Here is a 72,089-nt window from a genome sequence, read left to right on the forward strand (position 1 = left end):
AAATGGAAGAAGTGGGGGAAAGGTGGGATATATACAAGGGGATGTTTCGGGTTGGGCTTGGGGTTTCGGCCCAAGCCGGTTACGGCCCAAAGGCCCACTCGCAACCAAGCGGTTGCGAGTCGTGGTCTCGACTCACATACATATATATATAATACATACATACAACACACGTTAAGCAAATAAAGATCACGTTTCCATTTAATAATATTTATATACACAAAATATTACAAGGTGTTCGTTCGGAAAAACCTCGAGTGTCACATTATCCCCAAGTTTTAAGAACTTTCGTCCCGAAAGTTGAAGCAGCCACTGCCAAGCTAGCGTGCTTCAACGGGGTGTCACATCATCCCCCCGTTAGTTTGGAATTTCGTCCCGAAATTCGGTTGTAGCTTCAGTGCTGGGGTTTTCGTTTGGGAACAACTGGGGATACTTGGACTTCATCTGGTCCTCCCGCTCCCAGGTAAACTCTGGGCCGCGCCGTGAGTTCCAACGAACTCGTACAAGGGGTATCTGGCTACGTTTGAGGGTTTTAATTTCTCGATCCGTGATCTCAATCGGTTCCTCAGTAAAGTGTAGCTGCTCATCAATCGTCAGTTCCTTAAAAGGAATCACAAGTGTTTCATCCGACAAACACTTCTTCAAGTTAGATACGTGAAAAACGTTGTGCACTGCACTCAGCTCTGCAGGCAGGTTTAATCTATAAGCAACCTTACCGATTTTCTCGGTAATTTCGAATGGTCCAACATACCGTGGATTCAGCTTGCCCCGTTTACCGAAACGGACCACACCCTTCCAGGGTGAGACTTTAAGTAGAACCCGGTCCCCGACCTGGAATTCTAACGGTTTCCTACGCTTGTCAGCGTAGCTTTTCTGACGGTCACGAGCTGCCGCCATGCGTTGTCTGATCTGTGAAATCTTTTCCGTTGTATCTACCACTAGTTCTGGGCCTGTGAGTTGACTGTCACCTACTTCCGCCCAGCAGAGAGGTGATCGGCATTTACGACCGTACAATGCCTCAAAAGGTGCCGCCTGAATACTAGTGTGATAGCTGTTGTTGTAGGAGAATTCCACCAGCGGTAGATGCTTCTCCCAGTTCTTGCCAAAATCGATCACACATGCTCTAAGCATGTCTTCCAGGGTTTGGATGGTGCGTTCAGACTGCCCATCCGTTTGCGGGTGATAAGCGGTGCTCATGTCCAAACGTGAGCCAAAGGATTTGTGCATAGCTTGCCACAATTCGGAAGTAAAACGAGCGTCTCGGTCGGAAATAATAGAAGTTGGCACCCCGTGCCTGGAGACTACTTCCTTTAAATAGATTTCTGCTAAGGTTGAGAACTTGTCTGTTTCCTTAATGGCCAGGAAGTGCGCAGACTTAGTTAATCGATCTATTATCACCCAAATAGTATCATTCCCGCGTTGAGATCTAGGTAATCCTGTGACAAAATCCATGGAAATTTGCTCCCATTTCCATTTCGGGATTTCGGGTTGCTGGAGGAGGCCTGCTGGTTTCTGATACTCGATCTTGACTCTTGCGCAGGTCAAACATTTGCCAACATAGGCTGCTATGTGGGCCTTCATGCCAGGCCACCAGTATGTGGTTCTTAAGTCGTGGTACATCTTATCTGCACCAGGATGTACTGAGTAACGGGACTTATGGGCTTCGTCCATTACAAGCTCTCGTAGATCTCCGTAAAGTGGGATCCAAATGCGCCCTGCCACATAGTAGGCGCCGTCTTCTTTCTGTTCTAGTTGCTGCCTCGATCCCCGCAGGGACTCAGCCCTGATGTTTTCCGGTTTCAGAGCTTCAATCTGAGCATTTCGGATCTGGGTAGGAAGACTAGACTGGATGGTAAGTTGTAATGCTCGCACGCGCCTTGGTACAGTGTCTTTCCGGCTGAGGGCGTCTGCCACAACATTGGCCTTGCCCGGATGATACTTAATGGCGCATTCATAATCATTCAGAAGTTCGACCCATCGGCGTTGTCGCATGTTTAATTCCTTCTGCTTGAAGATATGCTCGAGGCTCCTGTGATCGGTGTAAATGGTGCACTTGGTACCGTACAGGTAATGCCTCCATATCTTAAGCGCAAAGATCACTGCTCCCAGTTCCAAATCATGCGTTGTGTAGTTCCTTTCATGTATCTTAAGTTGTCGAGAGGCGTAAGCAATAACTTTCTCGCGTTGCATCAACACGCAACCGAGCCCATGAATAGACGCATCGCAGTAAACCACAAAGTCGTCCGTTCCTTCAGGTAACGAGAGAATAGGAGCACTGCAGAGGTTATCCTTTAGTTTCTGAAACGCGGTTTCCTGAGCTTCACTCCATTTGTAGGTGACGCCTTTCTGAGTGAGCGTAGTGAGGGGTTGTGCAATCTTTGAGAACCCCTGAATGAATCTGCGGTAGTAACCTGCCAAATCCCAAGAATTGGCGAACTTCGGTCGGAGTCTTAGGGGTAGGCCAATTCTTTATAGAGTCGATCTTTGCAGGGTCGACGTGGATTCCATCCTTGTTAACCACGTGCCCAAGGAAATGGACTTCCCGAAGCCAGAAGTCGCATTTCGAGAACTTGGCGTACAGTTGCTCATTGCGGAGGAGTTCGAGGATAAGGCGTAGGTGCTGTTCATGCTCTTCCTGACTTTTCGAGTAGATCAAAATGTCGTCTATAAACACGATCACAAACTTGTCGAGGTAGGGTTTGCATACCCGGTTCATGAGATCCATGAACACTGCAGGGGCGTTGGTCATTCCAAAGGGCATAACGAGGAATTCATAATGACCATAACGAGTTCTGAATGCAGTTTTGGAAATGTCTTCATTACGGACCCTTAACTGATGGTAGCCTGATCGCAGGTCAATCTTAGAATAGTAGCTTGATCCTTGCAACTGATCAAACAAATCGTCGATTCGCGGGAGGGGGTAACGATTCTTGATGGTAACCTTGTTCAGCTCACGATAATCAATACACATTCGGAACGTGCCGTCCTTCTTCTTAACAAAGAGTACCGGTGCTCCCCAGGGTGACGAACTAGGACGGATAAATCCTTTATCCAAAAGTTCCTGTAGTTGAATAGAGAGTTCCTTCAATTCTGCGGGGGCTAGTCGATAAGGTGCACGAGCTATAGGCGCTGCTCCGGGAGCTAGCTCGATTTGGAATTCGACCTGACGATGGGGAGGGAGTCCAGGTAATTCCTCAGGAAATACCTCAGGGTAGTCACGCACTACTGGAAAGTCTTCAATCCTCTTTTCCTTTTCCTGCGTGTTGGTGACAAGTGCTAAGATAGCGGTGTGCCCTTTTCGTAGACACTTCTGGGCCTTCAAGAATGAGATAACGCCGGAGATTTCTCCACTTTTGCCACCTTGTACGATGAGGGGTTTGCCAGAACGGCGAGGAATACGAACTGCTTTCTCTTGACAGAGGATCTCAGCGCGATGCTTGGATAACCAATCCATACCAACAACGACGTCGAAGCTTCCGAGAGTAACAGGGAAAAGATCGATACTAAATGTCTGACCAGACAACTCTAGTTTGCAGCCTTTGACAACATGTGAGGCCTCGATGTTTCTACCATTAGCTAACTCGACGATATGAGGAGAACTTAGTAACGAAAGCGGACGCTTAAGCTTCTTACTAATACGTAGGGATACATAACTAGCATCGGCACCGGAATCAAATAACACAGAAACATAACGATCATCGAGTAGGAACTTACCCGCCACGACATTGGGGTCATTCCTTGCTTCGCCAGCTCCAATCACGAAAGCCCGTCCTCTAGCACCATTCCCAGCATTGTTGTTCTGATTGTTGTTCCCAGCTCCCTGATTATTGTTGCGGTTCTGATTCAGTTCAGGGCAATCCTTTTTAAAGTGCCCCTCAGCTCCACACTTAAAACATGCTCGGTTGTTTCCCTGCTGCTGTTGCTGTTGCTGTTGGGGCTGTTGCTGATTCTGTCTAGCTGGGAACTGACTTCTACAATCCTTGGCTTCGTGCCCCACCTTGTGGCATCGCTGACACTGGCCCCTGTTACACGCCCCATTGTGGTGCTTGTTACACTTGTTGCACTTAGGGTAGTTTCCCCGGTAGCCACCCTGTTGCTGAGTGCCTTTGTTGTTTTCAGTTTTCCTTTGCTGTGCTGGGGCCTGAGTGGGGTTAGCATCCTTGCTCTGACTTCCTTCCCACTTACGCTTGCTGTCACTAGAAGTTCCGACAGTAGCACTGATCCTTTTGGGCAACCTGCCCTCCTCTACGGCCTGATCAGTAAGTTTGTGAGCAAGTCGAACGATCGGCTGAATGGTAGTGTGGTTGGCTGAAGTTACATGGCTTCGAATTTCTGGAGCCAAACCCTTGATATACAGTTCGATTCTTCGATACATAGGTCGAGACATGTTTGGGCAAAGAGCAGCATAATCATTAGACAGCTTGGTGTAAGTTTCAATCTCTGACCCAACCATCTTGAGCTCATAGTACTCATTCTCAAGCTTGTGGATGTCATCCCGATGACAGTATTCCTCCTTAATCATGTCCTTGAAATCCTCCCATGCCGTAGCATTTGCAGTTTCCAACCCAAACATCTGAATCTGCGCCTTCCACCAAGAAAGCGCGCTTCCTTCAAGCGTAGCAGTAGCAAATTTCACCCAATTTGCAGTGGGACACTCGCAAACAGCAAAGACAGCTTCAATTTTCTCAATCCAATGCAGAAGACCTATGGCACCCTCAGTGCCGTTGAAAGGGAGAGGCTTGCAATCCATGAAAGTTTTGAAAGTACACACTGGTGGTTGCGCAGGTGCATGCTGACCTGTTCGTGAGAAGCAAATAAAGATCACGTTTCCATTTAATAATATTTATATACACAAAATATTACAAGGTGTTCGTTCGGAAAAACCTCGAGTGTCACAATCTGGTCTTCCCGCTCCCAAGTAAACTCTGGGCCACGTCGCGAGTTCCAACGAACTCGTATGAGAGGTATCTGGCTACGTTTGAGGGTTTTGATTTCTCGATCCGTGATCTCAATCGGTTCCTCAGTAAAGTGTAGCTGTTCATCAATAGTGAGTTCCTTGAAGGGGATTATGAGTGTTTCATCTGACAGACACTTCTTCAGATTAGACACGTGGAAGACATTGTGCACCGCACTCAGCTCTTCAAGCAGCTTCAATCTATAAGCAACCTTACTGATTTTCTCGGTAATTTCGAATGGTCCAACATACCGTGGATTTAGCTTGCCCCGTTTACCAAAACGGACCACACCCTTCCAGGGTGAGACTTTAAGTAGAACCCTGTCCCCAACCTGGAATTCTAGCGGTTTTCTACGCTTATCAGCGTAGCTTTTCTGACGGTCACGAGCTGCCGCCATGCGTTGTCTGATCTGGGCAATCTTCTCCGTTGTGTCTACCACCAGTTCTGGGCTTGTGACCTGGCTGTCACCAACTTCCGCCCAGCAAAGAGGTGATCGGCACTTACGACCGTAGATGACAAAATTGCTAGCTTAGTTAGTAGTTTCGGCCAAAATTGCTATCTTGGTGAATTTATGTGCAAGATTTGTAAAATGAACTCGGTTGTGATTTAATCTAGGTTATGCTTGTCTCGGTGGTTGCATTGTGTTTATCGGTGTTGCTTTCCTTGATTAAGTGAGGTTAGAAAACTCCTAACGGATGACTAACTTATTTTTAGGAGATTTTTGTAGACATTTATCAATTGCACGTTAAAGAACAATTTTAGGTGGTTAAAGTGTGTTTATCGTTTTAACTTTCCGAATGATTGTCATGTTAGGATTCCCGAAAATGATAGTAATTGTCTCGAAATGGAAAATTGACCGAATGCTTCTAGTGCCAAAACTGGCTTAGATGACATGCTTTGGTTGTGTATTAAGCAAGGCTATTTATATATAATTTACTATGTTTTATAAGTATTTATTTATGCTTAATTTAGTTTAATTAAAACCAAGACAATTTATGTTTTTACCGGTAATTTAGTGGCAAAGGTCTAGTACTATTTCTCCGCCCATTTCCGTGGATCGATACTTGGTTCTTACCGATACTTTACTACATATATGACGGGGTACACTTGCCCTTTCGTGTGTGTTTTGATGTAAAAGTAATAATCACTTTTATAAATTTAAAACCAATTCGTGTGTAATTTCGTTGTAAAAATATGTGTTGTCACGCACGTACCAAGTTTTTGGCGCCGCTGCCGGGGAAGTGGCAAGTTTTAGGAACGACCCGAGTCATTGTGTTATCGGTGTATATACTTGTTAATATTTGTGTATACTTTCGTGATTATTTATTCGTTGATTTATCTGTTAATATTTCTTGTTTTTAATTTAATTTATTCGTTTTCATGATTCTTTTGTACACTTGTAAATTTTTATTCTATTTATTTGTTCTAATCCGGATTTATTTATTCATTTATTCGTTGAATTTTCGGCTCTTAAAAATCGTTTTTGCACTAGCCGATTCGATTATTTTCATTGCTTTAATTTTTATAAAAATTTCGGCCCATTTTCGGATTTTTATAAATTTTTCAGCCCATTTAAAATAATATTCTGTTTCTTTTCAGCAAAAAAAAAACAGCTTTAATATAATAATATAATATTCTTGTCGAGCAATTTTTCGTGTCCTCAACCCCTGCTCCTGACGCTGCTGAGCCTTCAGACGAACCCGAGCGTGATCTGAGGAGACGTCTTCATTAGAGATCCCGTGCGGTTGCGCTGCAACTTGCAGCAGCTGTGGACGAGCAGGTGGTATCCGCTGAGACAGAGGGCCCAGCCGACGAAGGACACATCATCATGGCTAACGACAAGAAGCGTGTTTACGAAAAAGCTTCATTCACGTTGGACAGGACCATACACAGTAAAAGAGGTATTTCCTTATGGGACTGTTGCAATAGAGAACGCGGACGGCGTTATTTTCAAGGTAAATGGGCATCGGTTGAAGGTTTACGTTGGAGGGCCGATCGAGTCGGCGGTGGAGGTTATCAAGCTCCACACCTCGCATACAGCTTAAGTGTGGGGACATGAGTCTTGCTATCGACTCGCCGACAAAAATTTAGCATGAGTCTTGCTATCGACTCGCCGACAAAAATTTAGCATGAGTCTTGCTATCGACTCGCCGACAAAAATTTAGCATGAGTCTTGCTATCGACTCGCCGACAAAAATTTAGCATGAGTCTACGCTACTGACTCGCGGATTAAAAATGTAGCAAGAGCGTCAAAAGCGCTTTAGGGGTAGTATCGTCTTTTTATGTGTTTTTTCTAGTTTTAGCGTAATTTAGGAGTGTTTGGTAGTTTCCGTTTGTTTGTACAGTTTTTATACGTGCCGAGTGAAGGGTCTACGTGGGAATATTGTTAAAACATGTTGCGAATGGTAAAAATGGCGAAAAATGGCCAAAAAGAGTGCTGAAACTGGTTTCTGCAGCAAACAGACACATCTGCAGATTTGGCATGGCCGTGCCATGGGTCGCACGCCCGTGCGATTTCGGGCTGGCCAGCACCTCGAGTCGCACCCCCGTGCATTACCGAGGACAACGTGCAAGAATGGGTCTACATCGGATCCGCACGCCCGTGCGAAAATCCGCATGACCGTGCGCATGGTCAGGGGCATTTTGTCATTGTTCCATATAAAAGCCCTTATCTGCATCCACTTCTCACATTCGCGAAACCATACTGCACTCTCGTTCCTGGCCAATTTTTTCCCCAAAATCGCACCATTTTTCGCACGGGTTTTTTTTTTCTTGTCAATTTCCTGTTTTTATCGCTTTCTAGGGTTAGATTCTCCGATTTCTTCAAGGCTTTTTAGGGTTCCCTTCATAAACAAATCGAAACCCTAGCCCTTGCAAGAACTTCACAAATCATGAACACCCGGCTGATTTCCTAACCCCCTGTCGCTAGAAACTTGAAAAATTTCGAAAAGATTTGACTGTTCTGATTCGGGGTTAAGAATCAGCAGAAAATGGCACGGTCGTTTTGTACATGGAACGGTCGTGCGTATGCGGGTCGTTCATGTTTTTTTAACTGTGGTGCTGGATATGCACGGTGATGCGACCAGTCGCACGTCCGTGCAATCCCGTCATGTTCCGATAATCAAGACCGCACCACCACTGATCTCGGTGACGCATTACCATGCGTCCATTCGCACGCCCGAGCGAAACACCCAGATCAGTTTGACAGAATCTTCATAACTGTGTGTTCGTCTGAGCATGAAGCACGAGCAGCACCAACCACACACACCACCACATTCACCACAACACCATGATTACCACCAGCATCAGGAGTGGCCAGAGTTTTACCAGCAGTTCCAACAGATGCGAGTTACGCAGGAGCAGCATGGGACTTATATCGACCAGATTAGGACTAGTCAGGACCAGATCAGGGCTAGTCAGGATCAGCTCAGGGCCACTCAGGATCAGCTTAGGCATAAGCAGGAGAGTTTGTACCAGGGAGTGAGTGCTGGATTTTCATATTTATTCGGGGAGATGCATCATGCATATCCCGACTACTTTCAGCACCCCCCATAGTTCCCACCGTGGAACCCACCTGGTTAAGGTGATGCGGGCGCGTCCTTCACAAGAGATGATGATGATGGTGATGACGAGTAGGAGATGGTGGTGTTGTTCGTTGATGGTTTTTATTATTTCAGTACTTTATATTTCGGGTGTTCATTTTGCGTAGTATTTCAAACACCCCCGGATTGTATTTTATTTTCAAACACTTTACTTTATGTCTTGTCTTTGTTGGGATTTCTAGTATTTCTATTTATGTACATTATGGTTTTTATGTTTATTCTGTTACTGCTCTGTTTTGGTGTACATGTGACATACTTGCAGATCCGACATATCTTGGACCGGAGCATATGACAGACACAGCTTTGGAAGTCTCGTTTCATCAGATATCATCTTGAGGGGAGTACTATTATCCTTTTTCTCTATATTTCGGTTTCGCATTGGGGACAATGCGAAGTTCAAGTGTGGGGAGGGGGTTAACTTTGTTTGTCCTCTAAAAAAAAAAACCAGAAAAATCATCCAAAAATATCCGTGTTCTGTATATATTTTAGTAAATAAACCGGTTGGTTGTGTTTTAGAAAGCTTCGGACTTGATAAAAACCCGACAAGCAAAATAAATTTTGAAAAAGAAAACCGTAAAGCGTGATAAACAAAGAAAGACTTGCATGATAGTTTTCACACTTTTACCCATTCCTTCCGTTACGTGAGCATATTTGAGCCTTGATATTGTCATGTATTTGTTCATTTCGGAGTAGGAGTGAGCCGGATGTCATGTGTAATTTAGAACTTGTCACTAGAATGCTTGTTAAAACCATGAACTTGTGGATTTGTGTAAAAGTGATAGAGGCACTTAGATTACCCCTTTGTTGTAAACCTTGTTCTTTGTGTTGTGCTCCCCGTTCACCTTACATTACCCTTTAGGATTAACCATGTCGAGCCTTCCCGTTTACCTTTGTTTACCCAACATAATCGCCCACTTAGCCAAATTTAGCCTTTTTATGTTTTAAACCTTTTAGTGTTGAAACTCGGTCAAAATAATCGTTTAACTAGCGCTTGTTATAGTTTATTATTCATTGTATAAATCCATTAGTTTGCAAAAAAAAAAAAAAACAAAAAAAACAAAAAAAACAAAAAAAAAACAAAAACAAAAACAAAGACAAAAACAAAAAAAAACAAAAAAAAAAACAGAAAATAAAACACCGTAAAATAGGGTGAAGTAGACAAAATTCGAGCAATTTTGATTCATAAAATGATGAAATCTTGTTTATGAGCTCGTTGTCGCATAAGTCGTCTTTTTAAGGCATTTGTATGTATAGTTTTGTTGTATTGCGCTTGTTAAACGTAACTACCGAGTTTTAACCGTTTCACCACTTTAAATATCCTTTTCCATACCCTTCGCCCAAGCCTAACGTTACACCCCGTAAAGACCTCTTGATTTACACTTTTTCACATGTTAGTTGGTGGAGACGAGATCTTATGACAAGCTTATGATATTGCACATTTCATTGACAAGGCATTGAGTGTTTACACGTACACATTTTATGTATGTTTCACAAAGAAAACCGAGTGTGTGTGAACGTTGTGAGTTGTGTGAAGGTTAGCATGTTAAGTCAATTGAAAGTGAGTCACGGCTATTTGGTTATCACCATATATTTGCATATGCTTGTTTGGGTTTGATTCATTTGATGTTGTCTTTCGAAAAACCGGCTAACCGTTTGTAGTTCTTTTAATAAATAGTGTGTAAATTATCGTTCTTGTTTGATTCTATCTTTTATTGCATTTTAGTTTAGCTTGCTTGAGGACAAGCAAGGTTCAAGTGTGGGGAGATTTGATATTCGCTAATTTACACATATTTTAGTCCCCCATTTTATCCCCATTTTATGCGTTTTCGGCCGTAAAACCGTCATGCGGATAATTAATCATGTATACTTTTGTTTACAGGCCTAAAACAACATACCAGACAAGATGATAGTGAAAACGAGGATTTTCCGGGCGAAACGAATGAACTGCGAACATTCTGTGGAAAATTCTGACCTGGGCAAGTTGCACCCCCGTGCAACTGGTGGCACCCCCGTGCGGATGCGACAACAAGGCTCAGCTTGGCGTTGCACACCCAGTGCGATCAGGAGTGCAATGAAATCCCGGCAACGCACCCCCGTGCGACTGGTTGCACCCCCGTGCGAATGGTTGCACCCCCATGCAGATTCGATGACCAGCCCCGATCCCGGATATGCACGCCTGTGCACCCCATGGCACGCCCGTGCGAGACCGAAGACCAGTCAACTCTGCTGATGTCATGCAGTATGGTGGATCACAACCAATAATTGCTTAAAGTGCACGGTCGTGCGATCGGAGAACGACCGTGCGACACCGAAAAAGCATAAAAACATAACAGAACCATTCTATTAGTAACTCTGGACATTTTGGGAGCTCTGCAGGCGATTTTGAGGCTCCGAAGGCTTCTGCTTTCACTCGGATTCAAGCCACATTGCCCGGTTTTGCTCATTTACTATCCAGATTCTCATTCTTATGCTTGTTTATGGTTTGGTTTCTCAAATCTTTCCATAATTTTGTTATGTTTCAAGCATTTAGACTGATTATTATGTATTAATGTAAGCCTTTGGGCAAAAACACAACAATCCCTTGCTTGATTATAACCATTAGTATGTTAATCTATGTTTGTAATGAAACTTTGAAGTATTTTCTATAATTATCTTTGATGATTAGTTTGCAACCTTGTTATTGATATTGATTTCTTGATTATAAGTAATTGTGTTGGATGATTGGTGCTTGGTTAGGTAAGATAGTTGAAAAATGAAGCTTATTTAATCATGTATTAGTAAACTTTAAACTTTGTTAACTAGCTTAACTTGGTTAAAATGTGGGCACCATGATACTCTAACGGGTTAGTGGTTTAATAAAATGTAATTATTGTTAATCAAGAAAGCTTGCCTTCACGGAAGGACTCTAACGGGTTAGATGGTGTTGTTACGAATTCTTGCCATGATTTGTTAGCTTAGTTAGTAGTTTCGGCCAAAATTGCTATCTTGGTGAATTTATGTGCAAGATTTGTAAAATGAACTCGGTTGTGATTTAATCTAGGTTATGCTTGTCTCGGTGGTTGCATTGTGTTTATCGGTGTTGCTTTCCTTGATTAAGTGAGGTTAGAAAACTCCTAACGGATGACTAACTTATTTTTAGGAGATTTTTGTAGACATTTATCAATTGCACGTTAAAGAACAATTTTAGGTGGTTAAAGTGTGTTTATCGTTTTAACTTTCCGAATGATTGTCATGTTAGGGTTCCCGAAAGGGATAGTAATTGTCTCGAAATGGAAAATTGACCGAATGCTTCTAGTGCCAAAACTGGCTTAGATGACATGCTTTGGTTGTGTATTAAGCAAGGCTATTTATATATAATTTACTATGTTTTATAAGTATTTATTTATGCTTAATTTAGTTTAATTAAAACCAAGACAATTTATGTTTTTACCAGTAATTTAGTGGCAAAGGTCTAGTACTATTTCTCCGCCCATTTCCGTGGATCGATACTTGGTTCTTACCGATACTTTACTACATATATGACGGGGTACACTTGCCCTTTCGTGTGTGTTTTGATGTAAAAGTAATAATCACTTTTATAAATTTAAAACCAATTCGTGTGTAATTTCATTGTAAATATATGTGTAGTCACGCACGTACCACTTATCCATTGGCATCGCTCTAGACAACGAATGCCATGAAACGCATATGCTTATGAAAGCATTACCCAGCAAATTTGGACCAATCAAAACAGATGTGAAGCCAGACCCTGTAATGACATCATGGCGTTTTGATGATGAAACAGACATGGTGACGGTTACATACGACAGCGGAGAGCAGAAAGTCTACTGGCTAGAGAACATCTTGACAAAGCAGCGTCTGGGTTTCATGGAAGAATTGCATAACGCCACTTGTACCAACACAGAAATAGACTCAAATTTGGAGTTAATGCAAGACATGTTCAGGTGGAGGCTTCAGAATCTTCAGGAACAAGAAGCTGATGAAGGTGTAGGTGATGACATGGATGAAGATCCAGATGAAGACTCCGAGGAGGAAGAAGATGACGCAAGTGATGGTTACTTTTCGGATAAAGTACCTTCTGACGAAGGCTTTTAAATTTTTTTCCTCTTTTTTTTTTTCTTCTATGTAATCTTTTTTTTAAGATAATTAAATGATATATTTCTATCTTTATTAGCAAAACGCCAAAAAAATAATAAAAATGGTTAACCCTTACAAAACGCCAAAAATAACAAAAAATATTTTTCCTGCTTAATATTTTATTTACTCCGTTATTGTATTTTGTCATCTTGGTCTGCATAACGCCATTTAAAAAAACGCCAAACTTAGAAGATGGGACGTATATAACCTATAAAACTAATAAAAATTGATCAACACAGTAAATACAAAAACAGTAACTGAAAAGACAGTTACTTTATTACTATCATTTATTACAATAAAAAGTCTCGCCTAAACTACGCGCCAAAAAACTCCTATAAGAGAGGGGTCTATACACAATGAAATTAATCACACCTAGAAAACACAAAACGCCATATCCTCTATAAACTACTCACTTTTAAACGCCACAGATGGCAAAACTTTCACTAAAATAGATCCTTTTTCTGAGGGGGTTAACTCAATAATATTTTGCTGAATGAGATGGACAAATATTCAAGAAAAAGAGACTGATGACAGTAATATGCCATCATGTGAGCTTTGTTCTTGATGATTATAAGCATGGAATAAAGGGATCAACACAAGTGTAAAATGCTATTTTGGACTCCATTATTACAAATAGCATCAAGCAAGAGTTGATCTTTAATGACATGCCACCAAACAAGAATATCACACCAAAAAACAAGTTGCCACTAAGCAGCTTCTTCTGAAAAAGACGGGGTTTATAAAGGAAAGTTGGCATCTAGCTAAAGTATTCAAAAAAGGTTCAAAACGCCAAAAGCAAACTCAAGAAGGAAGAGGCTGATGACATTGAAGATTCGAAAGAAAAATTAGATTACCATTTTTTATTATTTTTGTTTTCATTTTATATTGTTTTGATATCAAGCTATATGTTGTTTTGTTATTTAATTCTCTATAAATAAAATAGATTATTATATAAAACGCCAAAAACTACAAACACCAAAACGTAGTAGTATGAAAACTGGGAGAACAGCTCCTGGAAAAGCACCTTGTAAAGGGTATTAAACGCCAAAAAATTCACTAAACGCCAAAAAAAATTAGTCTTATTGTAATCTTATGCAAATATTAATGACTCGTAGTAAATTATTATACAAAACGCCACAAACGCCAAAAAACTTTAACCAGAAAACGCTATAACGTCAAAAAATTATATATGTGACACAAAAACAATTAACTCAACGCCAAAAAGTTTAACAAATACAATTAACGCCAAAAAAAAAAACTTAGACGCCAGAAAACTACTGATCCGTTTATATATATATATATATATAGAATAGATTTGTAGGGGATGGTTCAAATGAAAACCACTTTTATTGTGAAAACTCGAAAACTAACTAAAAAAGCCTAAAAAACACAAAAAAAAAAATTTTCAATTTTTTTTTATAAAAATCACTGGTTTTTATATATAATAAAATACTTTTTTCAAAAAAAAAAATTGTGCAGTGCACATGTGTAATAATACACATGTGTAGTACACATACACATGTGTAGTATTACACATGTGCACTACACAATTTTTTTTTTTTTTTTGAAATTTTTTTTATATAAAAAAACCTGCGAAATTTGGTTTGCAAAAAAAAAATAAAAAAAAATTTGTATGTTTTCTTGGCTTTTTTTTAATTAGTTTTTGAGTTTTCACAATAACTAGTGGTTTTCAATTGAACTTCCCCTAGATTTGTATTGATCTATTCCTGTTCACGAAAAACGTGGGCAGACCAACTTTGTTGTATATATAACAACTCCCCATTTCAAATTTCTTCAATGTGCTTATCCTTCTCGCTCTCGCTCACTGTAACCCTAATTCTCTTATTTTTTGTGTTAAATGTGACACTTCGGGTTTTCCCGGGCAACCTTCTTGATTTAACATTGTGTGTACGTATATTATTAAATGAAAACTATGGATTATCTGTTATTATGTGTTGTGTGTATGTATATTATATATATGTGTGTGTTACAAGTGAGCCGAGACCCCAAGGATCCGACTCGAGACCACTCCCGGTCTCGAGTGAACAGTGACAATCGGGCCGGTTGGGCCATGCAACCGAGAAGCCCATTCGGAAACACCTAACCCACTCGAGACGGAAATCGGTGATAGTCAAATCACGGGCCCAGAGATGGTGGTAGATACAACGGAAAAGATTGCCCAGATCAGACAACGCATGGCGGCAGCTCGTGACCGTCAGAAAGACTACGCTGATAAGCGCAGGAAACCACTAGAATTCCAGGTCGGTGACCGGGTTCTACTTAAAGTCTCACCCTGGAAGGGTGTGGTACGCTTTGGTAAACGGGGCAAGCTTAATCCGCGATATATTGGACCATTCGAAATTACCGAGAAAATCGGTAAGGTTGCTTATAGATTGAACCTGCCTGAAGAACTGAGTGCGGTACACAACGTATTTCACATATCTAATCTGAAGAATTGCTTGTCAGACGAAACGCTTGTAATTCCTTTCAAGGAACTCACAATTGACGAACAGCTACACTTTACTGAGGAACCGATTGAGATCACGGATCGAGAGATCAAAACCCTCAAACGTAGCCAGATACCTCTCGTGCGAGTCCGTTGGAACTCGCGACGTGGCCCAGAGTTTACCTGGGAGCGGGAAGACCAGATGAAGCACAGGTATTCCCAGTTGTTCCCAAACGAAACCCCCAGCACTGAAGCTACAACCAATTTCGGGACGAAATGCCAAACTAACGGGGGGATGATGTGACACCCCGTTGAAACGTTCTCACTTATACTAGCTTGACAGTGACTGCCTTAACTTTCGGGGCGAAAGTTCTTAAAACTTGGGGATAATGTGACACTTCGGGTTTTCCCGGGCAACCTTCTTGATTTAACATTGCGTGTACGTATATTATTAAATGAAAACTATGGATTATCTGTTATTATGTGTTGTGTGTATGTATATTATATATATGTGTGTGTTACAAGTGAGCCGAGACCCCAAGGATCCGACTCGAGACCACTCCCGGTCTCGAGTGAACAGTGACAATCGGGCCGGTTGGGCCATGCAACCGAGAAGCACATTCGGAAACACCTAACCCACTCGAGACGGATATAAAACCCTTGAGGGTGACCAACCTTTGCAACTTTTACCATTGTCAAACACTCTCCCTCATCTCACTCACTCTCTCCTTCACTAAAACCCTAAAACCCTAAATCATCATCAACCTCCTCTCATCTCCTTCTCTCTCTCGGACTCAACCAAGGACTCTCGGTTCTAGCTTCAGATCCTAATTTGAAGCTTATTCTTCATATTATCACACCTTGAGCCTAGCCGGTTAGTATCTCCTTTGGTTGGATATTTAAAAGTTGTTGTTTATGTATGATGATTAGATAAGGTCCTTTCTTGATGATATGAGTAGCATGTTTTACTTGATTAACCATGTTTCTTCATGATTTATATATGAACGGTTTGGTAAAAAGAGGATTAGAACCATTCGGATTAGGTTAAGTTTTATAGTAACCTTTTTATCTTAGTTATTTTGCTCCCAAAAATGCATGGTTGTGAAGGATGAACTATTTGAATACAGGATGAACTATTTGAATATAGGATAAACTATTTGAATATAGGATGAACTATTTGAATGTTGACATAAATATTTGAAGATACCTTGTTTGATCCATTTTGTTATAAATCAGACAATAAAACATGTTTTTGGAAATGCTATTGGCTAGTACCAAATTTCATGAAAACAGAATTCTATTGGTTAGTACATGTGACAGGTTCTAGAAGGTTTATGTGCACGTAACTGTGGTCTCGAGTCGAGACCCTTGGTTGCGACTCAAGACCATCCCTTGACGACTCGAGACGGACTTCAGGGACTCGAGACTGGCAAGGTCTCGAGTTGAGACTTCATGATCTCGACTCGAGACTGGACTCGAGACCTCTGAGATTGCGACTCCTGACCAGCACCACTCGAGACCAAAACATGATAACACGAAACCTCCTGGTTGCGACTCGAGACTGTGCGTTCTCGAGTCGAGACCGCTTTGTCTCGACTGGACTGCCTGTTTTGGTTATTGGGCCACAACGTGTTTGATTGGGCTACCTGTTTGACTGGACTATGTGTTGCTGACTATGCAAATGTTAGGGCCGGCCCAATAACCCAATGTATGTTTGTATGCATGCTATGTGTTAGTTATGTGTAGATTATATGTGATTACTTGTACCCCAACTTGACCTATATTTGGTAACCATGCTAGGACGTGGTGACCAACGTGATTGACCGGGTAATTAATCTACCGAGCAACCCAAGGTGAGTTCACAACTTAAAGCATGCGTTCCCGGTGGTTTGGGAAACGGAACTAAAAACAACACTATCCCCTTATGAGGGATACAACTTACTTTTCTTCCCTTGTTATTGGGAACCTTTAGTTAATTACTGTTTATACGGATTGCAACAAACGGCACTAAACGAAACTCTATCACTCAAGTCCCTACTACATAATACCGATTAGTCGCCGGGGCCAGGCGAACGGGTTATTAGTTGATAGCGCTATTTAGGTTTTACCAGCCTCACACCGTGCCCGTGTATGGGATCGGTCGTGAACTAATGTACTCAGGCATCCGTCAATGATGATAGAACATTGACATCGGGGCATCCTGCGGAAACGCAACGGTTACCTAGTGTTCGGTATTGGAAAAACAGTTTAGTCGCTAACTTTTGGGGTAGCTCCCCATGGCATGTATAAACGGATAAATTAACTGGTGAAACAAGTTTTTGGTAATTAAAACTGGACAACTAGTGAACTCGCTCAACATTATTGTTGACACCTTACTGCATGCTTTGCAGGTAACCAGTGACTGGGGAGCTTGCTGCTTGGGGATGTGTAGTGTTCGTCTACCCCTGTGTTGGGTGCTAAATAAACATGAACTATGAACCTTGTTTAAAACTGTTTTGCTTATGCTTCCGCTACTTACTATTATTTGAACTTAAAACTTTAAGCTCGAAACATGATATTTGCTAATCGTATGGTTAGTGAGTATTACTTTGGTTATTAATTCAATTATTCAGTATAATTGGTGGCTGGATCCTGGTCAGTCACGCCCTCAAGCGGATGGTACTCCGCAGGTGGAGTTTGGGGGTGTGACAGATTGGTATCAGAGCCATTGGTTATAGTGAACTTGGTTTTAAAAAGGGGAAAATCTTTTTGAGAAAAACCAGACTATAACCCGTGACTCGTGACAACACTACACTCCAAGTGCAAGACTCGACTTATCTGACCTTATAGCTCGGACCCATGTTTACTTGCTTGTTTGTCTTATGCTTTCTGCTCTGCTATAAGTACTAGTTTGCCTAATTAGATAGATACGCCTCCCCCTTCTATCTCATTCTCGCTATATTACGACATCACACTCATACTATGTTTTCTGGCTATGAAGACAATGAGTGGACGCGGACGAGGAAACGTCAACATGACTCAGGCTCAGTTCACTAACCTGATCAACACGGTGGCTGCAGCTTTCGCAGCTCACCCTGGATGTAAGCTCGTTGTTTTAGGATGTTTAGATCCTACCGCCGCATCGTCTTTTCACCTCTAAACCCATTTCGCTTCACTCCTCACAACAGGTCAGCATGCGCCTGTGCAACCACGTGTTTGTACTTTCAAGACCTTCATGGATTGCAAGCCTCTTCCTTTCAATGGCACTGAGGGTGCCATAGGGCTTCTGCACTGGATCGAGAAGGTCGAAGCTGTCTTCGCTGTCTGCGAATGTCCCCCAGCTAATTGGGTGAAGTTTGCTACTGGTACCCTTGAGGGAAGCGCGCTTTCGTGGTGGAAGGCGCAAATTCAAATGCTTGGTTTGGAGACTGCTAATGCTACTAGTTGATTATTATACTATACTATACTATACTATACTATACTATACTATACTATACTATACTATACTATACTATACTATACTATACTATACTATACTATACTATACTATACTATACTATACTATACTATACTATACTATACTATACTATACTATACTATACTATACTATACTATACTATACTATACTATACTATAATATAATCTACTATAATATAATATAATATAATATAAGATAATATAATATAATATAATGTAATGTAATATAATGTAGTGTAATGTAATGTAATGTAATGTAATGTAATGTAATGTAATGTAATGTAATGTAATGTAATATAATATAATATAATATAATATAATATAATATAATATAATATAATATAATATAATATAATATAATATAATATAATATAATATAATATAATATAATATAATATAATATAATATAATATAATATAATATAATATAATATAATATAATATAATAAGTAGAAGATTTAGTAACTAAAGTAAGAGATATGGAGTTAAATGAAAATTTTATAAATATTAAAGTTGGTGAAAATTTTAATATAAATGATACACCTAGTACAAGTAAGGATAAAAATATACCAATAAGAAATGAATCTCATAGGCCTACTTTAGGATATGCTGCAATAAAGTCAACAATAAAACAAGAGGATAATTATAAACCATACCAAGTTATGAAAAATGAACCAATTAATCCTTTTGGAATATATTTAGATATAGATTGTGTAAACAATACCGAAGAAGCAATAGATAAATGGGAAACCGCTTTTAGAATAGCAGTTTCTGTTAATAAAATGGACATTGAAACAATAAAAGGATTTTTAGAAAGGACTTTTTTAAACAGTGCTTTAAGATATTGGCAAAACATAAGCCCTGATGCAAAAAGCTGTATATTTGAATCAGCAGATCAAAATATAGCAAACATAATAACAAGAGCTGTTGAAGCTTTTACATTAGAGTTTTGTGGGGAAGGTAATATAATAAAAGACCCGGCAACTATACAAAAATATTTGACAGCTTTATTACGTCTACAATTATGTGATATTTGTAAAATTGATAGATATATTTGTGTTTTTCAAGATTATTATTATCATATCTATAACCAAGTACCAGATACATGTAATTATTTACCTTTATTTTTTGCAAAGATACCTGACCCATGGGGGCAAAAACTAATAAATACATATAACCCAGGAACAACTGATACTTTAGGAAAAAGAATAACACATGCTAGAGATAAATTGAGCGAGTGGTGTGGAGATGCCATACTAGCTAAAATGAGTAAAAATTTAAAAAGAAAAATATCTTTATGTTGTAGTAGCCCAAAAATGCCTTTAATGATAGGATGTGATAGTTCTTTTTACTATGGAAAGATAAAAAGAAAATATAAGAAAAGAAGCCAATTTAGGAAAAGATATTTTAAAAAGCGTAAAACCAAATACTATAAAAGAAAGGGATATAAACAGACTTTTAAGCCTACATATAAAAGAAATCTAAATCCCAAAAAATGTAGATGCTTTATTTGTCATAAGGAAGGACATCTTGCAAATAATTGTCCTAAAAAGTTTAATAAAAATCTTAAAATATTTGAAATAGATGATGATATGGAAAAAATGATAGATGAAGGAGAATTCATACAAATTAACGTTCTTCATGATATAGATTCTGATGAATGTATATTTATTTTAACTGAAACTGATATACTTCCTCTGAAAATGAATAAATCTGACGTAGCTACTACTAGTAAAACAGATAGTTTTATAATAGATTGTCATGAAGAACAACTAGGAGAATATAAACAAGAAATTTTAATAAATAAGAAAAAATTAAAACAAATACAACATGAAAATTTTTCATTATCAAATTATTCGGGATTTAAAATAAATACTTTACAAAGGTTAGGGATAAAACCAAGAAATCATAATCTATATTATGGGTTGAATATTCAGGAACGAGCTTTAGATATTAATATAACATCTAACAAAGTAATGATACCATTATTGTCTAAAAAAGATATTCAAGAAAAATTACAAAAGATAAAGCCTGAAATAAGGAATACTTTAGGATGGGTACATGTAGGAGCTATCCAAATACTAATAATATCCACCTTTAAAGAAGGTATAGATACCCCTATAGAATTAGCAGTTATGGATAATAGAATCCAAAACAGAGAAGAAGCATGTCTAGGAATACTACGAGGAAATTTGCAATATGGTAAACTAAATTTTAATATATACCCAAGAATTTCCTATTATATCCAAGACAAAGATTTTGATAAAACTTTAAGTTTGTTACAAGATTTTAAAAGAAAAGATTTCTTTAAACAACAAAATAGGCCATATTCTATTACATATGCTATATCATATGCTATATCAAATACCCACCATTCTGATTGTTTTAGTATAAAAGATACTATAGATTTTCCTTTTTTGTTTAATGAAGTATGCCAAATACAAATACCAACCCTACCTAAAATTGAGGAAATAGATTCAAGACCATTAAGTCTTGATTTACAAGATAAACCACTTCTATTTACCAACCAGATCACCCCTAGATTATCCTTTACAAATAAAGGTGTAGTTAGTCATCCCCTTACAAGGCTGACTAATTCTAGTAGATTTTATAATATCATTGATGCTAAAGAAGATAACATAAGAAATTATAAAATAAAAGGAGAATATTTCAATGGAAAGAAATTCTCTCATATAGATATACTAATAGATACAGGTGCAAATGGAAATTATATAAATCATAAATTATGTAACCATTTGCAAAAATATCCGTTAGAAGAACCTCACCAATATATTAACTTTAATGGTGAGTTACATGAAATAAATGAAGCCATAGAAACTGTAATTAAATTTGGAGAAGAAAAAATTCCATTAAGATTATTAATAGGTAATGAAGATGAAAATGACACATTAGAGATAATGCTAGGATTAACCTTTTTAGAAAATGTTAAACCTTATCAAATAACCTCTTATGGGTTAAAAATCACATATAATGATAAGATGATATATATACCAAAATGACAAGTCCTAAAAGTATATACATCCCTATAGGAATAACCTATAAAGATTATAAAGCGGAATACTTTGCTGCTAATATAGATAGTGGATCAGGGTTATGCATATGTAAACCTGATTGCTTTCCAATAGAATATCATGATGATTTAACACCTTGTAACGGTGTTAGTTTTTCAAAAGATATAATCCCTCTGAGAAGAGGAGTAAAAAATCCAACAATATTAATAGGATCATATATGGTTAAATGTCCACCATTTTATTTTTATAATTCAGGATCAGATGTACTATTAGGAAATGATTTCCTAGAAAGATTTAACAAAATAACTTTTGATATAATAGCATATCAAATAATATTAAAAACACCATGTCACCACTTAATAGTTGTAAAAAGAATAAAAAATGCATATGGAAGAAAATTCCCAATTAATTTTACAAACAAAATATTTCCAGACTTGAAAAACCCAAACTCAATACTCATAGCCAATAAGTATTGAGTTTGATCCATAAGATTAAAGATATGGAGTATTTCTCCCATATCTTTTGCAATTTCTTTTATCGACTTTATTTGTTTATCCATATCATCAATATATTTATCCATCCTTTGGGCTAATTCTTGCTCCTCCATCTCTGGTTAAGAAATCTGCTAAAACATTTTTATCAGATTTGATTATTTCTAGGCAAATTGGATTTAAATAATCCCAACTTGCTTAATTTGGCCGATAATAATCCCAACTCAGTTATTGGCCGATAATAATCCGAACTGTTCCACTTTTGGCCGATAATAGTCCGCCGTTAGAAATAGCTTAACGGAGTTAAGCTTTTTTCCGAATTACAAACCGATGTTTTATGGATTTTGATCAGAACGAAAATACGTGTTGATTGATATAAAATTTACCTCGAAATACTGCCCCAAACGACGAAAACGGTGCTTCAATTCGGGTGTTTAAATTTCCAATTAACAAAATTAAGTCGTTTGAAGCACCGTTTCGAGGTAAGTTTTACATAAATCGAATCGTATCCTCGTTCTGATCAAAATTCATAAAACATCGGTTTGTAATTCGGAAAAAAGCTTAACTCCGTTAAGCTATTTTTAACGGCGGACTATTATCGGCCAAAAGTGGACCAGTTCGGATTATTATCGGCCAATAACTGAGTTGGGATTATTATCGGCCAAATTGAGCAAGTTGGGATTATTTGAATCCAATTTCCCTTATTTCTATATCAAAATGATATTCAGACAATAGTGTTTGCTACCTAATAAGTCTTTTATATTCTGGTTTGAAAGGCAAGTTATTTATGAAAAATCTTTCTTTCAGTATTAGTATTAACTGAATAAGTAAAGGCTAAATTAACCTTTTCTATCTGAATAAAGTGAAAAGCTGGATAATAATATTCATTGTAAAAATCAGGCCCTGCAGAAAAGAGTTTTAGAGCCATGACATCTTTTGGAGTTATTGTGGGATTATTTAAATAACAATCTCTAACTCCATCTTTGACCCATTTTGGTAAAAAGGAGATTTCGGGAAAACCTGGATTTAAAATTAATCAAAGCTAGTCATAGCCCTCATAGTTCTCCTGCATTCATGGTAAGAAAACATGCAGAAATTAAGAGAGGTAAGCCTAGGATGGTAATAAATTATAAAAAATTAAATGATAATACTAAATGGATTATCTTGTAACAAACTAGTCACATAGAAAATTTTCACTTTCTTTTAGTTTATTAAAATTATGGTTATCCATTTAGATGAATTATATTGCCAATCAGTATCATCATATTAAAAGTCAGAACTATTCCATTCATATCTACTAAAATTAAAATCTTCGTCAGAGATATAATTTTCATCAAAATCAACTTCAGAATCTAAATTTTCGTTTTCTAAAAAATCATTTTGTTGATTTAATCTAAGCATGATAAACCCAAACTCAATACTCATAGCCAATACATAATTTTACAAACAAAACAATATAATATAATATAATATAATATAATATAATATAATATAATATAATATAATATAATATAATATAATATAATATAATGAGGCTCGTGTTCATGCTCATGAATTAGGTATGTTTGAGTTTATTACTTATTGTGCAAGTTTGTTCAACACTTCAAAATGATATGTGCGTCTTATTGCTGTAGATTGTATATTTTATCATGTTTAATTAGTTAGAATATTGAGAGGGCGTTTGAGATCTGATTACTGTTAGTTTAACTATAGCTTATTGTAGAGGATTATATTGTTCTTCTGTGATGTGGAAGCTCATGTTCATGCTCATTTGCTCATGATTTAGGTCTTCAAGTTTCTAAATTAATGTGCAAGTTTGTCCGAAATGATACGTGCATTTTGTTGCTGTTGATTGTAGCTTTTCTGCTGTCTAGTTTATTAAAATATTCGGATCCGATTACTGTTAGTTTAACTGTAGCTTATTGTATATGGTATTATTCTTCTGTGATAAGGAAGTTCATGTTCATGCTTTATTGCTCTTGCTGCTGGTTTTTGAAGTAATGAGATATAAAATGTGCCCTAAAACAATGTCCTTCTGCAACTATCTAACACTTGTCATATATGTAGATACTCATCCTAGATTAGAAACTCGATGTTTGTTAGTTGAACAAGCTGGTATCGATTTTCAAATTGTGCAAAGCAGGTGGCCTATAAATGAGGTTCAGATGAGTTGGTAATTCAAAGTAGTAGTTAGTTAAAATATATTATTAGCTAAGTACATGAAATGACACCAAGGATAAACAAGAAATTGCGTACTTTAGTGTATACGAGAGCAGGATAATACATGCAGCTGACCTTTTGATGAGGCAAACGTTGCATCACAAGATCTTTTAAAAGGGTAGAAGCAGAACAATATTTAATTTCATGAAGTTCACATCTTCGTATTATATAAAGTACTAAAGTAGGTTATTTATGTAACATTTATAATAGCTGTTGTTTGGTCACTATTGAGTTAAGATCTGTCTTTTATATTGAAGTCATGACCATATGCATTCCGTCATTGTTTGGAGTTTGTACATTTATGCTTGTCTTTCTCCTTGATGGAGTGATAGTTGTCCAAAAATGCAGTTAAAGCTGAAATAAAGCGACTCAAGGAGGATTCTGATGTATTGAAGAATACAAAGGAATACATATGTTTAAAGATATTAGAAAGACAAAGGAAAATTGCTTTGTTGGAAAATGATTCTTCTACACTTTCACAGGTAGGGTCATTTTGACTCACTGCTTTGTTGGAAAATGATATTTACAAGGTCTTACTTACAGTATATCTTATCTTTTGATTTTACAAAATAAATCCAGACATTGGAGCTTATTCAACAGGAAAGAGTAAATTTGTCAACCAGTGTTGAGAAGCGGTAATTAGTAAGATATTTATAAATAATAGATATATAACTGCAATCAGCCGGGTCATTTTGCAAGGGAATGTAGGCCACCAAACTCTAATTTTGCTCCTAATCAAGACTATCAGCAACAACCTCAACCTCAAACTCCAAAATCAACTGCTTCAAAAGGCTATGATTGGACTCCACTTGTTGAGAAGAGGATGCAAGAAGATTTTGGGGAGGTGATGCAATCTAACCAAGAACTTATCGAAGGGGAGAAATACGATTGGAGTGCACAGGTGACACAAGCTAACCGAGAACCCAAGGGAGGGGAGAAATATGATTGGAGGGCACATCTTGAGGAGGTGATGCAAGCTAATCAAATATGTAGCAATTGTCCATCATGTTCTTATATCGAAATTCTAATTGTTTCAACTGATGTAGATGTTTTGTTCATGAATCTTTTCTGTACAGGCCAAACAAGGATTGGAGGAACTCAAAACAGCATTGGAGGAACTCGAGTGTAGCATGGGCAATTATGAGGTTCGTTGTTACAGATATACTTTAATTCTCGCATGTCATGTTTTTTTGCATTTGCTTATCAGCTAACCTCACATCCAATTTAAGTACAAACTGTTTTCCCTCGCATCTCTAAGCTTTCTTAATCAGGGGAACATGCCACATCGGTTGTCGTTTCATTGCTTTGTGTGGCAGTTTCGACCCATTTACTTATAAAATGGGTTGATTCAGGCTAACCTTTATCAAATGGGTCGGACGGGTTAAAATTGAAGTTTTGACGGATAAACACTTTTAAATCATTTTCTCGAAAATTTTTTACTGAAATAATATAATTTTGATGATGGTCTTAATTAATCTCGTTTATTATTTATAAGAAAGGTTCACATAATTTAATGAGAAAGTGTTTCTAGTCAACCCATCATATGGATCTGTTACCCAACCTGCCCGAACCTGCGACCCATCCTTGTTGTCACTTTTATTATAATCAGCCTAATTTTGTTGTTTGGTGATTTGGAGGTTGTGGTCAAAACTAAGGGATATGTTCTGCGGCTCTAGAAGAGGAGGTTCGGGCTCTTATGTCGACAAATCTGGAGAAACCGAGTAATAGATGCTTATGTTTAATAGAAGCATGCTTTCAAATTTACTCATTAAAGTATTGTACTTTCTTTACCGACGATTGTAGTATCGAATGGCTTGTTAAACCGATAACAGGGTTTTACCAATTTGGCTAGTATATATTTTTCTTCATATGGATGCCGGCTAAGATAACGACCCGGCGTTAAGGGATGGGATGATAAACCGGTAACCAGTTATCAATTTCATTCAGTAGCGGATCCAATATCTTTTGTAAGTGGATTTGGTCACGTTAGAATGGTCGGGTCAAAAAAATTACATTATGCATACAGGGTGTCTTTGCTTCAATTTCTTGACTTGTCAGATAATAACCAATTACCCAACTAATTAATCTGACGAAGGTTGGTTAAGCAATTCAGTAAGTTCATCATGTAATGAGTATTAACATGAACTATTTTCAACAAGTGTCCTACTGACTTTAGTTTAGGCGAATAGGTCTACTGGACTACCTAGACCAACTATTTTGGTACTTAGGTGGGAGGTTAATTAAGCCAACTCATGAGTCATAAAATAAAACTTATTGTTAGTTTATATAGTAGTTGACACTTCGAGCACCACAACGTGTCAGAGGCATGTTCAGATCAAGCTCGCCTCTAGGTGGAAGAGAGACGTTAGTGAGAAAGCCTGCAAGCGCGGATGAGATTTTGGAAGAGTTGTGAGGGGAGGTGCGTTCGTTCGATTTAGTCCGGCGATGTGAGATGGGTTCGTCCGGCACTGTGGGTGCTCTTTGTTATTGAAGTCAAAATTCCAATCCCCACAAAAAAGACATAACCAATGTTAGGGGTAGACATCATTTTCTTTTTTGGCCATTTATGATTATGTGAGTTGTTACCCTTTTTTTCACTTGCAAAGCTGTATATCTGATCTTGAATATCGTTATTAATTATGACATAGATGTAAGGACTTGATTACTTAAGTTTGAATTATGAACAAAGAGTTGATGCCTTGCGTGGAAGAAAATTTTAACGTAAGGTTGTCCGATGCTAAATTGTTGTAAGGCCATGCGGTGTGGCTTAGCGCCACCCGCCACATCGGCCATGTTTAGCGCCCTTGTCCGCCATCGACTACCCCCATGTTATTAAAAGGGGGGCGCCAACCCTTGTCCGCCACCGTGATAACGAGCAAAAAGGGGTGTGCAGGTGGGGCCCTGTTGCATACCAAACAGGAGAACACAACCCAAAGGACTAGTCTGTTGGGTGAGGGAGCCCATTTGGTATATAAACCCCACATTGGTTGCCCATACAACCGATGTGGGACAAGTCCCATACCTTGCAATGGTATTAGTCCATAACAATCGGCCCTCCTTAAGAGCCAACGTCCTCGTTGGTCACGGTCATGTTGGTCACGGCTGGCTCTTTCCAGGCCACCACTCCGAGTCTCGTTGGTCACGGCTGGCTCTCTCCAGGCCACCACTCCGAGTTCTGGCTCTGATACCAATGTTACATACCAAACAAGAGAACACAACCCAAAATACTAGTCTGGTGGGTGAGAGAACCCATTTGGTATATAAACCCCACATCAGTTGCCCATACAACCAATGTGGGACAAGTCTCATACCTTACAATGGTATTAGTCCATAACAGGCCCACCTCTTTTTAACCAATAAAATCTTTTTTTTTTTAATTTTGTTTATGTATTGGAAGTTAAGAAAGTATTATCCGTAATCATTGAATATGTTGTGCACATTTTAATGATGCGTATTGCTTATGTAGTAAAGTTTTTACCAATACAGCATTTTATTATTATAATTACTATTGAGCTTTGTTTTTCGCTTAGACCGTCTGTACTGGGGCGTGTTTTTTAAAAATTTTTCAATTAAAACACCCTATAACGCCCCACATGCCATTACACCCGGCGTTATAGGGCGTTATTTTCAATAAAAAATTCGTCCGGCGTTTTAATTAAAACGCTTAAAATTGAGAGGGGGCCCACTTTTTGACCGTTGACAACGGTCATATTATTTATTATTATTTTTTTAATTTAAAATATTACCCACTATAAATATATACCCCCCATTCTCACTTTTTTTTTTTATAAAAAACTCACTTTCTCTCCCACTTTCTTCTAATTTTTATAAAAAAACCCACTTTCTTCTAATTTTTATACAATCATGCATCCATACCGCCCCCCTTTTGGTGTCCCCGCAAGACCCACGAACCCGAACCCGAACATAACCCAACCGCAAACCCCGTACAACCTTGAAGACATGGACCCGAGCTTTTTAACTTACGCGGCTTACTTGAGCGGCGCCCCTCCGTTTGTTCCTCCCACTTTCGGCTATGGTCAAGCCGGCGGGTCTCAACCGTCACAACCCGAAGCCGAACCCGATGTGGAAGTCGTACCGGAGACGCAACCCGAACCGGTGCAAGAAACATCGAAACGCGGCAAAAGGTCGCATAAGAAGAAGGAAAAAGACGCACCGCGGCGTACAAAAAATATCATTAAATTAAATGGACGAAGGAAGAGGAATTCACGTTGAATCGGGCATTTCTCGACATTTCGGAGGACGAAGATACCGGTAACTATTTTATATAAATATTATTTTACTTATTTTGTTACTTTAATTTTTAACATACAACTTATAATTTTTTTTTGTAGCAAACTTTCAAACGGGCCCGGTTTTTTGGGATAGGGTTCGTGCACTCTTCTTTAGCACGTGGGGTCAAGGCGAACATCGGGACAAAGATTCCATTTCTAGCAAATGGACCGACATCAACAACAAGTGTCATGCGTTCCAAGAAGTCTTCCAACGTAACTACGATAATCGGCCGAGCGGTGAAGGTGACATGGGGGTTTTAACGAAGACTTTGGAGGAGTTCGAGAGGACAAAATGCCCTTTCACGTACTATAAGTGTTGGGAGCTACTACGAAAAAGTCCAAAGTGGGCGGTAGTTAATCCAATGACGTCTAGTAGTAGACGTCGGGCTAAAAGGTCAAAAACATCATCCTCCGTTGACCCGTCAACTCCGACATCGGATGCCCGCAATGTTGATTTAAATGAGGAGGTGGACGTTGACGAGGGAATTCAAGAAGAGTTGGTCCGACCCACCGGTAGAAGAAAGGGAACCGGGAAAAAAATGGTCGAGTCGTCTTCCGATCTCGAGTTAAAGGAAGATTTCGAGAAGATGAACCGTCGTCTCCAAGACATTCGCGACCTCGGCCACCAACGTTATGAGATTATGAAGGAACGAGTGGTTGAAACCAAAAAATTTAACGAGATGCAAGAGGCGAGGCAAATGGAAAAGGACATTGAGTTTTTTTCCAAACCTATCGACCACCTACAAGGCGATGCGTTGATCCTTGCGCAAATGCGTCGCCAAAAAATTAGAGAAAAATATGGACTCTAGATCATGTTATTTTCTGTTTTTTTTATTTTCTGTTTTTTTTTTCAGTTTTTTTTTTCCTGTTTTTTTTTTTCAGTTTCTTTTTTATTTTTATTTCAAGTAATGTATTTTTTTTTTTAAATTAAGAGTTAATTACATAGTTAGTCCCTGTGGTTTGTACGAAGTAACATACTTAGTGCCTAATAGTTTAAAATCACATTCTAGGGTATTAACTTTTCATTTTGTAACGTTTGCAGGTATTAACGTTATTTGTAGGTTTAAAATCACATTCTATTAGTACCTAAGTATGTTATTTTGTACAAACCATAGGGACTAACTATGTTAATACCCTAGAAGTTAATACATCCAAACGTTACAAAATGAAACGTTAATACCCTAGAAGGTGATTTTAAACTATTAGTACCTAAATATGTTATTTTGTGCAAACCACAGGGACTAACTATGTAATTAACTCTTAAATTAATGAAGTTTTTTATGTTTTAAATTAAAAATAAATAATTGTGAAATGATTGAATGGGGGTTATTGGCATAATGCCCCACTACGCCACTTTTGCTATAATGCCCCATCGCTGATTAGGACGCCACGTGTCGGATAATGCCCCATGGTGGGGGCATTATACCACATTACCACTACACATGGTCTTATAGTTTTTAAGCTATGATATTTTATAAAATTACGAGCATACAGTTGTGGCGAGCTTATTTCTATCTATGTCTAGATATAAACATTTTACTTAAAACCGATTTGTGAGTAGTAACATACAAGTGATTGAAGCATAATGTACATGTCATCAACGCTATGCCACATGTTAGTTTTTTTCCTTTTATAAAATGACGTGTTACCATTTTGGTTATTTTGATAATAAAATATAACATCTTTTGAATTTCAAATATACCATTATGACGTGCTTACGATAAAAGTCAAATATAGTTAATTTTTTTTTTTATTTTGTGCTATGAGAAACGTTTTTTATAGTTTTCTTGACATGACATATTTTAGTAATATAATAAAATGTTTTATAGAATATACCATTACGAGGTACTTAAATTTATCAAATATAGTTGATTTGTTCTTTCTTTACCGTGAAAACCGCACTGATACTGTTCGAACAACACCGGTACCGGTCGACGTGGCGGTATATAAACTATGGCGAGTGCCAATACGCTAATGGTAAATAACAAATCAAATCGATACGAGGCAAACAACATGGGTGTCGTTCAGTCATTGTGTCGAACTGGTATTCGTTTTTATAGTTTTCGATCGATGCAAAACGTGTCTATATCCCATTAATATATCTTTTTCGGTTGTTATACCAAATGCCAGCATTGGACCGTTGTTGTAACAAAGAGCTTAAAGTCCCACTAGTTCAATTTAAAAATGAAAAGATCCATTTTGATCTTTTCCTGTTCACGAAGAAACGCGGGTAGACCAGCTAACAACTCCCCATTTCAAATCTCTTCAACTCACTGTAACCCTAATTCTCTTAATTTTTGTGTTGAACAACTTCATATTCTCTAAATTTTGCATAAATTTGAACTACTGAAGTAGAAATTGATTCTAAATCAAGTATATCATTCTGATTTTGTTTTCGTTTTGTGAAATTTCGAAGATCTAGAAGATGGACGAATACTTACAGCACATGAAAACGTTACGATCTCATATGAACGGTGAATCTCTCGCTATTTTCTTCTTCTTCTTCTTCAATTTCTCAACTGTTTGCTGATTTGCGAGCGATTGTGTAATTGAAGATGTGGAGGATCAAGCGGCGAAGATTTCTGTTGAAGAGCAGATGCAGATCACTACGATTCAGACTCTAACAAAAGAGATCGATTCAGGTAATTAGGTTTTTGAGTTTTTAATTTATTATTATGCAACTTTATTTAAAAGCATACGTGCATCTTATTGCTCTAGATTGTAGCTTTTATGTTGACCAGTTGATTATAATATTCAGATCTGATTACTGGTAGTTTAGCTGTAGCTTATTGTATATGATTATGTTATTATTCTATAATGAGGAGGCTCATCGTGTTCATGCTCAATTGCTCATGATATAGGTCTTTGAGTTTCTGAATTATTGTGCAAGTTTGTCCAATAGGATACGTGCATCTTATTGCTGTCGATTGTTAAAACATTAGGATCTGATTACTGTTAGCTTAACTGTAGAGGATTATATTATTCTTCTATGATGTGGAAGCTCATGTTCATTCTCAGGGTTATTTGAAGTAATGAGATATAAAAAGCCCTAAAACAATGTCCTTCTGCAACTATCTAACACTTGTCATATATGTGGATACTCATCCTGGATAAGAAGCTTGGTGTTGGTTAGTTAGACAAGCTTGTATTGGTTTTCAAATTGTACAGGCCGATGTGTTCGTTAATACAAAGTTTTATAGTTAGTTAAAAGGCTAGAAATAGACATGCATTCTCGGCTAAAGCACAGTAAAATATTACCTCTCTTTTACTCATGATGTAGCTACTAGGAAATGACACTAAGGATAGACGAGAAATGCATACTTTAGCAGATACAAGAGCAGGCAATAAATGCAGCAAGCCCTTTGATGAGGCGAACTCTGCCTCACATGAACTTGTAAAGGGTAGAAGCAGAACATTATTTGATTTTTGTAAATTTCACATCTTCATATTATAGAAAGTAGGTTGTTTATGTGATATTTATGATAGCTCTTGTTTGGTCACTATTGAGTTATGATCTGTCTTTTATATTGAGGTCATGACTATCTGCATTTTCGTCTTTGTTTTGGGTTCGTACATTTGTGCTTGTCTTTCTATCTAATGTAGTGATGGTTGTAAGAAAATGCAGCTAAATCTGAAATAAAGCGACTCAAGGAGGATTCTGATGCAATGAAGAATGCAAAGGGAGACATATGTTCAAAGATATTAGAAAGACAAAGGAAAATTGCTTTGTTGGAAAATGATTCTTCTACACTTTCACAGGTAGGGTTATTTTGACTCATTGCTTTTTTTTTTTGAAAATGTCTCTTGTACAATGCCTGAGTTTTGTTGGAATATAATTCATTTTGATATATTTAAACAAGTTTCTACAGTATTTCCACTTGTCTTATTCACAAGGTCTTACTGTATAACTTACCTTTCGATTCTACAAAATACCATCCAGACATTGGAGCTCATTCAACAAGAAAAAGTAAACTTGTCAACCAAACTTGTCGATAAACGGTAATTTGTAAATATCTAAAACTAATAGATATATACCAGACATTATAATAGTACTGAGTGTGCTATGCTTAATGAAACAGTATATCGTATGAAAAGACTGAAGAGGAGCTCGGTACCAAATTAAAAGAACAACAGGTTCTGTACCTGTTCTTTTTTTGTTGTTTTTTTCTGGGATATACAGCATTCAAGTAAATAGTAATAACGTTCCGTAATATTTATAGGACTGGTTGAATAAATACAAGTCTAACTCAAAGTCCGGACAACATAGTTCGGTAATTTCTTATCCTGGCCTGTTATGTTGTCTTTTTTTCATATGATCTCTTAGGTTAATGTGAGCGTATTATTTAGTACAGGTACATGTGACTTGCTGTGAGTCTCGGGATGATGCGTACATGAATATGGTGAAAAAGATTGATGCTGCTAAAGCTAAGTTTGATAATCTGACACAGATGAGATCTGAACTTGCTTCAGAGAGTCACAAGGTTTGCACATAAATCTAACCCTTTCATGTTAACAGATCCATATTGCTATCATTTGTAATTAGGAATGAAATTGGAAATATATATTATCTGTAAAGATGACAATTTCGACCCATTTACTTATGAGTTATGAACAAGTCGATTTGGGCTTTGTGTATCTAAAAAGTTAGCTGGAAGGGTGATGAGTTAGTTAAATGGGTTGAAAGCGAGTTAGTTAAATGGGTTGAAAGCTATTCAAAGTCTATTTTTAGATGAGTAAAATGCCATGTTCGTTCCTGAGGTTTGGCCAGTTTTGTGACTTTCGTCCAAAGGTTTGTTTTTTCGCATCTGGATCCAAAAGGTTTGAAATCTTGTCATTTTAATCCGGCTCGTAAAGTCAGGGGTATTTTCGTCTTTTATGTTAACTTAAAGGGCAATTCGGTCTTTTTCACTTTATGTAAACTCACCGGAGATGCGTGAAAAAGACCGAATTGCCCTTTAAGTTAACAAAAAAAGACGGAAACACCCCTGACTTAATGGAGAAAAAATGGATGGAGTTAACAAGCCAGATTAAAATGGCAAAGATTTCAAACCTTTTTGGATCCAGATGCGGAAAAACAATCATTTGGACGAAAGTTGCAAAACTGGTCAAACCTCATTTTACTCTCTAGATTATTATTGTTATTATATTGTTTTTGTAATCGAATTAGCACCTGGATTATTTATTACATTTTTTAAAAGAACATAAAAGTGTCTGTGGGTCAACCCAACTCAGACCAGCCTGTTCCTACCAGTTCAACCCATTATTACATTATTGTTCTTATGAGCTTAATCGGATACGTAGCAATTGTCCATCATGTTCATATTCCGAAATTCTAATTGTTTTAACTGATGTAGATGCTTTTCTTATAAATCTTTTATGTACAGGTCAAACAATCATTGGAGGAACTCAAGTGTAGAATGGACAGTTATGAGGTTAGCTGTCACGATATCAGATATATACTTTAGTTCTCCCATATCGCGTTCATTCGCATTTGTGCACCCGCTGACCTGACATCTAATATAACTCCAAACTGTTTTTATACCCCTGCTAATGATGAAAACACCGCAACAGTTTTACCTTTGTGTAGCAGCTTCGACCCATTTACTTATTAATGGGTTGATTCAGGATAACTTTGATCAAATGGGTCGAATGGGTTAAAAATGTAATTTTGATGGATAAACCCTTTTAAATCATTTTATTGAAAATAAATTATTATTGAAATAACATGATTTGGTTGTTGCAGCCGAAACTAAGGGACATGCCTAACGAGGCACTGGAAGAGGAGGTCCGGGCTCTAATGTCCGACAAATCTGGAGAAACTGAGTACCAAGAATCTATGCAAAGCCAAATTGACACTATTAAGGTAAGCATGCTTTTGAATTTTGGTCGGTTTGCAGACTACACTTTAAACAAGTAGCACTTTATCATCTCCAAAAATGCTGGCAGGAAAAGCTTTTTGGGTGTGATTTTTATATATTTTCTATAAAAATTGTAGTGAAAATAATTTGATTTTAATCGAAAGGTTACTCCCTTGTGAGCGGGTTGGATTTCATGTCAAAACCATGTGCTTTGGTATAGGTTGGATTGACCCAAAACACTTACTATTGTCAAAAGTTTTAGAACACATTATATAAATAATTACTATGTTGTTTAAAAAGTGATAACAATATTATAAGTTTTCGACTCGTTAGAGATAAAACATAACCCATAGTCGCTATTTATTTTCATGTAAATGGTCTGAAGTTGCACATGTTGACCCGTGTCAACCTTATTCAAAGCGTTAACATCTCATCTTGATAAATACTGATTAACATGTTTGACAGGAAATTTCTCACATGGTTAAATGTGGTTGTGGAGAGGAGTACAAAGTAGAGGTGGATCTTTGTGTGTAATAGAAGCATACTTTCGAACTTACTCATTACCATGTTATACTTTCTTTTCCCACGATTGTGGATTTGTACTATCGGATGGCTTGATAAACCGGTAACTAGTTACTAGTTTGGCTAGTCTATATTTTTCATCATATGGATGCTGGCTAAGATACTTAACAACGGGGCATTAAGGGATGACGTGATAAACCGATAATAGGTTATCAATTTGCACTTAGAGGTGTTTATGGTCCGGTTTAGTCGGTTTTGACGTGTTCTCGATTAGAATTGCTGGTTTGCGATTTTGCTTTTTGAACTTTGTTTTAATTGTAGTTTCCAACTTCCTATTAAATGTTTAAAATGATGAAGATGGTTCATGATAGTGCATATGCACAAGTGCATGAAAAAATAAATAAAAATGAAAGGTTAAACAACAGGTTCGTTTTACATGGTTGTCCAAGTTCCCAAGTTCCAAGCTGAGTACTAAAGTGTCTAAAATTAAACAGTGTAAATCTCAAACTGCTGCTTCGCTTCAGATTGTTTGATAAAATTTATGGGTTGGATTGTTAACTACTCTTTTAGTAGATGACAAATCCAACCAGGTGAGTTTTGTTGAGTCAACCAAACCAACCGGAACAGTTTAGATTTGATTGTTTTTCCATATTCGATCTGTTTAACTAAATAAGTCAACCTAAATACAACCCATTTATTAAACGAGTCAGATATACCGACCCAAAACTTGATTGTTTTCGTACAAAAAATTGCCATCCCAAAAAATTGCCATCCCTGGTAACACCTCACGCAGTGGCGAGGGGGGTTTCAGGTGGTTGGCGGGTGGATTTTAAGTGACCGATGGGTGGATTACAAGGGTCAGGTAGACCCAAAGTGTGAGAGCAGAAAACGGAATTTTAGTTTTCAAAATGATTTTTTGTTTTTATTGATTATAAGGTAGCGTTCGTGTTTCATGAATGTAATGGAATTGGAATCCGTGCATGAGTTGAAATTTGATTTTGAATTCAGGTATTTTCGTTTCACAAAATTGAATGAAATCTGAATATAATTGGAATTGGAATGTAGATTTTGTTCCTTGTGTTTTTTTTTTTCAATTTTCATTCCTTCCTTTGTTGAACCGAAGAAAATAAGGGCTCGTTTGGTTCGCGGAAAGTTTTTGTAGGAATTGGAATTCAGGAAAGGAATTGGAATTTGTATGAATTGGAATGAATTCCTTTGTATTTTTATACCATGCTTGGTTTGCAAATTTATAAAAGGTAATAGAGTGTTAAAAATTTTAAATGACATTAATATCCTTGATAAACCTTTCTTATTTAAAGATGTGAGGGTTATATGGTAATTATATAACATTCCAAAGGAAAGTTTGAAATTTCATTTAAATGAGTGAAGAAAAGTTTAAATCTCATGATTGAAGGAATTTGAAGGAAAACATTCCAATCTCATTGGAAAACAATTTAATTCCAATTTTAATTCCATATGATTCAGCGAATCAAACGGCCCCTAAGAATTGGAAACTACATTCAAATTCCATCCGCATTTCATTCCATTATGTGAAACGAACACTAACTAAGGGTATTTATTGATCAATTCACAACAACTTAATATAGCATGGTAAAAGAAATTTAATCAGTCGCAAGAAATGGAAACTATAGTCATTATCCGATCACTTTCATAGACACGAGACGAGGATGGCTAGAATAGTGAACCATAGTGAAAAACATATCAAAAGACTTCCTTTTAAACCCGAAACTAAACTTTATTTAACGACAATGAATCTCACGTGTAAACCCACTCCTCTATTCGGGGCTACGTCCAAGGTCGACTCATCGACCGTCATGAGACCATGCCCCGTGATGCGCGGGAACCGGATGGAATCCCTACCCTAAACTCCTGCCCCTATCAGATTCGAACCCAGGATTAAAGCCCTGATATGTATGTCTATTCACCTAGATGTCCATTGAAAATGACCCAAACAGAAATCAAACCTTCATCTCTAGTAAGGAAAGTCACCCGAAAACTTTTAATTTGGTTAAAAACCAGTGGACGAAAATTCGAAATCCTATATAACTCTAATTTTACCTTAACAAATTTACAACTTAAATCCCCATGAAACTCCGGCGATGTTTAATCTCCGGCGCCTATTTTTCCGGCGACCGTTCACCACCAGCACCGCTCACAGCAACTTCCATGAAAACTTTTACTCTTTGTTAACAAAGGGTCATCTGGATGAAGCTCTCACCCTCTTTTACACTTCAGACATCTCTCATACCCACCAAACATACGCCGATTTCTTTCACGCGTGTGCCCGCCATAACTGCATCTCCCAAGGCCAAACGCTACACCACCACATGCTCAAAACCCAGAAAGAACGTAAACTTATACCCAATGTATACGTATATAATCACCTCATCAACATGTATGCAAAATGTGGCTGTTTGGATCATGCACGTAAGGTGTTCGATGAAATGCCTGAGAGAAATGTGGTATCTTGGACTGCTCTTATTTCGGGGTACGCGCAACACGAAAGGTGTGAGGATGGTTTTGGTGTGTTTTCTGTGATGTTGGGTGAGTGTCGTCCGAATGAGTTTGCGTACGCAAGCGTGTTAAGTTCGTGTGATCGTAAGTTTGGTAGACAGGTTCATTCGCACGCGTTGAAAACATGTTTTGGTGAGTACACGTACGTGGCTAATGCGTTGATTACAATGTACTCAAAGAATGATGATGGTAAACGTTTGTGTCAAGATGATTTAAATGAAGCTTGGATGGTATTTAACTTCTTGAAGGATCGAAATCTTGTTACGTATAACTCGATGATTGCAGGTTTTCAAACTAGAGGAAAGTGGCAAGAGGCTATCGATTTATTCTCAGTAATGAGACGTGATTCCAACATCAGTTTCGACCGTGCAACACTTCTCAGCATTGTTTCATCATTATCAACGGTTAAAGATCATGACAATGGTAATTATGCGATCAACCGGTGTCTTAAATATTGTTCTCAGGTACACTGTCTTGCCTTAAAAACATGGCTTATTTCCGAAATAGGAGTAATAACTGCATTAGCAAAGGCTTATGCTGATCTCGGTGCACAAATATCTGACCTTTACAATCTGTTTTTAGAAACCAAAGGCATGAGAGATATTGTTTCATGGACCGCATTCATAACGATATTCGCAGAACGCGATCCCGTAAAGTCCCTTTTAATGTTTTCTAATTTATGTCAAGAAGGTTCGATACCAGATCGTCATACGTATTCAATAGTGTTAAAAGCGTGCTCAAATCTAGTGACCGATAAACACACGATGGCTGTCCATTCCCACATACTCAAATACGGTTTCGAACATGATACCGTGCTTGCAAACGCGTTGATTCATGCTTACGGAAGATCTGGTTCGGTTCTTGAATCTAGAAAAGTTTTCGACTTTACGCTTGTTAAAGATATCGTCTCTTGGAATTCGATGATAAAGATTTACGGGTTACACGGTCAACCCAAAAACGCGTTGAAATGCTTTGACCAAATGGATGTACCACCTGATTCCACCACCTTTGTAGCCCTCTTATCAGCATGCAGCCACGCGGGTATGGTCGAAAAAGGGACCGAATTATTCAAACTCATGTCTAAAACATACGGGATCGCTCCTCAACTAGATCACTACGCTTGTATGGTCGACATTCTCGGGAGATCGGGCGGGATTCTACAAGCTCAAAAGCTCATAAACGAAATGCCGATGGAACCCGATTCGGTAATATGGAGCGCTATGCTTGGAGCGTGTAGAAAACATGGTGAGACCACGTTAGCCGAGTTAGCTTCGAAAAAGTTACAAGAACTGGACCCGAATAGTTCCCTTGCGTATGTACAAATGTCCAACATAATGTGCTCAAATGGTACTTTCAATGAAGCGGTTGATCTACGAACGCAAATGAATTTGCTCGGTGTTAAGAAGGACCCCGGTTTGAGTTGGACCGAGATCGGGAACGTGGTCCATGAGTTTGCGGCTGGCGGGTTGCACCACCCTGAAAGAATGACCGTACGTCACGATCTAGAGGAGTTAGTGAAAGAACTACGAGGGTTAGGTTACGTGCCGGAAATTAATCTGGTAATGCGGGATTTAGAAGAGGAAGATAAGAATCGGGAACTGAGTTATCACAGTGAGAAGCTTGCTTTTGTTTTTGCGTTAAAGCGTGATGAATTTAAGTGTTTTGGGCGCGCGATTAGGATTGTTAAGAACATACGTATTTGTGTCGACTGCCATAACTTTATGAAGTTTGCGAGTGAGTTAACGGGACGGGAAATTATCGTGAGAGATTCGAATCGGTTTCATCATTTTAAACAAAAAGTATGTTCGTGTAATGACTATTGGTAGTTCACTAGACTTCATGGCGTTGTTCAAATAGCCTGTGCTCGAAGTTTGCTTGAAAAAAGCTCGGCTGGTAAACCAGCCGAGCTGGAGCAGAGATTGGCTCGCTCGGTGGTGGTAGCCAAGACACCCAAACCCGAAGTTCTCTCTTGCAGATCTGCGGTGATGGTAGCCCAGAACACCCAAACGCGAAGCGTGTGCTCGCCCAATATTGTAGATGAAACACTTTATAGGATTGAAACTGGAAAATGATCGCAATTTATTGTAAGTTGTAGTTTCTACCTGTATTGATTTGAATGCAAATGTTGTTGTGAACCTGAATGTTAACTAGCTAAACTAACAACTCTTTCTTAACTTACTAGGTTCATAACCGTAAATTACATGGGGGGGGGGGGGGGTAAATTTAATTTTGATGGTAAAAGGGGTAATTAGTTGGAGGTTAAAGGTAAAAGTTAGTGTTTTATGTGTAGGATGCTTTATGTAAAAAGTTTAAGTGTTCAGGAACCAATACTAGCTCAGAAAAATAAAAACAATGCTTCTAGCAATATTTTAGTGTTCCGGGTAATGTCCGGTTGTTCGGTTAGATACCGATCCGTTAAAGTGCTAAGTTATACCGTATAGTGTCCTTTATGTAACTTTTTGTGACACTTTTAATTCCGACACTTAGGAAAGCATACAAGACCATTTTGCCATGTTTTTGCACATTACTAGCATGTTAAAATGCTGAATTTTGATGATTAATGCAGAATTCTGCACTTAGAGTGGGTTTTAGGCACTTTCCGGCACTTAAACTATCACCTAGTGACGCAGTTTTATGGTCCTTACTTCTCTACACTCCATACTACTTGTAGTACCTTGTCTCTGGCTCATACTGTGCCTCAAAACACTGTCTGTCTATGTACTTGCACTGTCAGTATATTTCTGAGTTATCCGCTAACTGTGCTAACTGTGTTTTGTGCATCATGTATGTCACTAAAGTTTGTGTGTAATAAATGGTGTGACAGTATGAAATGTGATGCACAAGTATGTATGATACAGAAATCATAAAGCACTTTATATCATCAGTTGTAATCAAGCACAGTCATTAAGCACAAATTTAATATTAATTAATTGTACGGATACCTGTAATTATGAGGGTTGTCACACCGCACCTGTCACCTCTTTTGATGTTCACAACTACTTCTTATTATGTGTTGATCATTTCTCAAAACTTATGTGGTTGTTTCCATTAAAACGTAAATCTGATGTCTTCGAAACCTTTAAAACAATTCATCACAATGGCCGAAAGACAGTTTTCAACCAAACTAAAAACCGTCCAAACAGATTGGGGTGGGAGTTTAGGAACCTCTCTACCTTCTTCTCCTCCATTGACATCATCCATCGCCTATCATGCCCCAATACAAGTGAGCAAAATGGTGTTGTTGAACGACGACACCGTCATGTTGTTGAAACAGGACTCACTCTCATGGCACAATCAAATGTACCTCAACGTTTTTGGCATTTTGCATTCGAGACTGCTATGTACCTCATAAACCGTATGCCTTCATGATCCAATTACACAGGCTCACCATTTGAACATCTTTTCAACCGGAAACCAATCTTCTCATTCCTTTGTGTCTTCGATTGCCAATGTCACCCCTATCTACGTCCCTACAATCCATACAAAATGGATTTTCGTTCCATTCCCTGTATCTTTCTTGGATACGGCACATCTCATCATGGGTATCGTTGCTTTGACCCTGTCTCCGAACACATCTACATTGCCCGTCACATTTGTTTTAATGAGATTTCTTTCCCCTTCTCGGTTCAACCTTCTGATCCTTCAACATCATCACAACCTGATCCCAACCCATATATATCTTCCTACCCTACCGTCCCATCCACCTATCTTGACTCTACTACACAACAACCTCCATCTCCTCCTGTCAAACACCACCCTACACCTCCCATCTCTGAACATCCCCCACCTTCGTCCCAAACTTACTCTCGCCAACCCACAACACGTTCTTCTATTTCTGCCTATGAGAAGTACTCTCAAACCCATACCTTACAACCAGACATCGATACACAAACAACACCTTCTTTAAAACTCGAGCCCACAACCACTCCTAACCAACCGCACCCTCCACTAGCCCACACCAATGCTCAACCACCTCACCGCCCACGTCCATCCCATTTGAGACAAAACCCAAAGCAATCCGAACCATACATTCCTTCCTCCTTTCATACTACTCCAACCCCATCTACCACCGAACCTACAACCTTCGCCATTGCCAACACAGACTCTCACTGGCGTAGGCCTATGGCAGATGAATACTCAGCTCTTCTCCAGAATGGCACTTGGATGCTTGTTCCTCCTCCACCCAATGCTAATGTTGTTGACTGCAATTGATATAGAGAGTTAAGCGAGACCAACATGGGGAAATTACGCGTTACAAAGCGTGTCTAGTTGCAAAGGGCTTTAATCAGCAACCTGGTATCGACTACACGGAAACCTTTAGTCCCATGGTCAAATCTACCACTATTCGGGTTGTCCTATCACTAGCGGTTACCAAACAATGGCCCCTACGACAACTCGATGTGCAAAACGCCTTTTTACATTGAGACTTGAAAGAAACAATATATTTAAAACAACCCCAAGGGTTTATTGACCCTCATAAGCCAAACCATGTGTGCCTCCTCCATAAGTCTCTATATGGCTTGAAACAAGCACCCCGAGCCTGGTTTGAACGACTCTCTTCTGCCCTGATGTCCCTCGGCTTCAAGGGGTCTAAAACGGATCCCTTCTTGTTTATTTACTCAACTCACAGGACACTAATGTATATGCTTGTGTATGTTGATGACATTATCTTGACAGGGAATAACAATAACGCCATTACTCAAGTGATACGTCGTCTAGGCCAAACATCTGCAATACAAGATATGGGGTCCTTATCCTACTTTTGGGTATTGAAGTGTGTAGGATTGTGTGTTGACCCGAACGAGTCGTTCAGAGAAGTTTTGATCTGTTTCAGATGCGGAAAATAAGAAACAGACTTAGACACGACTTGCAATTCACTTTAAACACCTTTCTGATTGATCTAACAACGATTACAATCATAGGATAAACCGGCAGCACCTCGGTATCCAAATCCACAAAAGTTCTAGAGATTTCGCTTGAACTAACCTATTTATAGGGCTTGGGGTTCCGATCGTGTGTTGACACGAACGAGTCGTTCAGAGAAGTTTTGATCTGTTTCAGATGCGGAAAATAAGAAACAGACTTAGACACAGCTTGCAATTCACTTTAAACACCTTTCTGATTGATCTAACAACGATTACAATCACAGGATAAACCGGCAGCACCTCGGTATCCAAATCCACAAAAGTTCTAGAGATTTCGCTTGAACTAACCTATTTATAGGGCTTGGGGTTCCGCTCGAACATAACAAGTGCATTTCAAGCGGAATCATAACTTGCTGATTTCGCTTGAAAATGACACATGTCATTTCAAGTGGAATCTCCACTTTCAAGCGGAATCACACTATTTAACCTATAAATCTACTATTTTCTCGTACAACGTGCCCTGATATAACATATCTAGTACAAGACTCGATACAAGACGAAAACGACAGATGAATGCACTAACAGACTCTCCCTCAGATGTTGACGAGTCTTAAGTGTCGAGTCTTCACATCTTCAATCTTTATCAGTCTTTGGGCTTTCAGAATCTCTTCTCTTCTAGGATCTTGATCTGGCTCTTGAGCTTCCTAATTCTCTTGATCAGATCTCTTGATTCCTTAAGTTCATCAACATCATCTACTTCAGGATCATAATCTGACTCATATATCTTTCCACAGAAACCTCAGGTATTAGAAACCTGGCTCTCTAACTCACAGCTTTGATGTTGTTCCAAGATCGTGACCTGGCTCTCATCCAGCTCAGGTTATCTGCACATTCTCTACCTCAAAGTAAATTTCACAAATTTAATCATTCGACAAAATTTAGATATTCAGACTCCCCCTCAAATTTAACCATAAAGATTTTTCAATGATAATCCTGATGAACCACTTGTAGATTTGTTTTAAAAAAAACATATTTGAGTGAAAAAAAACACAGACTCCCTCTCACAAAATAGTCATCATGTTCAGCACTTGAATTTTGAAAATCAGCTCTTCAACATCAGTTGACGAAAATCTTTTTGAAATTTTCAAAATTTATGCTAAAACACACTGAAAATATTTTTGGAATTTTTGAATGAAATGAAATAAAATGCAGTAAAGTAATATTTACACACAATATTTTTGTGAGTTTGTGTAAGAGGATCATATCAGTTTTTGAGACAAATCACCAACACCGTTAAGCTTCATTTCATTTCAAGTTCTAAACAATTCACGTAGATTGTCAGTATATTGGTCCACTTAAATTTTCACACAAAATTCAGTTGTTTCAAGATACAAGATTAATGTCTTAAGCACTTAAACTTATTCGTGTGTCCCACTACTTGAATATACTCCCGTATCCAGATCCCAATATTCAGTCTTACAGGTGAGTATACCTAGATGATATCTGTAAGGGGTTAGATGCGAAACCGTGAGAGCTCAGGTCAGAACTTCCGTTCAGCAGAGAGATGATGGCTCGACTTTTGGTGTGTCCCCTTTAGAGGATCTTTTCTTTAACAGCAATGACTATCAATTTGATTGTTTCATCATTTTTGCTGAGGGTGGCGCTATATTTCAAGCATTTTGTAAAGTATTATACAGGGGCTAGGTCAGAATTTCCATTCAGCAGAAGTCCCGGGATAATACCCCAGATATCACTGAGTATAAAGACCTAATATTTCAGAAAGAGGAACCTTTCAAACAAGATTTCGGGGGTTACCCATATATCCAAGAAATGTTCCCCACGATATAAGCAAGTTTGAATTTAGGTTTATATCTCGTTACAATCTACTAAATGTGCAAAAACCTACTGGCACATCCGCGGTGAGATTGTTTATCACATTTTTAACTTTCCATTTCTTTAGCATGTTGTGACAGTCCACTGATGTACTATCATTTCCTCTTTTCACAACAAAACTCATTTTTGGATTATATCATGTTTTTGACTTTTTCAAATTTTCTAATGATTTTGAATTTTCTGAAATTTTTACTCCCCCTAAAATGCAAACACATTTAAGAAATTTTGAAAACAAACTATACAAAAAATTGACAACCGATATCGAATCACTTCAATTCGCCATCCAATAGGCATAAACAATCAGAACTCCCCCTTTCAAGAAACCATTTTCTCATTAAGATTTCAAAACACTTAATTTTGTTTTAATCAAAATGATTTTTCCAGAAAATAAGTTTGTTTTTACCACTTGTAGATTAGGGTTCATCATCTTGTTCATTCAATCACTTGTAGAAAATCAAGTACAACTTAATGTCCCTGATTTACCACTTGCAAGTATGCACAACCTCTGTACCACTTGTAAGTACAAAATCACTTGCACCAAATGTAGGAATAAAACATCTACACAAGATCATTTTACCAAACAAAGATGCCGATTCCTGCTTCACACTTACCAACCTGGAAGCTCCGGCAAGTCACAACCTGTAAAATTTATCAATTTTAAACTTCATTCAAAAAATCAATTTTTATCAAGAATGATGCCGATTCCTACTCCGCGATTACAAACTTGGGAGCTCCGGCAAGTCAGGGTTTTCAAGGGAAAAGAATTTCCACCCAAGTCTTACCAACCTTGGGTGTTTTTAACTCTTGTTCAGTAGAGTTATAAGTTGCTTTCTTTGTCGCATAAAAATCTTTAACCCCTTTTGCCTTTCCCTCGACCATCTTCCCAAAAATTTTCTTAACATTTCCATTGAATGTTTTCTCAACATCAAATTCATTCTTCTCAGAATAAAATTGATTCGAGATCTCAACCTTACCAACTTTTGATTTGAAATTGTCAGTTCTCAATGGTGGAATTTTAACATTAACCACTGAAGATACTGATTTTTCTTCTTTGACCTCAACTTGTGGCTCCACTGAATCAGGTTCATCGCCGACTTTCTCATCTGATTTTTTAACAACCCACATTTGGTTGTCCTTGGCTCTCTTTTTGTAAAAATTTTTCTTAGAACACTCACCAACTTCATAAGTTGAATTTTCAAAAATTTTGAATTTCTCAGTTGGTGGATCATCTTTCTCAACAACTTTTTCTTTAAGTTTTTCAGCAACTCCCTGTTTTGTCTTAGTATTCATTGGACAATTCCATGCAATGTGACCAGCTTTATTGCATTTAAAACAGGTTCGAGTATCTTTTCTGTGAAAGACTCCAGTTCCTTTTCTCTTCTGCTCAGCAAGAAACTCCTGATTTGATTGTCTCCAGAAAGGTTTCTTCTGTTCTTCTTCAGCACTTCCTCCTGAAACAAATTTTGTGTTTGTTTTAGAAATTTTATCATTTTTATAAGTTTCAGATGGAATAAAACCTAAACCTTTCTTTTTAAAATTAACGTTATGGTTTGGTTTCTTTTGAAAGCCAGAACCAGAACTGTAACCTTTTTTCTTGTTTAATCGCTGTTGAACTCTTGAAGTATATTTTTTAGGTTTTCCAGTAAGATTTAAATCTTTTATTTCAGAAATATTAATTTCTGTCATTTTGAAAACCTTTTTGATCATTTCAAATCTAACACTTCTTATTGGAAATTCTTTGTCAGAGTATAGTTTGTCAGAATCATTCAAAGTCTATGCTACTTCAAATGTTTCATCATCCAAATTTGATTTTGATAACAAAAACTCTTTATTGTAAACCCGTTTAACCGACGTTTTTGGACTGTTGACTGACGGACTTGAACCTCCAGACTCAGACTTTGACTCAGACTCCTCATCAGTATCCAACACCTGATCAACCACCTTTTTGATTAACTCATACTCATGATCAGTGTCAGACGATGTGAATGTAACGTCAATGTTTTCTGGTAATTCATCAGTTGTTTCGGTTTTTAACTTTATATTGACTGCTTTTTCGACTTACTCTTCATTTGGTTTTCTGGGAGAATAACCTTCCCAAATTGGAAGCGGACACTTGTTATAGCTAACACTCGGTTTCTAACCAGTATCCTTCTTCTTTGACTTCTCATCCTGAAATGCTTCGAAACCTGCAACAGTTGGATAAATTCGATCAATAAGATAATCAGAACTAGAATAACTCTGTAATAAGCGTCTGATTCTCTCATTTTCAATCTTCTCAGTCTCCAACTCTTGTTTCAGCTTGGCACATTCCTCAATGTAATGATTTATAGCTTTTTGCTTTGTCATCATCACATCATTCATCATGGTTAATGCCCTTTCTCTTTCAGAATTCGTCTTTTGAAGACCAGTTACTGTCTTGTTCAATATATCGTAAGATTCCTTCACATAATTAAGATTGAACAGTAATTGTTCCTTCATCTTCTCATACTCAGCCAATTTTTCATCTTTTTCTTCACACGGTTTGCAAGTCTCCAAACACTTTTGGCATGGTTTGATAACTTCCATAATCTTTTCTACTTCGATAACCTTCTCAACTCCAACAACTTGTTCTATTTCAATCACCTTTTCTGTTTCAACAATCTTCTCAGCAACACCTTTAACTTCTTCATTTTGAACAGTCTTATCTTTTTGAACAATACCTTCAGACTTCATTTGCTTTTGTTCTTTTGCTGCTCGTCTCTCCTTCAGCTTCTCCAGGCGATCTGCAAAATAAAAATGAAAGCTTTCAGGAGATAGATGAGATTTTGCAACATTAATATGTTTTTCTTCCTCATCATCACTACTGTCATCAGTTGGTGATTGATCAAACTCAATCGATTTGTTAGAACTATCATCTGAAAAATCAGAATCAGATGGTGTTTGATAAAAAACAGTTGCTTTCTCTGAATTTCATCTAAACTTTGTGAGTTTTCATCTGATGAAACAGACTTTTCATTTTCATTCTTCATACTAATACCCATAGATTTCATCCACTCGGTAAACATATTTGGTTCTTTCACAATCTTAGCAATGAAAGCTTTGAAATCTCCTTTCTCATCCACAAACATATCCCAGCTAAAACCTTCAGGTAGCCTTTCATCATCTTGATTGATTAAGCATGCTTTGCTGTCGGATGAAATGTATTTGTTCCAGCTAAAATTTTCTTGATTCACTAAACATGCTCTCTTCGAATCCTCTATCACTTTTCTACCATGAGCCACTTGTGGTTCTTGTTGTTGTTGTTGACCAACTTGTTGATATATGGCTTTCCGGTAGTAATCATCTTCTCCGAATGGATTCTTTGCTTCACTTGCTTCTCTATTCTTGCATTCCCTCTTGAAATGACCGTTCTCCCTGCATCGAAAACAAGTAACTTTAGATTTATCAAAGCCTAAAGTGGAAACATGTGCATCAAGAAAATCATTTCTTCCAGTAATCAATTTGAACTTTTCTGCTCTTCTTAGGACACTAGCTAGACACCATTTGATGTCCATGAGCTCCATCTCTTCAGCGTCTATCTAATCGTAATCCTCTTTTGTTAGCATAGGATTCCCGATCCTCCCTGCAACCAAACCTTCATAGGATTGTAACACCGTTGCAAGTAATGACATGTGATCTTTTGCAATTTCCTCGGAAAAGCTTTGACCTTCTGGAAGATTTAATGCGGTGTTGCATTGTATCACACAACCACCACCTTTTGTACTTTGAGAATGGAAACTTGCAGTTGAGCTCTTTGGGTTCACACTTAGGTATGAAGAGAAACCACTGCTGCTATTAGGACTTTGTTCAACATTTTCAGATGAATTTCCAGCACTAAATGCAGTTTGTATTTTCGGGCTTCTTTCAACCTCTTGAACACTGCCTTTGTAGTACATTTTCACGTCTTGTTGACCACTCGGATTATTCATCCTTGCAATCTTTTGCTGTTCAAGATCTTGACCCTCAATCTTCTCGATGAACTGAGAAATCATCAAACCATCATATTCTCATTCTCCGGTGTTTTTCAAGATCGTCAAATACGTACCCCACTCTTTCTAAGGTAAAGCATCAGCTAACTTATCAACCCATTCCTCTCGATCTTTGGTTATACTCAGCATTGACATAGACCACACTAAGTGGCAATATCTTTCGATCAATTTCTTTGTATCTTCTCCCGGTAGACTTGTGAATAGATCAAATTCTTTCTTAAGCAATGCCTTTTTACTCTTGATCATTTTTTCACTTCCTTCAAATTTAATTCTAAGTGCATCCCAAATTGATTTTGAAGTTTTGTCATGCTGAAGCAATATAAAGATGTCTTCCTTAATTGCTTGCTGAAGTAGACTGATCATCATTTTTTCAGCTTTGTACATGTCTCGTTCTTGGTCACTGAATTCAGAAATCGTTTTTTCAACTTGCAGATCAGTACGTGGTAGGACATACTTCTTCAGAATACACTCCCATGATCTCAGATGGTTAGCTTGAACCCAGTTTTCAAATCTGTCTTTCCATCCGTAATACTCTTTAATGCTCATTAGTTTCGGGGGTTTTTGTAATGTTCCAGTTTCATTTTCCAAATTCATGTTCTGAGCAATGGAAGCCGGAGTAGTCGGAGATGTGGCGAATGCGTTATAAAATTCTTCACTCATGATTCGGTAACACGTTTTTCACAAACAGACAATTTCAAGCGGAATACTGTTTCAAGCGAAATAACCTGCAATAACCACTTCAAGCGAAATTACAACAAAAGAGTTTCAAGCGAAATAACAAGTTGGAGCGGAATCAGTATAGATTGGAGCGGAATCACTGATTTCGCTTGAAATTTCAAGCGGAATATCAACTTGAAGCGGAATCAAGCTATTTCAAGCGGAATCAGTACAGTTTGAAGCGGAATCTCTGATTTCGATTGAATATCTCAAGCGGAATAAGACACTCTCGAGCAGAATCACATATGTTCGTTCGAGCGAAATCACATATAAGGTCAATTTTTACCATTTTTAAGTTGTGTTTTGCTGTGAAACTCTCAAGGATTTGTTAAAATGTAGTTTTACACAATATGTGAGAAATTTAGCTGATTTTAACCGTAAAAAGTTGTTAATTTTAAACAGAAGGTGTAGAAAACAGAAATTCTGAGCTGAATCGGTAAGAACTACTCCTCCTGGGCTCTGATACCAGATGTAGGATCGTGTGTTGACCCGAACGAGTCGTTCAGAGAAGTTTTGATCTGTTTTAGATGGGGAAAATAAGAAACAGACTTAGACACAGCTTGCAATTCACTTTAAACACCTTTCTGATTGATCTCACAACGATTACAATCACAGGATAAACCGGCAGCACCTCGGTATCCAAATCCACAAAAGTTCTAGAGATTTCGCTTGAACAAACCTATTTATAGGGCTTGGGGTTCCGCTCGAACATAACAAGTGCATTTCAAGCGGAATCATAACTTGTTGATTTCGCTTGAAAATGACACATGTCATTTCAAGCGGAATCTCCACTTTCAAGCGGAATCACACTATTTAACCCATAAATCTACCATTTTCTCGTACAACGTGCCCTGATATAACATATCTAGTACAAGACTCGATACAAGACGAAGACGACAGATGAATGCACTAACAAAGTGGCTTGCCGAGGATCTGATATTGTTTTGTCTCAAGGCAAGTACATCAATGATCTATTAGTCCGGGCAACTATTTCCAAGGCCAAACCAGTCACATCGCCATACACCACCACTGCTCACCTTTCACTTGGTGATAGTTCTCCTTTTGCCGATCCCGTCAAATATAGACAAATGGTGGGTGCAGTGCATATGTTACTCTGTCACGTCCAGATATCACATTTGCAGTTAACAAGGTCTACCAGTTTATGCATGCTCCCACTGAAAATCATTGGTCTGTGGTCAAACGTATCTTGAGGTACTTACATGGGACTGTTGATCAAGGCCTTGTCATTACCCGCTCAACGTCCTCTATTTTGCATGCTTACACAGATGCTCATTTCAACACATTGAGTGCCTACTCCGATGCCGATTGGGCATGGTGTCCTGATGATCGTCGTTCCAGGGGGGATATGCATCTATCTTGGATCGAATTTTATTTCCTGGTCTGCAAGAAAACAAAAGACCATTTCGAGGTCATCCACAGAATCAGAGTACAAAGCCTTGGCTGATACAGTAGCTGAATTAACCTAGCTTGAAACATTATTGACAGAACTTCGAGTTCCGATGCATTTGGCTCCAACCTTATGCTATGACAATCTGGGGGCAACATACCTATCCGCTAATCCTGTCTTTCATGCTAGAACAAAACATGTTGAAGTTGACTTCCACTTCGTCTGTGAAAAGGTTACACAAGGAAAACTATATGTTCGACATATCTTTACAAATGAACCAATTGCTGACGTCTTCACGAAGCTGATATCATCAGACCGCTTTCTCTTTTTGAAGTCCAAGCTAAGAGTTGGTCCCCGGCCTTAGCTTGTGGGTGAATATTTGATAGAAGCTCGAAAACAAGAGGCTGATTTATTGAAATATTAAGATAGTTGGCCAGATTCGAGAGGGGCTAATCTCCAATACAAAAACACTAGATAATCCAAATAAGCAAGACACTCCCAACTAGAACATGAAATGAAATACTTAAACGAAAAATAAAAGAGTTACTTCCTAAACTTCAGCCCCTAAATTCAGCCTTTTAACTTTGACTCCCCTAAAATTCAGCCAATCCAGATTTGAATTAGCAGGTTTGTAACAATACTTCCGGCCTGAAAAAATCGACTTGAGGACAAGTCGAAAAGAAGGTGAAACTGGGATTGCAGTCAATAACAAATTCCCTGAAGGCCGTCAACAGTTGTTTCTTTTTCTGCTTCCACCTATGAATTGTAACTTTTTCATGATCGTTAACCCAAACCTTGTAGTCACCATCATAAGAAGAATGGACATCCATAGGCTGATTAGTTAACGATTTCTTTTCTACGCCATCTCTTACCTTCCATCGAACACCACCTCTGATTCCATAAACACCATTGCAAATCTTTAGTTGACCACCCAAGACATGGTAGCTGATCTTCAATTGACCACCCAAGACATGGTCGTTGATCTTCAATTGACCACCCAAGACGTGCTCAAATCGATCTGCGTCGATACTATCAAGATCTTCCTCTTTGACCGGACCTGGGAGTGGTCCGTGAGGCTCATCCTCGGGTTCTTTGGTTAACTGTGTTTGTCTTGCTAGCCAAGCTTCCCTGATCGCTGAAATATCATTCTTCAGAGATAACAAGGAATCGACTTTTTCTGAAATGATCTCCAATTGCGCAGCGACTGAATCATAAAAAATTTCGCTGCCTCCAATATGGTTGCTCCGGGTCTGCACCATCAGGTTTCCCGGCAATGGAACCATTGATGGATGCTCGAAAACAAGAGGCTGATTTATTGAAATATTAAGATAGTTGGCCCGATTCGAGAGGGGCTAATCTCCAATACAAAAACACTAGATAATCCAAATAAACAAGACACTCCCAACTAGAACATGAAATGAAATACTTAAACGAAAAATAAAAGAGCTACTTCCTAAACTTCAGCCCCTAAATTCAGCCTTTTGACTTTGACTCTCCTAAAATTCAGCCAATCAAGATTTGAATTAGCAGGTTTGTAACAATATTAGACAGAACAATCACACTATATATTTGGCCTGATTATGTTTCCTTAAATATGTTATATTAGCTGTCTATGATTAGGTCTAGCATGTCTATATATATCTCAGTTTCCATTGTAATCACAATTCAATACACAAAATACTTGTTTCTTACATTACATTACGTTACGTTATTCGTTTTTTTATAGAATTCTCGACATAGCGGTATAGAATTCATTGAACACCAAGTAATATTCGCAATAAAGTATTTTTTTGGTATCGTAAGTAATATCGAGTGTTTGTACGATACCGATATATGCCGACCAAACAACACCACTACCGGTACGGATATTCGTTTTTATTGATTTTCAATTGATGTAAAAAACGTGTCGATTGGCAACGATTGCTATGCCAAATGCTGATATCGTACCGATACTATAATGAATCAGACCAATAATGAACAAAGGCTCGCAACAAATTACGCGGAAATCCCACTACTAAATATATAAAAGAGTAGATGATACTTATTCATTAAGCAAATATAAATAAATAAATTGAAATTTAAAAGAAAAAAAAAGCATGAAAAGTATTGATGACAAAAGAAAAGAAATATAGAGGTACAATAATGCGAACTTGCGAAGAAGATGACATTTGAGAGATTCTATATAATTTATTATCCTGAGACTCTTGACTTGAGAGACGACTCAGAAGTCAAGTCATTCATAAACCTGTGAAAGAAAGCAGTTTCGAAAGCTTCCGGCATCATTCGACTTATACAGTAAGCCAAGGTAACATTTGATGCTTAGTTTTAAATCCATTTTACTTTACCAAATGAAGAAGATCAGATTAGACTTTCATTGCATTTATTTCTTATTCTTTGTCTATCCACATGTGTTGGAAATTAACCCCTAAAATCTTTGTTTAGCCATACAAATAATATTGTCATTTTGTTGCCTACTACTTGTATTTGTCGTCTGTGGTAAAAAAATTTTTTTAATAGTTTAATATGAACAATAAAAACTTGACATTCATGACATATTAGATTTCTAGAACTACCTAAACATATAAATTATGAAGAGAGGAAAGTAAATAGAGGTCTCGGCACAAAAGCAACCACGTCGAAAACCGAGGCGTAAAATGCAAAAGCGGCGGGCTTTTTGTACCCAATGGTGGATCATAGCTCCCCCCCCCCCCCCCCCCCCGTTTTTTCGCTTCGTATGTAAGTTTAACCGAAAATTTCCCAAAAATATTATATGTATTGAGTCAGGCCCCTCCTGATTTTACCAAAGGTGAAAACTAAGTTCAAGATCCGCCAATGTTATTATATAATTTCTTTTACACATTCCATAGTTTTTTTAGCTTCCGCTACTCAATAACGTTTTTATATGATTTTACCTACATGTACATGCCAAATAACCCGAGGTACAACAGTTTCTGCATAACCCCTAAAATATCTTTTTTGGCGCTTCTTGTAAAAAAGTGTGGCTTAGCCTACAAAAGGCGCCAGCACCTGTGCCTGCACCTAGGCGCTTTTTAAAACCCAGATATACGTCTTATTAACATTATAAGAATTACCACCTTGTTAAGTTTTTTAACAACAAAATCTATAGGGCACAGTTAGGTACATTGGCACTGAGTTTAGCTCTAAATGATTTGAATCCTCATATTCATAAACTGACACTTTATTGTCTCATATTGCATTAATGCTGCTAAAACAAAGCTAGGAGGCCCAAATGACATTTATCTTCCTTCATTAGTTCAATGACATTTATCCACCTTCATTTCAATTTACAGGAGCATAGTTGTCAATAGCGGCTATAGTGCGCTATGTAGTGAGGCGACCAAGTGTCGCTATCTGGCATAGCGACCAATAGCGTGAATAGCGACATGTTTTTTTTATGTAAACAACAATTAAATATACATCTATAAAATAGCTGGATTTATAGGTTTTTGTTAAATATACATGTAAAATAGTATATATACCAAGGTATTTTGATATAATATACATATAAAAATTTTCAAAATTCTTTCTCTAGTGTATCGCAATTTATAAAATAGTGGTCGCTGTTTGTCGCTATTCGTTACGTAGCATATAGGTCCCTTGTCGCTATTCGCTATTAACAACTATGTGCAGGAGTTGTTGAGTAATTTGTTGTCTAGCTTGGACTGAATTTGTCTCTCTTGAGCGTTTCCCTCGAAGCGAACAATCTTTGTTCTACAAGGTATATCATAAGTTGTATTTTAGTGTGTGCTATGGCTATGATTAACCTTTTGTTGTGTTCTAGACGGCTAAATACATGAGACTTTTGCCTATTGGCTTCATTATACGTGTATATTAATGTACTTTTGCCTATTGGCTTCATTATACGTGTATATTAATGTAGGTTATTCTTTGGATATATTTTAGCTTCCAAGATGTCGAGAAGTGTTAAAACAACTCCAGTAGGTATTGATCTTGGGACAACATACTCGTGTGTTGCTGCTTGGTTTGATCAACACAATCGTGTTGAGATCCTTCCTAATGAACAGGGTAACAACATTACCCCTTCATGTGTGGCTTGTAACGAAAAAGAACTTTTAGTAGGTGAGGGTGCCAAAAATCAGATCACCAGGAACCCCACTCATACCGTTTTTGGTAAGATCATTTGATGAACTTTCATCTTTATCAAATAATAATAATAATAATAATAATAATAATAATAATAATAATAATAATAATAATAATAATAATAATAATAATAATAATAATGATAATAATAGATTAACTACTACTACTTTTATTTTTGCTATATTTTTCAGATGTTAAGCGAATAATGGGGAGCAGATTCAATGATACAAGCTTACAAAAAGACATAGAATCATGGCCTTTTAAGGTAATACAAGGGTCTAGTGATAAGCCAATGATTGTACTTGAACACATGGGTGCGAACAAGGAGTTTTCGGCTGAAGAACTATCTTCCATGATTTTAAAGAAGTTGAAAGAGGCAGCCGAGGCTTACCTTGGTACAACTGTTAGAGATGCAGTGATTACCGTCCCTGCATATTTTAGTGATAAGCAACGACAAGCAACAAAGGATGCTGGTGCACTAGCCGGACTCAATGTCATGCGTTTGATTAATGAGCCTACAGCAGCTGCAATTGCCTACGGTCTAGACAAGATTTCGGACCCAAACCACCCACAACAGAAAAATGTGTTTGTATTTGATTTAGGTGGAGGGACATTTGATGTGTCAGTTCTTACTATCAGCAGGGACGGAACCATAAGTGTCAAAGCAGTTGGGGGTGACACTCATTTGGGTGGAGAGGATTTCGACAAGGCGATGGTTGATTATTGTGTACAAGAATTTAAGAAAAAACAAAAGAAAGATATCAGCAAAAGTGCAAGAGCAATGGGGAGATTGAAAGTTGCCTGTGAGAAAGCAAAGAGGGATCTATCTTCAACAGCTGAAACCTCGATTGACATTGATTGTTTGTGTGATGGAATCGATTTTTCAATGAAGGTCACCCGGGCGAAATTTGAAGATCTGAACGCTCGTTTCTTTACGAAGTGCATTGAGCATGTTGAAAATTGTTTAAGAGATGGAAATATGCACAAAAATAATGTGGATGATATAGTTCTTGTTGGTGGGTCGACTAGGATTCCCAAGGTACAACAAATGTAACAAATGTTGGGTGAGTTTTTTGACTGGAAACCACTTTGCAAGAGTATTAATGCGGATGAAGCTGTTGCATATGGTGCAGCAGTATTAGCTGCAAACTTAAGTGGTAATGGCAATAAAGCTGTGAAGGATTTGATACTCTTAGATGTAACCCCTTTGTCCCTTGGTATTAGCGCTGATGGAGGATATATGAGTGTTATAATCCCAAGGAACACACCAATACCCATCATGAAGGAAAAAAATTATCACACATTGTACGACAATCAAGTATCAATCTCAGTGCGTGTGTATCAAGGTGAGTGCGGTGAAACGAAAGACAACATATTTCTTGATGAATTCACTCTCTATGGTGTTCCACCGGGTCCGAAAGGTAAAGAAAAAAATGAAGGTTTGCTTTAGTATAGATACCAATGGTATTCTTGATGTCTCGGCTGAGTTGGTATCTACGGGTAATAAAAGAAGTATAGTAATCGCTGGGAGTGGAAATGTGTCCAAGGATGACATTGAGAAGATGCTGAATAAGGTTGAGCGTTGTTAGTGTCTATACTTTCAAGATGTTTTTATTGTTTCTTATCAACGCTAAGTTCTAGTATATGTTGCTTTCGTTTTTGGATATCTAGACAATGCCAACCGTTTGGAAATGCATTCGAATTTGCTGGAAATTAAAGTCTCTGAGGTTGCTGCAACAACAATAAGCCAAGCTGAATTTTTGTTAAAAAAAAATAAAATGATAAAAATTTAGAATGAATGGTAGATACATATACATTTACAATTTACTTATTAATTTTACAATTTACAATTACAAGATTTTATTAATCCAATCGTCTGTTGCTCGAAGTTCGCTTGAATAAAGCTCGGCTTGTAAACCAGCTGAGCTTGAGTAGAGATTGGCTCACTCGGTGGTGGTAGCCCAAAACACCCAAACCCGAAGTACTCTATTCCAAATCTGCGATGGTGGTAGCCCAGATCACCCAAACACGATATTGTAGATGAACCACTTTAGGATTGAACTAGTAAAATGAGCACAATTTTGTTGTAAGTTGTAGTAGTTAGAACCTGAATCTTAAAAGCTTATATCTAGCTAAACCAGCAACTCTTTCTTAATTTGCTAGGGTGTTAACTGTTTTGCATAATGGAAACACAATTTAATCATTTGATTTATATAATAATGTTTATACTGTGAAACATGAATATCTTGGACATTTAAAGTTTTTGACAATGGTTTGTTCAACTAAGCTCAAGATGATATATCTTTTGATAATTGATTCTCACTTTTGTGGTTGCTAATAATTCAAGATTTCATATTTGCTTCATATGAAAGTGTTAAAAGTCAAGTTTTACTTTTTATGTTCACCTGCCCCTTCCTATGGACATTATGTGTATATACTTGTGGTTTTTTATGTTTTGAAAATATGTTTGGTTTTTAATTAACTTTTTTTATAGTTAACTTTGGTTTTCCTCCTTGTGGTTTGGTTATTTTAATGGTTTTGCTCCAATAGTTTAAAAATAGTCATTTTCCTCCCTGATCTTTCGAGTTTGTCGCCAGTTTGCTCCCTGGCTCTAACTCAGTTAAAACGTTCAATTAAAAGTAGGGGTATTTTGGTAGTTTACTCCCTGGCTCTAAATCAATTAAAACGTTTAGTTAAAAGTCGCGGTAGTCATGGTCGGTAGGTGGTAGTTGCAGGTGGTGGTGGATGGTTGTGGCCGATAGAAAAAGTGGTTGGAAAGATGGGGGATCAGAAAAGAATTACGTATATACATGTAAATAAACAAGTTATAAGTTTATTTAGGTGAAAAGACTTACATGCCCTTGCTTTTATCTAAAAAATTACCAAAATACCCTTCTAGTTAATGCATTTTTTGGATGGAGTTAGAGGCGGGGAGCAAAATGATGACAAGTTAGAAAAATCAGGGAGAAAAATGGCTATTTTTAAACTACTGGGACAAAACCGTTAAAATGATCAAATCAAAGGGAGCAAAATGGAAGTTAACTCCTTTTTTTAAAACATAAGACTTGTAGGGCCGACCTTTTAGCTTTTAAAAAAACAACTAGTTGATTTTCCGCCCGCGCGTTGCGGCGGTGACCCAATGACTGCAAAACGCGTGTCAGTAACGGCAAGCAGATACCGAATATCAAAACATAAATAAAAATGTCATGAAAAAGATAGTCACTCCGTCCTAAAAAAGTGATTTCAAATAACCTAATATATAATAATAGGACCCACACGTCCTACACGTTGGAAATTCGGTTGTTTTCAGTTCAGTTATTACTGTTACACCCTAACACGTTTAACCTTAAAAATGACGCAGCGGAAAAAGAGCTTTAAAATTTCTTTCCTTATTAACGACATTACTTTCACGAAGGTTCCAAATTCTGAAAATGTTAAACGTTCTATAAAAGAATTCACAATATTCATACTAAAATTTAGATTTCTAGACATTATATACTTCAACTATGTGACCGATCTATCCGTACAATCCTTGCTCTTGACTCGATCTACGTCCGCTTCACTTCCTTAGCAGCAGAAGAAGTCCGTGTTGTACCTGTGGGCATCACATACAACTTAGCCATTAGTCGATGACAACATCATATAACATTAATCTCAAATAATAAAAGATTGAATAACGTTCGATAATGTAACTTGATCCATTCGAATAACCCTTCTCCTTCTCTTGTTCCGGGTTCGGCTTAAATTTCATAAGAATCCGATGTACTCATTCCTGCATTACATACCGACCTCAAACGCATAATTAGTAACGTTAAAATTCTAACATATCAATTCATGCATACATACGTACTTACATACAAACATACATACACATCTGCTTACATACATACCTTTCCTACAACCTTACTTACGTGCATACACTCATACATGTCTTTACACATACATATATACACAACTACATACGTACATACCTTTCCAACATCTTTACATAATCATACAATATTTACATGGGTCTTAGACTTAGGTTTACAACTCATAAGCGTCAAGGGAACACTCGAAATCATGATTGGAAGGCTCGCCATAGACCACGGGTAATATACCGAAGCCTACGATGCATAAATAACATAAATAACTAAATTTCAGCCTTTTGGACATGGGGAGGGCGTCGGCGACGACCCTAGGGGTCGTAGGCGACGGCCCTTGCATTTACACGTAGCCAAAAACCTCCGTAGGCAGCAAAATAACCCGTCAGCAAAAACTGACTTTCCAGGGGTCGTAGGCGACGGCCTATTTGGGCGTAGGCTACGGCCTCTCGAAAATCAGTTTTCCTGCTGTGTTGTTTTCGTCGTTCGAACGCACTAAAACTCGCATAACTTTTGAACCGTTTACCCGTTTAATCTCCCGCTTCTTCCTACATGCTTGTAAATTCACATTCTATCCTATGAACTTGAAATCCAACATCCGGTTTAAGGAAAATATTCACTTAAAGCTCTCGGCTCATTACCTTTTTACAAGTTTTGACCCGTTTATGCATTTACCAACATAACTTGCTTATTTGACCCAAATTTTCCGGAAACCTTATGATTTCAATATTACCTATCATAAAGATTAAATCCTTGGATGCCTTGCATCCTCTTAACCTATTTTCGCTCAAAAGCTTATTTTGACCCATTAAGGGTATTTGCGCATTTTAAGATCTATGACTAACAAAAACCATACTTCTCAATTTCACACTTGTCTAAAACATTTCACTTATCAAACAACGTATTTCTAAACAATTTCGAAGCTTGTTTACCCGATATACCCATCGAGGGCGTTTTGGTCAACTTTGTTTCATCCTTTGCAACAAAGGACTATCCTTTGCAACAAAGGACTCCATCCATTTCTAAACAATTCCTACGGCTTAACCATGACTCTAATCACACTTACCTGGATCGGGTCAAAGCTATGACCCGTCATAATGCTTATCTGCTTAATTGCTAATTAATAGCAATGCAAATCCTTTCACCATTCATCCTGTGAATACATAGTACTTAACAAAACAATCATTAGTCCCCATTGCCAAATGGTGATATCTTCACCATTGTCCGAATTGGTCTTAAAAGACAATTTCATCCTTATGGGGTTGTAATTAGTCATTATTCCTCCCTTGTAACTTATTTCTTCATTAACTCATAGTCAAAGTTACCATAATACCCTTTTTACCCTTTTTAACCCTCAAACTTAGTTTCTTGACATGGTCACATGTTCCGACCCGTGTCAAGCTTGTCGAAACATTATTCTTGATATATTGGGTTATCATGCTCTTAATCTATACTATGAATAAATATTCTACAAAAAAGGTGTAAGCTTTACTTACCTTGCATCCGAGTACGCTTCCCGTGCACATAAGTTCCATTTGACTCGCTTCTTTCCCAAGCTTCCATGTCGCTTACCAAGCATCAACTATCATATATCATTCTCAAGATAGTTAGCTTATTTATCATTCATCACAACCTTTTCATTACACCGATCTTATGTGGAATTTATCCCTCAACCTTATAACATGCTAATCTATCATTTCTTATCCGATTTCTTTAAACATTCACACACATGTTTGATTCTAAACATCATTAACATAAGTAAATCATCAATTTACATCACATTATCTAAAACCCACTTCACTACTACATTATTAATCACTTACTAGTGATCTAAACTTAAGTTCTTCATAATATTATCATGCCTTTGGTGTATGTACTACCTTCTAAACATAAGGTACAACTAGTTCATGCACAATCTCCTAATCTCATACAAAATTCACCAAATTCCACTTCCTAATCAACACGAATCATTCATGCATAAACATCAAACATACTAGTATTACATTTCTTTTAACTCCTCTTACAAGAACCCATCATGCAAATCAAAATACATCAATATTAAGCAAAATTGGACATGGATGATTCACCCATGTCATCATCTTCATCATAACAAATGAGTTTCATCCAAAAACATCAAATTAACCAAAATCATGCATAACCCATATCCAATATGACGATTCTAACACACACCCATTCTCAATTTCATACAAATTCGCGATTTACATCAAAACCCACTTCGTGAAAGATCACCAATCTAACTTCTAATACATACCTTACGATCCCCTTGTGATGGTGATCATTATTCCATGTTTATTTGCGAATTTGAGCCTTGAATCATCCCTTGATTTGAAGCTTTTGAAGAATTAGGGCTTGGCTCCTATGGAGCCCCTTCTGATCGTTCCAGAACACACACGAGATGTGTGTGTTTGTGTGTGTTTTTATTAATTTAAAACATAACTTTCCCCTTGTCCATCTTTGGTCCCTCAAGTTTATACCTTTGCTTGTTTTGCTAAACATTTGACTAGATATAATAACCTAGTTATTACATTCTATTTTATTAGACATGGGGTCTTACTAACAATTTTAATAATTCGAGTTTTGGGGCGTTACAGGTCTACCCCCCTTAAATGAGGTTTCGTCCCCGAAACCTTCCTTATTCAAATCAAACCAATTCTACTCTTACCCCTTTCAAGTTGTTCATTCACAATACTTATGTAAGACTCTATTCGAGAGCTCTTATTAGTGTCCTTCATTTCATATTGCTAGTTTCTAGCACATATCATCCCTAACATTTCATTCATTGAACTTAATCCAAAAGTATACAATCCTTACTTGTATTGATTTTAAGTTTACGGCTTGTCTCTAGCTTCCTATTTAAGCATATTACCTTCATATATCGAAATAAATCGATTTATTTCATTCTACTCATACATCATGTACAATCTTTCATTTTATTCGCTTTGAGACATCCTTAGCATCCCATTACTAATGTTACTTCTAATTATCTTAATGTTCATACGAGAGGTCAACATATCATCATAGGCATACTATAATCATTTATTTACATCAATACTTACTCATAATCACAAGCTAAACATCTTACTAACCTTGACTTCGTCGTGTATGCCAACGGTTTGTGGCCCGAGTCGGCCCATTTCTTCATGGGTTCATGTAATACTTACATTGATTGCTTCCATTGATTTTTTGAGCACCCGCCTATGCGCATTCTTTCAACAATGCCTTGTTCAAATGAACATGGCCAACAAGCCCAACATCAAAATTAGCACTTTCCATCGATACTCGTCATTATTACTTTTTCTCCATACTTATTTTATTTGGGGTTTTAAATGCTCCTAATTCTTTTATTCTTAAAATTATTTCATTAACCTTTTTGCAGAAATTCCCCTTCCCGGCCATACTTAAGTTATCGTTCGGGTTGTATCCCGTCATTCATTCCGACTCACACGAGTCAATTAACAATGTATCTAATATGTGGCTTAATCAAAATTTTCTTTTCTTAACTCAATTTTTAAGTTCGCATATCATTTATGGTCATTCCTTCGTCCTTAAATCCGTCTCGCGGATTCATATTTTTGCATTCATACATTTCATTTCTTGAATCCGTCTTGCGGATTCAAGCATTGCATTCACATCTTTCATTCTTTGAGTCCGTCTCGCGGATTCAAGCATTGCATTCATACATTTCATTCCTTGAATCCGTCTTGCGGATTCAAGCATTGCATTCATACATTTCATTCCTTGAATCCGTCTTGCGGATTCAAGCATTGCATTCATACATTTCATTCCTTGAATCCGTCTTGCGGATTCAAGCATTGCATTCATACATTTCATTCCTTGAATCCGTCTTGCGGATTCAAGCATTGCATTCACATCTTTCATTCTTTGAGTCCGTCTAGCGGATTCAAACATTGCATTCATACATTGTTGATCCGTACCATCTTACAGATTCAACATTCTTCATTCTTATCATTCACACTTTTCATTCTTACATAGTACTCTTAATCTCCCGAGAGTCTTATTACTCATTTCACCCACACGCCCCCCAGCTACCTAATTCTAACGGACATACCTGTGACAACTATCACGGTCTCACGAACGTCATATGTTTCTTGTGTACTGGCCGGGTACACAATCCACATACTAGTTTTGTGTCTTCGTGTAATCACCACCTTATGTCCGTAGAATTAAGTTTCGGCACGTGTACACTTCTAAAACTTCCTTACCATACCATTATTATATTTCATTTAAAATTTTCTTTCACTTGCTTAATTATATACCATTTCATGCACCCATAAGCTAAATCTACGTACCTTGGTCAATATGTCATATTACATACCTTGGTGCCGGCGCTAGACCGCATTTACAGACCATCCCTTCCCAGCAATCATGCTGACCTTACACATAACATACTGTTAGTTATCCTCAAATGCATACTTAAGCATATACTTACATTGGCTTCTACCCTTAGATCTTGATCGAGTCTTGGATTGTATGGGTCCTTATCACAAGAGCACACATGTTTGAGTTCAAGTATTTACCTCCTCATACTTGATTTCCTTCAAACCAGGGCTCTGATACCAACTTGTTACACCCTAACACGTTTAACCTTAAAAATGACGCAGCGGAAAAAGAGCTTTAAAATTTCTTTCCTTATTAACGACATTACTTTCACGAAGGTTTCAAATTCTGAAAATGTTAAACGTTCTATAAAAGAGTTCACAATATTCATATTAAAATTTAGATTTCTAGACATTATATACTTCAACTATGTGACCGATCTATCCGTACAATCCTTGCTCTTGACTCGATCTACGTCCGCTTCACTTCCTTAGCAGCAGAAGAAGTCCGTGTAGTACCTGTGGGCATCACATACAACTTAGCCATTAGTCGATGACAACATCATATAACATTAATCTCAAATAATAAAAGATTGAATAACGTTCGATAATGTAACTTGATCCATTCGAATAACCCGTCTCCTTCTCTTGTTCCGGGTTCGGCTTAAATTTCATAAGAATCCGATGTACTCATTCCTGCATTACATACCGACCTCAAACGCATAATTAGTAACGTTAAAATTCTAACATATCAATTCATGCATACATACGTACTTACATACAAACATACATACACATCTGCATACATACATACCTTTCCTACAACCTTACTTACGTGCATACACTCATACATGTCTTTACACATACATATATACACAACTACATACGTACATACCTTTCCAACATCTTTACATAATCATACAATATTTACATGGGTCTTAGACTTAGGTTTACAACTCATAAGCGTCAAGGGAACACTCGAAATCATGATTGGAAGGCTCGCCATAGACCACGGGTAATATACCGAAGCCTACGATGCATAAATAACATAAATAACTAAATTTAAGCCTTTTGGACATGGGGAGGGCGTCGGCGACGACCCTAGGGGTCGTAGGCGACGGCCCTTGCATTTACACGTAGCCAAAAACCTCCGTAGGCAGCAAAATAACCCGTCAGCAAAAACTGACTTTCCAGGGGTCGTCGGCGACGGCCTATTTGGGCGTAGGCTACGGCCTCTCGAAAATCAGTTTTCCTGCTGTGTTGTTTTCGTCGTTCGAACGCACTAAAACTCGCATAACTTTTGAACCGTTTACCCGTTTAATCTCCCGCTTCTTCCTACATGCTTGTAAATTCACATTCTATCCTATAAACTTGAAATCCAACATCTGGTTTAAGGAAAATATTCACTTAAAGCTCTCGGCTCATTACCTTTTTACAAGTTTTGACCCGTTTATGCATTTACCAACATAACTTGCTTATTTGACCCAAATTTTCCGGAAACCTTATGATTTCAATATTACCTATCATAAAGATTAAATCCTTGGATGCCTTGCATCCTCTTAACCTATTTTCGCTCAAAAGCTTATTTTGACCCATTAAGGGTATTTGCGCATTTTAAGATCTATGACTAACAAAAACCATACTTCTCAATTTCACACTTGTCTAAAACATTTCACTTATCAAACAACGTATTTCTAAACAATTTCGAAGCTTGTTTACCCGATATACCCATCGAGGGCGTTTTGGTCAACTTTGTTTCATCCTTTGCAACAAAGGACTATCCTTTGCAACAAAGGACTCCATCCATTTCTAAACAATTCCTACGGCTTAACCATGACTCTAATCACACTTACCTGGATCGGGTCAAAGCTATGACCCGTCATAATGCTTATCTGCTTAATTGCTAATTAATAGCAATGCAAATCCTTTCACCATTCATCCTGTGAATACATAGTACTTAACAAAACAATCATTAGTCGCCATTGCCAAATGGTGATATCTTCACCATTGTCCGAATTGGTCTTAAAAGACAATTTCATCCTTATGGGGTTGTAATTAGTCATTATTCCTCCCTTGTAACTTATTTCTTCATTAACTCATAGTCAAAGTTACCATAATACCCTTTTTACCCTTTTTAACCCTCAAACTTAGTTTCTTGACATGGTCACATGTTCCGACCCGTGTCAAGCTTGTCGAAACATTATTCTTGATATATTGGGTTATCATGCTCTTAATCTATACTATGAATAAATATTCTACAAAAAAGGTGTAAGCTTTACTTACCTTGCATCCGAGTACGCTTCCCGTGCACATAAGTTCCATTTGACTCGCTTCTTTCCCAAGCTTCCATGTCGCTTACCAAGCATCAACTATCATATATCATTCTCAAGATAGTTAGCTTATTTATCATTCATCACAACCTTTTCATTACACCGATCTTATGTGGAATTTATCCCTCAACCTTATAACATGCTAATCTATCATTTCTTATCCGATTTCTTTAAACATTCACACACATGTTTGATTCTAAACATCATTAACATAAGTAAATCATCAATTTACATCACATTATCTAAAACCCACTTCACTACTACATTATTAATCACTTACTAGTGATCTAAACTTAAGTTCTTCATAATATTATCATGCCTTTGGTGTATGTACTACCTTCTAAACATAAGGTACAACTAGTTCATGCACAATCTCCTAATCTCATACAAAATTCACCAAATTCCACTTCCTAATCAACACGAATCATTCATGCATAAACATCAAACATACTAGTATTACATTTCTTTTAACTCCTCTTACAAGAACCCATCATGCAAATCAAAATACATCAATATTAAGCAAAATTGGACATGGATGATTCACCCATGTCATCATCTTCATCATAACAAATGAGTTTCATCCAAAAACATCAAATTAACCTAAATCATGCATAACCCATATCCAATATGACGATTCTAACACACACCCATTCTCAATTTCATACAAATTCGCGATTTACATCAAAACCCACTTCGTGAAAGATCACCAATCTAACTTCTAATACATACCTTACGATCCCCTTGTGATGGTGATCATTATTCCATGTTTATTTGCGAATTTGAGCCATGAATCATCCCTTGATTTGAAGCTTTTGAAGAATTAGGGCTTGGCTCCTATGGAGCCCCTTCTGATCGTTCCAGAACACACACGAGATGTGTGTGTTTGTGTGTGTTTTTATTAATTTAAAACATAACTTTCCCCTTGTCCATCTTTGGTCCCTCAAGTTTATACCTTTGCTTGTTTTGCTAAACATTTGACTAGATATAATAACCTAGTTATTACATTCTATTTTATTAGACATGGGGTCTTACTAACAATTTTAATAATTCGAGTTTTGGGGCGTTACAGGTCTACCCCCCTTAGATGAGGTTTCGTCCCCGAAACCTTCCTTATTCAAATCAAACCAATTCTACTCTTACCCCTTTCAAGTTGTTCATTCACAATACTTATGTAAGACTCTATTCGAGAGTTCTTATTAGTGTCCTTCATTTCATATTGCTAGTTTCTAGCACATATCATCCCTAGCATTTCATTCATTGAACTTAATCCAAAAGTATACAATCCTTACTTGTATTGATTTTAAGTTTACGGCTTGTCTCTAGCTTCCTATTTAAGCATATTACCTTCATATATCGAAATAAATCGATTTATTTCATTCTACTCATACATCATGTACAATCTTTCATTTTATTCGCTTTGAGACATCCTTAGCATCCCATTACTAATGTTACTTCTAATTATCTTAATGTTCATACGAGAGGTCAACATATCATCATAGGCATACTATAATCATTTATTTACATCAATACTTACTCATAATCACAAGCTAAACATCTTACTAACCTTGACTTCGTCGTGTATGCCAACGGTTTGTGGCCCGAGTCGGCCCGTTTCTTCATGGGTTCATGTAATACTTACATTGATTGCTTCCATTGATTTTTTGTGCACCCGCCTATGCGCATTCTTTCAACAATGCCTTGTTCAAATGAACATGGCCAACAAGCCCAACATCAAAATTAGCACTTTCCATCGATACTCGTCATTATTACTTTTTCTCCATACTTATTTTATTTGGGGTTTTAAATGCTCCTAATTCTTTTATTCTTAAAATTATTTCATTAACCTTTTTGCAGAACTTCCCCTTCCCGGCCATACTTAAGTTATCGTTCGGGTTGTATCCCGTCATTCATTCCGACTCACACGAGTCAATTAACAATGTATCTAATATGTGGCTTAATCAAAATTTTCTTTTCTTAACTCAATTTTTAAGTTCGCATATCATTTATGGTCATTCCTTCGTCCTTAAATCCGTCTCGCGGATTCATATTTTTGCATTCATACATTTCATTTCTTGAATCCGTCTTGCGGATTCAAGCATTGCATTCACATCTTTCATTCTTTGAGTCCGTCTCGCGGATTCAAGCATTGCATTCATACATTTCATTCCTTGAATCCGTCTTGCGGATTCAAGCATTGCATTCATACATTTCATTCCTTGAATCCGTCTTGCGGATTCAAGCATTGCATTCATACATTTCATTCCTTGAATCCGTCTTGCGGATTCAAGCATTGCATTCATACATTTCATTCCTTGAATCCGTCTTGCGGATTCAAGCATTGCATTCATACATTTCATTCCTTGAATCCGTCTTGCGGATTCAAGCATTGCATTCACATCTTTCATTCTTTGAGTCCGTCTAGCGGATTCAAACATTGCATTCATACATTGTTGATCCGTACCGTCTTACAGATTCAACATTCTTCATTCTTATCATTCACACTTTTCATTCTTACATAGTACTCTTAATCTCCCGAGAGTCTTATTACTCATTTCACCCACACGCCCACCAGCTACCTAATTCTAACGGACATACCTGTGACAACTATCACGGTCTCACGAACGTCATATGTTTCTTGTGTACTGGCCGGGTACACAATCCACATACTAGTTTTGTGTCTTCGTGTAATCACCACCTTATGTCCGTAGAATTAAGTTTCGGCACGTGTACACTTCTAAAACTTCCTTACCATACCATTATTATATTTCATTTAAAATTTTCTTTCACTTGCTTAATTATATACCATTTCATGCACCCATAAGCTAAATCTACGTACCTTGGTCAATATGTCATATTACATACCTTGGTGCCGGCGCTAGACCGCATTTACAGACCATCCCTTCCCAGCAATCATGCTGACCTTACACATAACATACTGTTAGTTATCCTCAAATGCATACTTAAGCATATACTTACATTGGCTTCTACCCTTAGATCTTGATCGAGTCTTGGATTGTATGGGTCCTTATCACAAGAGCACACATGTTTGAGTTCAAGTATTTACCTCCTCATACTTGATTTCCTTCAAACCAGGGCTCTGATACCAACTTGTTACACCCTAACACGTTTAACCTTAAAAATGACGCAGCGGAAAAAGAGCTTTAAAATTTCTTTCCTTATTAACGACATTACTTTCACGAAGGTTCCAAATTCTGAAAATGTTAAACGTTCTATAAAAGAATTCACAATATTCATATTAAAATTTAGATTTCTAGACATTATATACTTCAACTATGTGACCGATCTATCCGTACAATCCTTGCTCTTGACTCGATCTACGTCCGCTTCACTTCCTTAGCAGCAGAAGAAGTCCGTGTAGTACCTGTGGGCATCACATACAACTTAGCCATTAGTCGATGACAACATCATATAACACTAATCTCAAATAATAAAAGATTGAATAACGTTCGATAATGTAACTTGATCCATTCGAATAACCCTTCTCCTTCTCTTGTTCCGGGTTCGGCTTAAATTTCATAAGAATCCGATGTACTCATTCCTGCATTACATACCGACCTCAAACGCATAATTAGTAACGTTAAAATTCTAACATATCAATTCATGCATACATACGTACTTACATACAAACATACATACACATCTGCATACACACATACCTTTCCTACAACCTTATTTACGTGCATACACTCATACATGTCTTTACACATACATATATACACAACTACATACGTACATACCTTTCCAACCTCTTTACATAATCATACAATATTTACATGGGTCTTAGACTTAGGTTTACAACTCATAAGCGTCAAGGGAACACTCGAAATCATGATTGGAAGGCTCGCCATAGACCACGGGTAATATACCGAAGCCTACGATGCATAAATAACATAAATAACTAAATTTCAGCCTTTTGTGTGACACCCCAGGATAACCGGGAAAACCTTACAACTTGACTAGCTTCCTCAGTGAGTGCCATCAAATTTCGGGACGAAATTTCTTTCAACTTGGGGATGATGTGACAACTCGAAATTTAGAACCTTTCGTTGTAACTTGCTTGTACATTATGTGACTAGCTGTCCGGTTAAACTTAATGATAATGTGAACCTTTATGTGATATGTGCTTTATTATGTGTGCATTGTATGTATATGTGTACGTGTTTTATGTGAACCGAGAACCCAACCCGAGAACCAAGAACCCGACTCGAGACCATGAGGTCTCGAGTGAATAGTAATCGGTTTTGGGCCTTGGGCCGAGAACCTTTGGCCGGTTGGGCCTTTGGGCCGTGAACCCCCACTCGAAACCCACTAAGGGTGCACACACTTGGAACTTAGCTATAAATACACCACCCTAGTTACTTGTTACCACTTTGTTGAACATTGCACACACACACTCTTCTACTTTTCTCTCTAAGCCTTAAGAACACAAACACATTTCCAAGACTCTCGGATCCACTCGGTTGACACAAGAAACTCTCGGATTTGGACTTCGGATCGGCACACACACACACATCACCAACCGGTTAGTATTTTTATGGTTGATTTTTGTTGTGTTTTGTGAATGAATAAATAAGATGATGTTTATGGTTAGAGATTACATGATGTCCTTGATGTTTATGATGATTCTAATATGCACAATGTTGATAACCGGTTAACATATGTTAAAAGATGAGTTGTGATATTTTGTGTCTAAATGCTTGATGTTGAAAATAGATTCATTGTATGTTAAAAATGAATGATGAAATCGGGTTGCACTTGTGATGAAATCGGACATATATGGAAACCGAGTTGTGTGTTATGTTTAGTGTTTTGATGCTTGTTCATAGTTTTGGTTGAATAAGTGATTAATAGGTTATGAACTTGATGAACATAAGTTTGAATATTTGAAGAACACTTTGAATGATAGTTGAAGATTGAAAACCCTTGTGATTTTGATCCATCTTTGACCCATAGCCTGATTAGGAAAACTGTTAGTGAAATTCTATTGGTCATTTCCGGATTTGGGCCTGATTATATTGTACTAATGGGACTGATACACCTGCATCAACACGTGAACTTGAAAACGACAGCTTACCGACTCGCAATCACCCGTTGCGACTCGCAACCACAGCGTGATGACTCGAGACCACGCGGTTGCGACTCGCAACCATAGCAGGACAAGCCGAAACCACAGGTTACGAGTCCCGTTGCGACTCGAGACCTCAGCATGATGAACCGAAACCATGGTTGCGACACCGGTTGCGACTCGCAACCATCCATGATTAACACACAGCATGACTCGAGACCATGCTTGCGAGTCCGGTTGCGACTCGAGACCACACTTTGGGCCTTAGTTAATGGGCCAGACTGATGGGCTTCTGTGTTAACTGCTTTTACGTGTATGGGCCTAAGTAGTTGGGCTGAACTTGTGAACCGTATGTGCTACTGTTGACTGTTAACTGTTACTGCTAAACGTGCTTGACAAACGTGTTGAACATTTGTGCACTACTTGGTTCGAATCTGATTATACGTGATATCCGTGTTAGGACGTTATTGACTACTTGCGACTTGATTGACTTTCTGTGATTAACTGCCGAGCAAACCAAGGTGAGTTCACACCCTTTACAAAGCATGGGATTCCCTGGGTTGGGAACGGGGTTAAGGAACGTGGGTTCCTCGTCTACCTTGGGTAGGACGTCAGTGGTTCAGGAATGAAATTCCTCGTCCGGATGGACGGATAAACGTACTAGACTAAAACTCTATCACGAAGTCCCTCCTTTTTGTATCGACTAATCGCCGGGCCAATGGCGAGCGGGTCATTAGTTAGATAGCGCTATTTAGGTCTGACAAGCCTCACACCGTGCCGCAGAGGACGGGCGTGAACTAATGGATCTGTGGCACGTCAATGATGATAGACATTGATGTTTTCAGGGCACATAAACATGACTACAGTCAGCAATCGATACGGTAACGAGTCTAGTATACACATGGGGTAGCCCCCACGGCTGGAGAGCCAGATGATGTACATGGGGTAGCCCCCACGGCCGAAATGCCTGATAACTACATGGGGTAGCCCCCACGGCCGGAGTGCCGGAGTAAACTGGGAACGAACATGTCACGTTTTTTAAACTATGGGGTAACCCCCACGGCAGGATGCCAGATAAAGTAAACTGTTTTCGAAACAACTAAAACGAACGCCCACCCGTGAACTCACTCAACTAGTTGTTGACTCGTTACTACATGCTTTGCAGGACCATAGGTACTCAGTGGGAGCTTGCATGGAGGAGGATCGTTGTGGGACACGGACTGCTACATGCTATGTTAAACTTGAAATTTTTGAACTTATGTTATAACTTTAAACTTATGCTTCCGCTTGCAACTTAAACTTAATTGTTTTGAAACACCAATCGTAGTGGTTAAACTTTTATGATCATTATATGCTTGTTCAGTATGATTGGTGGCTGGATCCTGGTCAGTCACGCCTCCAAGCGGTAGTACTCCGCAGGTGGGATTTTGGGGGTGTGACAGATTGGTATCAGAGCCATTGGTTATAGAGAACTTGGTTTTAATAAAGGAGAAACGTTTTTGTTAAAACCAGACTATAACCGGTTTAGTGCTCAACGGTCCACAACGACACTTCGCTCCTCATGCAAGGCTCGACGTTCTAGGTAATATGATGTATGTATATTGCCTACTTGTTAGTTGCGTAGTACATTGCTCATGGTATGCTTGATTAGTATAACTACTGTTGTTTGAACACGTGCGTGCTTACTCTGTCCTACTATCGTGCTTTCGCGAACCTCTCTCACACGTATTGCTTTTATTATGAAGAAACATGTCTGGACGCGTTAACATGACACAAGCCCAGTTGACGGCTTTGATCAACGAACGAGTTGCCGCAGCGCTCGCAGCTGCACACGCAGGAGGTATATCCTGCAGTCCGAAATTGTTCTAGGATCATTTGGATCCTACTCTCGTGAA

General features: G+C 37.8%; 2 protein-coding genes and 1 pseudogene across 5 annotated transcripts; all 3 read left to right on the top strand.

The window, feature by feature from the left end:
* Positions 1 to 14,475: 14,475 nt before the first annotated feature.
* Positions 14,476 to 35,229, top strand: LOC110936039. Of its 4 annotated transcripts, none has more exons than XM_035989142.1 (11): positions 14,476 to 14,518; positions 31,036 to 31,101; positions 31,183 to 31,269; positions 32,244 to 32,386; positions 32,568 to 32,626; positions 32,707 to 32,761; positions 32,848 to 32,898; positions 32,980 to 33,108; positions 34,012 to 34,059; positions 34,371 to 34,490; positions 34,951 to 35,229. In XM_035989142.1, exons 2-11 carry the CDS (start codon positions 31,053 to 31,055, stop codon positions 35,017 to 35,019), a joined length of 810 nt encoding a protein of 269 aa, XP_035845035.1. In that variant the 5' UTR covers positions 14,476 to 14,518; positions 31,036 to 31,052; the 3' UTR covers positions 35,020 to 35,229. The 4 variants fall into 4 exon arrangements, with proteins under 4 accessions (XP_035845035.1, XP_022034080.1, XP_022034081.1 ...); XM_022178388.2 differs by lacking the exon at positions 14,476 to 14,518 and adding an exon at positions 30,804 to 30,902 and having other exon boundaries at positions 31,044 to 31,101; XM_022178389.2 differs by lacking the exon at positions 14,476 to 14,518 and adding an exon at positions 30,805 to 30,902 and having other exon boundaries at positions 31,044 to 31,101; positions 32,253 to 32,386.
* Positions 35,230 to 36,976: 1,747 nt separating this feature from the next.
* On the top strand, positions 36,977 to 39,683 carry LOC110936038 (pentatricopeptide repeat-containing protein At1g71420). The gene has a single exon (XM_022178386.2). It carries the CDS (start codon positions 37,128 to 37,130, stop codon positions 39,366 to 39,368), a length of 2,241 nt encoding a protein of 746 aa, XP_022034078.1. The 5' UTR covers positions 36,977 to 37,127; the 3' UTR covers positions 39,369 to 39,683.
* A 12,924-nt stretch (positions 39,684 to 52,607) lies between these two features.
* Positions 52,608 to 56,270, top strand: LOC110936037 (annotated as a pseudogene).
* Positions 56,271 to 72,089: the final 15,819 nt, after the last annotated feature.

Source organism: Helianthus annuus, chromosome 4 (assembly GCF_002127325.2).
Source record: "Helianthus annuus cultivar XRQ/B chromosome 4, HanXRQr2.0-SUNRISE, whole genome shotgun sequence".
Taxonomy (NCBI): Eukaryota; Viridiplantae; Streptophyta; class Magnoliopsida; order Asterales; family Asteraceae; genus Helianthus; species Helianthus annuus.

Excerpts from the sequence above, each read along its gene's own strand:
- LOC110936039 (XM_035989142.1), top strand. The coding sequence starts at position 31,053 with ATGGACGAATACTTACAGCACATGAAAACGTTACGATCTCATATGAAC. Across the intron at positions 32,627-32,706 it reads ACCAAACTTGTCGATAAACG|TATATCGTATGAAAAGACTG; the intron begins GTAATTTGTAAA and ends TTAATGAAACAG. Across the intron at positions 33,109-34,011 it reads TTGCTTCAGAGAGTCACAAG|GTCAAACAATCATTGGAGGA; the intron begins GTTTGCACATAA and ends TTTTATGTACAG.
- LOC110936038 (XM_022178386.2), top strand. The coding sequence starts at position 37,128 with ATGTTTAATCTCCGGCGCCTATTTTTCCGGCGACCGTTCACCACCAGC.